Source organism: Aegilops tauschii, chromosome 3 (assembly GCF_002575655.3).
Source record: "Aegilops tauschii subsp. strangulata cultivar AL8/78 chromosome 3, Aet v6.0, whole genome shotgun sequence".
In the NCBI taxonomy this organism is placed as follows: Eukaryota; Viridiplantae; Streptophyta; class Magnoliopsida; order Poales; family Poaceae; genus Aegilops; species Aegilops tauschii.
The window spans coordinates 495,214,641-495,285,776 of NC_053037.3; the positions used below are offsets into that span (position 1 = coordinate 495,214,641).

Here is a 71,136-nt window from a genome sequence, read left to right on the forward strand (position 1 = left end):
TGTCACGGATGTGTCCTTTTTTGTAGTGTGTGGTCGGGTTTTGAGTCTTTACTCAACTTCACACCTTGCAACACAGGCAAGAACTCCTCCTTTGAATATTCCATTTTGAACTACTTCAAAATCTTGTCAAGGTATGTACTCATTGAAAAGAAAAACTTATCAAACGTCTTGTTCTATCTCCGTAGATCTTGATGCTCAATATGTAAGCAGCTTCACCGTGGTCTTTCTTTAAAAACTCCTTTCAAACACTCCTTTATGCTTTCCAGAAAAATTCTACATTATTTCCGATCAACACTATGTCATTCACATATACTTATCAGAAATGATATAGTACTCCCACTCACTTTCTTGTAAATACAGGCTTCACCGCAAGTATGTATAAAACCATATGCTTTGATCACCTTATCAAAGCGTATATTCCAACTCCGAGATGCTTGCACCAGTCCATAGATGGATCACTGGAGCTTGCACACTTTGTTAGCACCTTTAGGATTGACAAAACCTTCTTGTTGCATCATATACAACTCTTCTTTAAGAAATCCATTAAGGAATGTAGTTTTTGACATCCATTTGCCAGATTTCATGAAATGTGGCAATTGCTAACATGATTCGGACAGACTTTAAGCATCGATACGAGTAAGAAAATCTCATCGTAGTCAACATCTTGAACTTGTCGAAAACCCTTTTCGACAAGTCGAGCTTTGTAGATAGTAACACTACTATAAGTGTCTGTCTTCCTCTTGAAGATCCATTTTATTCTCTATGGCTTTCCGATCATTGGGCAAGTCAACCAAAGTACACACTTTGTTCTCATACATGGATCCCATCCCGGATTTCATGGCCTCAAGCCATTTCGCGGAATCTGGGCTCATCATCGCTTCCTCATAGTTCATAGGTTCGTCATGGTCAAGTAACATGACTTCCAGAACAGGATTACCGTACCACTCTGGTGCGGATCTTACTCTGGTTGACCTACGAGATTCGGTAGTAACTTGATCTAAAGTTTCATGATCATCATCATCAGCTTCCTCACTAATTGGTGTAGGCATCACCGGAACTGATTTTTGTGATGAACTACTTTCCAACTCGAGAGAAGGTACAATTACCTCATCAAGTTCTACTTTCCTCCCACTCACTTCTTTCGAGAGAAACTCCTTCTCTAGAAAGGATCCATTCTAAGCAACGAATATCTTGCCTTCGGATATGTGATAGAAGGTGTACCCAACAGTCTCCTTTGGGTATCCTATGAAGACACATTTCTCCGATTTGGGTTCGAGCTTATCAGGTTGAAGTTTTTTCACATAACAATCGCAGCCCCAAATTTGAAGAAACGACAATTTGGGTTTCTTGCCAAACCACTGTTCATATGGTGTCGTCTCAACGTATTTAACTGGTGCCCTATTTAACGTGAATGTAGTTGTCTCTAATGCATAACCCCAAAACGACAGTGATAAATCAATAAGAGACATCATAGATCGCACCATATCTAATAAAGTACGGTTATGATGTTCGGACACACCATTACGCTGTGGTGTTCCAGGTGGCGTCAGTTGCAAAACTATTCCGCATTGTTTCAAATGAAGACCAAACTCGTAACTCAAATATTCACCTCCACGATCAGATCGTAGAAACTTTATTTTCTTGTTACGATGATTTCCCACTTCACTCTAAAATTCTTTGAACTTTTCAAATGTTTCAGACTTATGTTTCATCAAGTAGATATACCCATATATGCTCAAATCATCTGTGAAGGTCAGAAAATAACGATACCCGCTGTGAGCATCAACACTCATCGGACCGCATACATCAGTATGTATTATTTCCAATAAGTCAGTTGCTCGCTCCATTGTTTCGGAGAACGAAGTCTTAGTCATCTTGCCCGTGAGGCATGGTTCGCAAGCATCAAGTGATTCGTAATCAAGTGATTCCAAAAGCCCATCAGCATGGAGTTTCTTCATGCGCTTTACACCAATATGACCTAAACGGCAGTGCCACAAATATGTTGCACTATCATTATCAACTTTGCATCTTTTGGCATCAATATTATGAATATGTGTATCATTACAATAAGATTCGATAAACCATTTATATTAAGTGTATGACCATAGAAGGTTTTATTCATGTAAACAGAACAACAATTATTCTTTGAGTTAAATGAATAACCGTATTGCAATAAACATGGCCCAATCATATTCATGCTCAACGCAAACACCAAATAACATTTATTTTGGTTCAACACTAATCGCGAAGGTAGAGGGAGTGTGCGATGGTGATCTTATCAACCTTGGAATCATTTCCAACACACATCGTCACTTCACCCATAACTAGTCTGTGTTCATTCTGCAACTCCTATTTTTAGTTACTACTCTTAGCAACTAAACTAGTATCAAATACTAAGGGGTTGCTATAAACACTAGTAAAGTACACATCAATAACATGTACATCAAATATACTTTTGTTCACTTTGCCATCCTTCTTATCCGCCAAGTATCTAGGGCAGTTCCACTTCCAGTGACCATTTCCTTTGCAGTAGAAGCACTCAGTTCCAGGCTTGGGTCTAGCTTTGGGCTTCTTCATGGGAGTAGCAACTTGCTTGTTATTCTTCTTTGAAGTTCCTCTTTCTTTCCCTTTGCCCTTTTCTTGAAACTAGTGGTCTTGTTAACCATCAACGCTTGATGCTATTTCTTGATTTCTACCTTCGCCGATTTCAGCATCGTGAAGAGCTTGGGAATTACTTTCGTCATCCCTTGCATATTATAGTTCATCACTAAGTTCTAGTAACTTGGTGATAGTGACTAGAGAACTTTGTCAATTAATATCTTATCTGGAAGATTAACTCCCACTTGATTCAAGCAATTGTAGTACCCAAACAATCTGAGAACATGCTCACTGGTTGAGCTATTCTCCTCCATCTTCTAGGCAAACTACTGTCAGAGGTCTCATACCTCTCGACACGGGCATGAGTATGAAATACCAATTTCAATTCTTAGAACATCTTATATGCTCCGTGGCGTTCAAAACGTTTTTGAAGTCCCGGTTCTAAGCCGTAAACCATGGTGCAGTAAACTATTAAGTAGTCATCATATTGAGCTTTGTCAAACGTTCATAACGTGTGCATCTGCTCCTGCAATAGGTATGTCACCTAGCGGTGCATCAAGGACATAATTCTTCTGTGCAGCAATGAGGATAATCCTCAGATCACAGACCAAGTCCACATCATTTCTACTATCATCTTTCAACTTAATTTTCTCTAGGAACATATCAAAAATAAACTGGAAGCTACATTGCAAGCTATTGATCTACAACATAGATATGCAAATACTATCAGGACTAAGTTCATGATAAATTAAAGTTCAATTAATCATATTACTTAAGAACTCCCACTTAGATAGACATCCGTCGAGTCAGGTAAATGATCACGTGATCCATATCAACTAAACCATGCCCGATCATCACGTGAGATGGAGTAGCTTTCAATGGTGAACATCACTATGTTGATCATATCTACTATATGATTCACGCTCGACCTTTCGGTCTCAGTGTTTCGAGGTCGTGTCTGCACATGCTAGGCTCGTCAAGTTTAACCCGAGTATTCTGCATGTGCAAAACTGGCTTGCACCTGTTGTATGTGAACGTAGAGCTTATCACACCCGATCATCACGTGGTGTCTCGGCACGAAGAACTATAGCAACGGTGCATACTCAAGGAGAACACTTATACCTTGAAATTTAGTGAGGGGTCATCTTATAATGCTACCGCCGTACTAAGCAAAATAAGATGCATAAAAAAGATAAACATCACATGCAATCAAATAAGTGATATGATATGGCCATCATCATCTTGTGCCTTTGATATCCATCTCCAAAGCACCGTCATGATCACCATCGTTACCGGCTTGACACCTTGATCTCCATCAAAGCATCGTTGTCGTATCGCCAACTATTGCTTCTACGACTATCGCTACCGCTTAGTGATAAAGTAAAGCAATTACATGGCGATTGCATTTCATACAATAAAGCGACAACCATATGGCTCCTGCCAGTTGCTGATAACTATTACAAAACATGATCATCTCATACAGCAAATTATATATCATCACGTCTTGACCATATCACATCACAGCAAACCCTGCAAAAACAAGTTAGACGTCCTCTACTTTGTTGTTGCAAGTTTTAAGTGGCTGCGCTTAGCAAGAACCGTTCTTACCTACGCATCAAAACCACAATGATTTTTAGTCAACTGTGTTGTTTTAACCTTCAACAAGGACCGGGCGTAGTCACACTCAATTCAACTAAAGTTGGAGAAACAGACAACCCACTAGTCACCTGTGTGCAAAGCACGGCGGTAGAACCAGTCTCGTGAACGCGGTCATGTAATGTCGGTCTGGGCCGCTTCATCCAACAATACCGCCGAATCAAAGTATGACATGCTGGTAAGCAGTATGACTATTATTGCCCACAACTCTTTGTGTTCTACTCGTGCATATAACATCTACGCATAGACCTGGCTAGGATGCCACTGTTGGGGAACGTAGTATTTCAAAAAAATTCCTACGATCACACAAGATCTATCTAGGAGATGCATAGCAACGAGCGGGGAGAGTGTGTCCACGTACCCTCGTAGAACGAAAGCGGAAGCGTTAAGTAACGTGGTTGATGTAGTCGAACGTCTTCGCGATCCAACTGATCAAGTACCGAACGCACGACACCTCCGCGATCTGCACACGTTTAGCTCGGTGACGTCCCTCGAACTCTAGATCCAGCTAAGGCCGAGGGAGAGTTTCGTCAGCACGACGGCGTGGTGACGGTGATGATGAAGTTACCGACGCAGGGTTTCGCCTAAGCACTACGACAATATGACCGAGGTGGAAATCTGTGGAGGGGGGCTGTAACGCCCCGGATGTAACTTTCCATATTTGTAACTCCAACTCTTGCCATTTTCGGCTATGTGTTATGATATTCCCTCCGTGGTTGGGTTTTTTGTCTTTCGTTTTGCATTTTTTTCATGTCATGCATCTCACATCATGTCATCATGCGCATCTCATTTGCATACGTGTTCGTCTCATGCGTCCGAGCATTTTCCCCGTTGTCCGTTTTGCAATCCGACACTCCCACATGCACCAGCGCACCCCTCTTGTCTTTTTTCGTGAGTGGGTGTTAAACATTCTCGGAATGGACCGAGGTTTGCCAAGTGGCCTTGGTACATCACCGGTAGACCACGTGTCAAGTTTCGTTCCATTTGGAGGTCGTTTGATGCTCCAACGGTTAACCGGGTAACCGCAAAAGCCTTTAGTGTGTTGCAGCCAAACACCCCTCCAAACAGCCCAATAACCCATCTAAGCCATCTCCATACTCTCGGTCATTCGATCACGATCGTGTGGGCGAAAACCGCACCCCATTTGGACACTCCTAGCTCCTCTACCTATAAATATGTCTTCCCCTTCCAAATTCACGGTCAAACCCTAGCCTCTTCCTCCTCCCGCCGCCGGACGCGTCCACCCCGCCGCCGGACACGTCCGCGCCATCGCCCCGGCCAATCCCACATCGCCACATCACCGCCGCCGGCCCCCCTCTCTCTCCTCCGCCGCCAGGGCCCGCGGGGCCCAAATCGGGCCCGCAGGGCCCGAGCCGCCGCCGCCCGTGCAGATCCCGCACCTCGCCGCCCTTCGCCGCCTCGTCGCCGGTGCCGCCCCGCCGCCTGTTCGCCACCGCCTCGCCCCGGTGCGCTGCCGCGCGGCCGAGCCTCCCCGAGCTCTCCTCCGACCCCGCCGGCCCGAGCCCGCCTCGCCGGACCCTCCCTTGCCGGATCCGAGCTCGCCGCCCTCCTCCTTCCCCATCTCCAGCGAAGTTCCGGTGAACCTCGATTCACGTGCCCACGAAACCCTAGATCGAGGTTGACTTCCCCCCCCCCCTCGTTTTTCTGCTAAGTCCCGAATATATCACTTTATGTTGCTCTGTTCATCATGGCATATCTCATTGCATACTGCTCCGTTTTGCATGTATGATATATCGAAATGTTCATCACGAGATGCTCTTCATTTTGTTCCATTGTGGTATGCTCGTTTGAGTCCATCTTGATGCCCAAATCTCTGATGCAAGAGTGCTATATGTTGTTTACTACTGTCACTTATCAGAATTTGATGTCTTATCATTTTTGCTGCATTTGATGTGTGCATCTTATGGGCATGAGCTCTACAGGTGTTTTGATCTATGCCATGCCATCTTTACAGAGGTGTATGCCATGTATTTTTGTGATCTATGTGGTGACTAGCACAAGCATGCAAACTAGGCTTCATGATGTTTCTGTTTTCAGGGACTTAGGATTTTGCTAAGTCATTTACCTGCTGTTATTTTGTTGCCATGTATCCATGTGGCTACAGTGAGATCCATGCTTCTTTTGAGTATATTCAGTAAGGATGTTTTGGACATATAGTTGTGCTCTATCCATCCATGCCCCTGTTTGCAATTATGGAGTGCCCTAGCATGTCTCAATCTTGCTCTACTTTTGCTATAAAATGTTCCTGGCAGAATGTTAACATGATATTCAATTTTGCCAAGGTTGTTGTAGTTGATCCATACATGCTATGAACTTGCTCTTGCCATGGTTAGCTTCATGAACATGCCATCTTTCTGTAGGTATGCTTGTTTTGTCATGCATTGCTTTGTGATGAGTGAATAGAGCTCACAAAGATGCCTTCATAATTCTGTTAATGTCATGCTCTGTTTTCTGCTAAGTCTGAAACCTGTTAACGAAACTTGCTATGTTTACATGGGTGCCATCATATCTGTTGAGGATATAGACCTTAGAGTCACCCGCCAGGAGGGGCCGGGTTACTCGTATGGTCATTGCCAGAAGCCCGGAGCCAAGCTTGAAGACGATGGGCCAGAGATGGGCTAAGACCCGGATATGGCTTAAGGCCCGTAATTACAATCATTGTTATGATAGAACTTGTAGTGTAAGGCAAGAATAGTTGAGAGTCCGAGCAGGACACTCTTATGAGCCGGCCGGGACTCTGAGAGCTGCAGGGCGTCAGCCTCCTTATATAAAGGGACGACCCAGCAGCGGTTTAGGGGCGACAACAATCTCATCGAGAGCCGGGATAGCTGTTTAACTCCCTAGTGATCGTAACCCTAATCAATACCACCTCAAACTGGACGTAGGCTTTTACCTTCACCGTAAGGGGCCGAACCAGTATAAACCCTCGTGTTCCTTGTCCCGCATTAACCTCTTCAAGCTTCCTAGTTGCGATGGCTCCACGACTAAGTCCTAGCTCGAGGACATCTGCCGTGACAATTCCACGACAGTTGGCGCCCACCGTGGGGCCAGCGCACGGTGGATTCGAGTTCTTGAAGGGCAGCTTCGAAGGGCTCAAGGGATACGCTGTGGGCCGGATGACCAAGAGTCGTCGCGGCAAGCTCTACATCGACGATGCAAACTGGGGCCCCGACGCCGGCTCAATTGAGTACGGGTACCGGGTCCCCTTCGGCGGAATTCATGTTTTCATTGGCAAGATTGGTGAGCCGGGCCCTGAGCTGGGTCTCTGCGCTGATCTCATCGAGACGGCTCAGCTTGCGCGACCCGCCCAGGCCCGGCCTGCCTTAAGGCATGCTTTTGTGGGGTGCATCCATGGAGGATTCTCCGATCAATCTGGACCTGGTGATGAGACGGCCGCCGGCTCTGACGGCGTGTCGGCCACCGATGAGTCAAACTCGTTGTACCAACTTCAAGATGGCAGGCTCATGGGTTGTTCCGATGGTGACAGTATTCCGGACCTTTTTGAGCCACCAAGTCAGGTTGGAGTTTTTATGGCTGGTGCGCAGCCTGTTCAGAACCCCGCTGCTGGAGCGGGAAACCCGGTGCCTTCTCCGGCTCAGGTGCTAATGGATCTCACGGACAAGATGACGGCCCTGTTAACAGCCACGGTTGACCCGGCGGATCAAGCTCAGCATGATGCGGAGGTGGCACAGTTAAAATTGGATCTGATAAAAGCTAAAGAGGATCTTGCAGCGGAAGGGATCAGGCTGGCTGCGGAGCGGGCGGCTCTCGATGCCCAGACTCAGCTGATTCAGGCGCAGTCCTTCCAACTCATGATGGATCAGAACGCGGCCAATGAGGTCATGAGAAGGAGGCATCAAAAGGCTCAGTCTCGACTCCCACCGGTTTACGATCCACGCAACCTCTTCAACACGCCAGGTGCAGGGTCTAGTAACCCGCCAGGGGTCATAGCGCCCGGGTCTGGACCCCTTATTCAGCCACGAGTGATGGGGCCTCCCCAGGTGCCCCCTGCCCCGCCTCAGTATGTGCCCATACCCCCGGGTCATTATAATAACCCGCTGGAGAACATGGTCGCTGCGGCAGCACGGCTGGCGGCTCTCCCAGTTGACGGCGACTCTCCGACGGCTATTGAAACCCGCCGGGTCAGGGAACTCCTGCAGACGGCACTGGCACAGCAGGAGGCGTACTCCTACAGCCGGGATAGGATCCACTCGACCCCTCGTCCGGGGCAGAGCCCGAGTTACAGCCGGCACATGGTCTCAGCAACCGGCTCAAGTAACATCCGACGCCATGACCCGCCCCCTGGCCATGGTCCGGGTCATAATGGAGCCTTTTATGCAGCAGAGCAGGACAAAGCGCGGCAAGAGGCGGAGCAAGTGCCTCAATTGACGGCTTACCAGACCCCCCCGGCTTATCCGACGACTTCCGTTGATGTGGGTATCCCTACCAGGACCGGGGGTGTCCCTTGTTTGGTGCCAGCTATCCGTAATGAACGTGTACCTAAGGACTTCAAGGGCCCTAGGAAGGTGCCTAACTACACAGCTGACTTACAGCCTGCAGCCTGGATCGAGAGTTATGAGATGGCCATGGAGCTACTGGAGGTCAATGAGGCAGCCATGGCTAAGTACTTCACCATGATGTTGGATGGGACTGCCCGCACTTGGTTGAAAGGGCTACCACCGAACTCCATCGGATCTTGGGCTGAGCTGAAAGCCCGGTTCATCCAAAACTTCAAGGATACCTGTAGGCAGTCTATGTCAATTGTGGATTTGACTAACTGTAAGCAGCAGGAGGGTGAATCCACGACTCATTGGGTTCGCCGGGTCAAGGAGATCATACATTCATCAGATAAGATGGATGCCGGCTCTGTAGTCTTAATGTTGGAACAGAATTGTCGCTTCGTGCCCCTGAAGATGAAACTTGGGCGGCTTAAGCGCGACTGCAGTGACATGGGCACGCTAATGGCGGCTCTTGTCAAGTACGCCGATTCTGATGGTACCAAGGATCCCCCTTCAGATGATGAAAGGGCAGGGAAGGGAAAGAAGAATGGCAATGACAAGGGTCCCCAGCATAACCCGGGGAACCAAGGAGGAGGCAAGCGCAAGGCCGATGGCAGCCTAGAGTTTGTAGCCAACGCCAGCTCACAAGGTAATAACCAGCGACGCAAGGGGAGACCCCCTCCCCGCGGCGGCGGGTCATGTCCGACGCTGGAGCAGCTGTTGAATGAACCTTGTCCAAGGCATGGCTCTAGAGAGAAGCCAGCGACTCATCTATGGAAGGATTGTGCAATCATGAAAGCCTTTAAAAACTACAATGGCCCGAGCGGCGGCTCAGGCGCCGGCGGCTTTCATGGCCCGGGGGGCGGCTCAAATTCTGGTCCTCAGAGTGGTCAAGGGGGCTTTAATAAACAGTCTGGCCAGGGTCATCAACAGCAGCAGGGGGGTTATCAGTCCAATCCAAAGCAGCTTAGTGGTGGACAGTATCATGTGTTTACCACTAGTTTGTGCAAGCGAGATCAGAAGCTTCACAAGAGGGCTGTGAATGCGGTTGAGCCGGCGGTCCCACGCTACTTGCGGTGGTCTGAGCAGCCTATAGTGTGGAGTAGGGAGGATCACCCTCCCCGGGTGGATAACCCGGGCCACTTGGCCTTAGTGGTGGCTCCTCAAGTGGGAGGATATAAGTTCACAAAGGTGCTCATGGATGGAGGCAGCAGCATCAACATCCTCTATTATGAGACCTTTCGCCGTATGGGGTTGGTTGATAAGAACCTCAGCCAGTCAAACACCATCTTCCATGGTGTAGTACCTGGTAAGTCGGCTTATCCAGTTGGCAAGATCGAATTGGAAGTGGCCTTTGGTGATGAGAACAACTACAGGGTGGAGAAATTGACCTTTGAGGTGGTCAAGATAAGAAGTCCATACCATGCTATATTTGGACGGCCGGCTTACGCCAAGTTCATGGCACGGCCGTGTTATGTGTACTTACAGCTCAAAATGCCGGGTCACAATGGGACCATTACGGTCCACGGCAGCCGGAAAGTGGCTCTGGAGTGTGAGGAAGGCGACGCGGCTTATGCAGAATCTGTGTGTGCTACAGAGGAGTTGAAGTTTTACAAAGACAATGTTGACCCAATAGATATGACCTCTCTGAAAAAGCCAACCACAGAACAAGAGCCGGCAATGAAATTTAAGTCAGCTGATGAGACTAAACTTGTTGATTTTGTTCCAGGTGACTCATCTCAGCAGTTTAGCATCAGTGCAAATCTGGATCCAAAATAGGAAAGCGCGCTCATCGAGTTCATCCGTGAGAATAGGGACATCTTCGCGTGGAAACCTTCTGACATGCCAGGTGTATCTAGAGAACTCGCTGAGCATACTCTCAATGTTGATCCGAAATTTAAGCCGGTCAGACAGTTCCTTTGGCGGTTTAATGAGGAAAGGCGGAAAGCTATTGGTGAAGAAGTAGCCCGGCTCTTGGCGGCCGGGTTTATCGTTGAAGTTTTTCACCCAGAGTGGTTGGCTAACCCGGTGCTCGTACTCAAGAAGAACGGCACCTGGCAGATGTGTGTGGACTACACGGACTTGAACAAGGCGTGTCCGGCTGATCCTTTTGCCCTCCCCCGTATTGATCAAATCATTGATGCTACGGCAGGTTGTGCACGTTTAAGTTTCTTGGATGCTTATTCTGGTTATCATCAGATCAAGATGGCAGTTAAGGACCAGGAGAAGACGGCGTTCATCACTCCCTTTGGAGCCTTCTGCTATGTGTCTATGCCCTTTGGACTCAAGTGTGCACAGGCGACTTACCAGCGTTGTGTGCAGAACTGTCTTCATAAACAGATCGGACGCAATGTTCATGCTTATGTGGATGATATTGTGGTTAAATCCATCAAAGAGGAAACCCTGATAGATGATTTAAGGGAAACCTTTGATAATCTCCGGGTCTATAAGATGATGCTTAACCCGGCCAAGTGTGTCTTTGGTGTTCCTGCAGGAAAACTCTTGGGCTTCTTGGTTTCTGACAGAGGCATTGAGGCTAACCCGGAGAAGATCAAGGCCATCACCTTCCTGGCTAAGCTGGCATGTATAAATAAGCTGTTTGGGTGAGAAGGCCATGCCCTTATATCAGTTGATGAAGAAAACCGATAACTTTGTCTGGAATGATGCAGCTAATATCGCCTTTGAGGATTTGAAGAAGCAGCTGGCAGAGCCCCCAGTCCTTGCTGCTCCGATTGATAAGGAGCCCTTACTACTGTATGTGGCGGCAAACGCACGAGCCGTCAGTGTGGCTATTGTGGTGGAGCGCAAGGAGGAGGGTAAGGAGCATCCGGTTCAGCGGCCGGTTTATTATGTCAGCGAAGTGCTCATTGAGTCCAAGCAGCGGTACCCGCATTGGCAGAAGCTGGTATATGGTGTGTTCATGGCAAGCCGGAAACTTAAGCATTATTTTCAGGGTCATCCCATCACTGTGGTCAGCTCTGCCCCCCTTGGCGATATCATTCAAAATAGAGAGGCCACAGGGAGAATTGCTAAGTGGGCTATAGAACTTGGACCTCATGGTCTCAAATATGTGCCACGCACTGGTGTTAAATCTCAGGCCTTGGTGGATTTCATCAATGATTGGACAGAGTCACAAGTACCCGAGCAAAAGCCGGACAACACATATTGGACCATTCACTTTGTGGGTCCAGGCAGTTGGAGGGCTCGGGGGCTGGCGTTGTATTGGCTTCCCCTAAGGGTGACAAGTTCCATTATGTGCTACAGTTGATGTTCCCTTGCACTAACAATGCGGCTGAGTACGAGGCCTTGCTCCACGGTCTTCGGATGGCTAAGGAGATGAGCTTGAGCCGGGTAAGGTGCTTTGGTGACTCAGACTTGGTGGTTCAACAAGTATCAGGCAAGTGGGATTCTAAGGATCCTCTCATGGCGGCTTATCGCCGCGAGGTTGATGCCATTGCTGGGCACTTTCAGGGCTACCAAGTGGAGCACATTGATCGCAGGAAGAACGAGGCGGCTGATGCTCTAAGCCGGCTGGGCTCTCAGCGAAAGCCGGTGCCGCCTAACACTTTCTTGGACGTCCTGTATAACCCTTCAGTTAAGTTGCCTACAGAGGAAGACTTGGCTATCCCTGACCCGGAGGCATGACTGGTGGCGGCTCTTCATGTCATACCAGATTGGACAATGCCATATCTGGCTTATATAACCCGGGGAGAGTTGCCTGAGGATGAAACTTTGGCCAGGCAAATAACCCGGCGGGCTAAGTCAATGATCGTTATCGATGGCGAGTTGCATCATCGCAGTGTTACAGGGGCATTTCAGCGTTGTGTCTCCCGTGAGGAAGGTCAAGAGATCTTGCGTGAGATCCATGAAGGGGATTGTGGCCATCATGCCGGCTCAAAATCCCTTGTGGCCAAGGCTTTCCGTCATGGTTTTTATTGGTTGACGGCTCATGCTGATGCAGAGGACTTGGTCAGTAAATGTGATGGTTGCCAAAGGTTCTCACGACGGGCTCACGTGCCGGCTCAGGAGTTGAGGATGATCCCAATCACTTGGCCCTTTGCGGTCTGGGGGCTTGATATGGTTGGGCCTTTTAAAAGGTCCAAGGATAAGAAGACCCACCTCTTGGTGGCAGTTGATAAATTCACAAAGTGGGTGGAAGCTGAGCCAGTTAGCAAGTGCGATGCAGCCCCGGCGGTTCAATTTATGAAAAAGATGATTTTCCGCTTTGGCTTTCCGCACAGCATTATAACTGACAATGGCACCAATCTTTCCAAAGGCGCCATGGAAGAGTTTTGTCAACGAGAGCATATCCGACTTGATGTTTCCTCAGTGGCTCATCCTCAATCCAATGGTCAAGCTGAGAGAGCTAATCAGGAGATTCTGAAGGGCATCAAGCCCCGGCTTTTGGTCCCTTTGCAGCGGACGCCGGGTTGTTGGGTGGAGGAGTTGCCCTCTGTCTTATGGAGTATCAACACTACTCCTAACAGGTCTACAGGCTTCACGCCTTTCTTCATGGTTTATGGAGCAGAAGCAGTCCTTCCTAGTGACATCCGTCACGACTCACCTCGCGTGGCGGCTTACGTTGAGACGGATAATGAACAGGCGCGTCAAGATGCTCTTGACTTGTTGGACGAACAGCGTGATGTGGCAGCAGCCCGTTCAGCGATTTACCAACAAGACCTGCGCCGTTATCATAGCCGCCGGGTCAAATCCCGGGTCTTCCAGGAAGGCGACCTTGTGCTCCGGCTCATCCAGGATCAAACAGATGCACACAAGTTATCCCCACCTTGGGAAGGGCCCTTTGTGGTCAGCAAGAACTTGCACAACGGGTCATATTACCTCATTGACATTCGGGAGCACAAAGATTCACGTAAGTCGGAGGAAGAGACCCGTCGGCCGTGGAACATAGCTCAGCTTCGGCCTTACTACACTTGAGCCACCGGCTCTCGTGGTGTACATATTTCTCTCAGCCATATATATGTTATGATAAGCAATAAAGCAAGACCTCTGTCCTTTTTTCTCCCCCAAATATGCACGTGTTGTTTACATGATGACTTAAAGGAGGATCCGGCTTATGATCGTATTCGAATCTAGCCGTAAGCGGTAAAGTCACTTGGGGGCTTCCTGTTCAAACATGGGTCGTATTCGAACCAAAGAGAACATAGCTCTCGATACCCACTTGATTGGCAAAGTGCCGAGCTCATTGGGAGGTTACCTTTGGTCATATTTGAATCCTGGTTTACCCCCTCTGAGAACCGACGTGGATCGTATTCGAATCAGCGTCGTTAAACAATTCTAAAAGTCACTTGGGGGCTTCCTGTTCAAACATGGGTCGTATTCGAACCAAAGAGAACATAGCTGTCGGTACCCTCTTGATTGGCATCGCCACACCCACTGGGGGCTATATGATCATATCCGAATCTTGGCTTAACCCCCTTGGGCCGGGTCTCTGGTCGTATTCGAACCGGAAGCCCCTAAAGTTCCTCTGCTTTATCACAAGTTTACTCTGATTATGTCAAGGTGTGTACGGCCGGGTCTCACTTTACCGGCTTAACTTTGGTTTACAGTGTTCGTTGAACGCCATGGGTGTCATTACGACAGGTAAATCGGAGTTAAGATACCAACCTTGTTACCCGGGTTATCTAAACCGGAAGTATGCTTACAGGCCGCTAAGTGTATTATTACGGCTGTGTTAAGGATATAATTGAGGACCAGTCTTTTTTGATTCATATTCCGGGTTATCTATCCAAAACACCTGATTCTCAGGGCAGTAAGCTGCCTTGAGACTTGTGATTTGCCTTTCTATGCAGGTTATTTAAAGGCACCTCTTTGAGGTTGAGAAAAACAAAGGGATGGTTATAACCCGGAGAAATATCAAAGAGACAACTTCAAAGGACTTTCGCATTCAATACGTGCACGATAGCACGGCAGAAATGAACTGTTGCACCTATTCTATTACAAAAACTCATCGAGTCTAAGACGGGTGGAACATTGTTTGGTAAACCGCCAGCCGAGTCACGATGCCCGCTGAGTTGAAGTCTCCGGCTCGTTCCTGTCTTCTCCTCCGGCTGATCCCAACACCTGGAAGGTTGATGACTTCCAGTCGATGCCGCTGAGAGCTTCGAATTGGGCTTCCTCGTCAATTAACCCGGCCGGGTCAATCTCCGGGGCGAAGGTGTGCTGACGAGCCGGAGGGATCAGGTTGAGGGCTTCATAGCAAGGGGTTGGAATCCTCTGATTCTCCGCATCATAACCCGGCTGGTACTTGGTCAGATCCGTGTCGTTCCCGATAAGGGTGGCCACCGGGCGTACAGCCTTCACGCACGCTGCGAAGTCCTTCTGGTCAAAAGTGGAGCCGTCCTCCTTCAGACTTGGATAGCCAAGGGCGATGTCCGCCAGGTCTAACTCCGGCAGGAATGCCTTGGCCCGGCTCAGCGCGGCGATCGCTCCGGCTCTCGCAGAGGCCCGTCGCAGCTCTTGGATCCGCTGAGGCAGAACGGCGAGCCGGCGCAGGACTTCTGCCAGGTGAGTCGGCACCTCGTTGGATAGGGCCACCACAGCTAAGGCGCGCTGTGACCCGGTGTAGAGCTGCTCCACCAGGGTGTACACGGCCTTTAGCTTGGTGACCACGCTCTGGTTGAGGTTGGCACTTCTGGGACCTATTTAACAGAATCAGATAAGCCGGCGACAAGGATGAATCATGAGATGTAAACATTCTAACATGGATGAAAGCCGGTGAGGCGACTTACCGAAGATGGCGGCCACCATTTGGGAAACCTGGCGCTTTAGGCCGGAGAGCTCGGCGTCTTCTCAGAGAGAGCCTTCTCCGCCTGTTCCGCCCGAGTCACCAGTGCGGCCTTCTCTTCGGCCCAGGCTTTTCTCTCAGCATCAAACTCGGTCTTCAACTTTTCTTGCATGGCAATGCTGGATACAAACTTGGCGTTTGCCTTCCAGGTCTCCATCTCCTGCATCTTCAGCCGGCTCTTGAGATCCGCAAGGTCCGCCTCTAGCTTCTTGCCCACAGCCTGTATAAATTTCTGGGTTATGACATGAGCAGTTAATATATAAGTCCCAAGCACTTTCCAAGCAAAGACACTTGGCACTTGGGGGCTAATGCATATTGAACGTATCTATCTACATACTGCCGGCTCGATTGAGTAAGCCAGAACCTAAGTACAACATATTCAAATCATAAGTCGTCGACTTGGGGGCTAGCATGGCAAAGGTAACTATGCAGTAAGTAAGAAGATAGCAGAAGGATACCTCAGATTTTTGCTGGATCTTGTTTACCATGGTGACCTCGGCGTCCCGGCTCTTGTGTACTTGGCTGATGTAGCCAGAGACGAGCTCTCCAATGCTCAGGTTGGTGTAGTTGGAGAGGTCCAGATTCGCCCGGTGGGGCTGCAGCAACTCCCCCTTAGCGGAGCACTTGGCCAACACGGTCGGTCTCCCCGGCTCAACAAACTCCGTCCGGGTGATTACCACGTCCGGGTCGTCTGCTGGTGGAACTGAGTCGGAGGCCTCCGGGTTAACCGAAGCTTCGGTCGTTGCCTTGGTAGTTGGGGCAGTGGCTTCAGGTGCTGTGTCCATTGGAGTGGTAGCTTCGGGGGCGGAGGCAGCTGGTGGTTCTTGAACCGTCACATCCAGCTCAGGCAAATCCGGCACTCCGGCTGATCTGGTCTTCTTTGCTCTTTTGGTGAGTTTTGCCCGGGCACTGAAAAGACAGAAGTGTTAAGCACACAAAGAGTAAGTACAGACAAAGATAATGTAAGATGGTTGTCATTACCCGGGCGCGGTCTTGAAAGTCGGAAGACTCGACTGCATAGAGTTGCCCAAAGAAGGGGAGGTCTCCTGATAATTGGAGTCAGAAGAATTGAGTGGCTGACGGATAACACCCGCCAACGGATGAAAAGGGTACAAGTGAGAAAAAAACCTCAGTTCGACGCTTCCTTGTTGCGTCGGGTAACCCGGCGGAGAGATCGGTGTCCTTGTTGGTCCGGGTGTGACGCCGGCTTTCATGAACCTGTCGCTTCAAAATAAATTGAGGGTCTTGGTAAGCTAAAGGATGTGAAAAGCTTACTTTCCGGGTTACCCTTCGGACTTTCAGCTGTGGCAAGGGCTCCGAGTCGGAGGAAAGTGACATTACCTGTTCAACCACCGGGTTACTGGCGCCAGTGTCATCCTGTCAATGAGCAAGTGTTGATAAGGAAAACAGCAACAAATAACAAGTACAGCAAGAATTTAAAGGCTTGGGGGTTACCTCTGACTCGGAGCTGTCGCTTAATTGCATCAGCTCCGAAGCAGTAGGCCTGCTTCCTTTTTTGCGAGGGGCGGCTTTCTTCGCCTTCCTGGCCTTCTTGGCCGCCTCATGGTCATATTTGACCCGCCAGAACTTATCATCAGCCTGAAAAATACAATGATGAATTCTCAAAACGGTTCAGATGCAGGTTATATGCAGAAGGAGATAAAACATTAAAGTCAGCGGCTTACCGCTGGGGCTGGGTTGGTCTTGCAGAAGGGGGCTAACCCGGTCCTTCCGCAGTCTGTCAGGCTCTCGTTTAAAAGAGCCTTGGTCATCTCCTCTGCAACGTCTTCTGAAAGATCATTGCGGCTGTGCCTCTGAGGGTCATCCTTTCGTCCGGTGTACTCACACATTAAGCCGGGGCGGCGGCTCAATGGGATCACCCGCCATGAGGTCCAGACCCGGACCAGGTCGATTCTGTTCAGACCATTACCCAGGAGAGCTTTGATTTTGTTGATCGTGGGGAGCAGAGGTTGGCGCTCCGCTTGAGTCAGCTTGTCCGACAGTGGGTGAGTCGGCTCCAGACGTGTTGGGCGAAAGCCGGGCAGCGGGCTTTCGTCAGCCGGGGATGTATCTTGGCAGTAGAACCAAGTCATGTTCCAATCCTTTGGGTGGCTCGGCGGCTCTGCGTAAGGGAAAAGACAGTCCCTACGCCGCTGGATGGAGATGCCACCTAACTCCAGACTTGGCCCATTGGCACACTCATTCTGACGGTTTAAGTAAAACAGCTCTCTGAAGAGCAGCAGACTCGGCTCTTCTCCAAGGTAAACCTCGCAGAAGACTTGGAAATTGCAGATGTTGGACACTGAGTTGGGTCCTATGTCTTGGGGCCGCAAGTCGAAGAAATTGAGCACGTCCCTAAAAAACTTTGAGCCGGGCGGTGCAAAGCCCCGGCTCATGTGATCTGCAAAAATCACTACCTCCCCATCCTTTGGTTGTGGCCTTTCTTCTGACGGGTCAGGGGCACGGTAGGACATGATGTCTTTCTTGGGCAGATATCCTGACTTAACAAAATCAGCTAGGGTCTCGTTGGTCACGTTGGACCTCATCCAGTTGCAAGTGATGGGAGCCTTGGGAGGCATGGTGAAAGTTGGCAGTCTATGACAAAAAGGAAAATGTCCGGGTTAATTATAAGCCGGAGATCTACAGTTCCAAACTAAGGTGGCAGCTTATGAAGGGGACTAATGATATATACTCAGGTACAGTGGGTTACTTAAGCCGCAGGGGCATTCAGAATAAGTTGATTATCTACGGCCTTATCACAGTTAAGCCGGAGGAATCTACGAAGCATGGTTTTCTTTAAACCGGAGGATTCTACAGCGCGTGGTTTCTTTAAACCGGAATTATAAGCCGCCAAGATTCAATGGTTGCAGTTTTTACTAAGTGTGGTAAAACAGGTTTCACATACTGCAGTAACTTTTTTGGATCAAAATGGTCGGTCCAAAGAAAATTTTCTAGACCTAAAATACGGGCACAGGGGATGTTCTTGAGCTCGAACGAAGCATTCATGCAGTAGAAAGAGATCTACGGGCATTTGAAATGAGTCCTAAACAACTGCCGCACTAGTTCTATACAAGGCTAAAGATCAAACAAGGGCAGTGACTAGGAGAACTACCGAAGCTTGTGGCAATGGCGAAGAACACGGACGAACCCTATGGTAGATCTATCCTACAGGACAAGCAAGACTTACCAGAGCTGGAGAGCCGCGGAGGTTGTCACGTTTCTCTGGTCCGTTCAGGGTGATGCAGCGGCCTGAGCTGGTGACGATGAGGAGACCCGCGGCGGCGACGGCGGCGGAGCTCGAGCGGCACGGGACAGTGAGAGGAGGAAGATGACAGAGAAGGGAGCGTGAGAAGAGCCCGTCGGGCCGGCCTATTCATAAGGCAAGGTCATAAGTGGGCGCGAGATTCAAGGAGACCACGGCGTGGTTATCTCCCGACGGAACGCCTCGATTTTCGGGATGACAGTAAAGAGAAAGATCCGTTGCGGATCTGACGGAGTAAAAAACGGACTTAATGGAGGATGACGTCACGGCGGATTATCCGGAGTCCAGAGGATGACGTCACGCCGGGTTATGGCCTTCACATGAATGGTAAGCCGGAGATTTTTTCTGTCAGAAGAGTTGAAGATTGATTTGAGCCGGCTCAAATCAATCTGGGGCCTAATGTTGAGGATATAGACCTTAGAGTCACCCGCCAGGAGGGGCCGGGTTACTCGTATGGTCATTACCAGAAGCCCGGAGCCAAGCTTGAAGACGATAGGCCAGAGATGGGCTAAGACCCGGATATGGCTTAAGGCCCGTAATTACAATCATTGTTATGATAGAACTTGTAGTGTAAGGCAAGAATAGTTGAGAGTCCGAGCCGGACACTCTTATGAGCCGCCCGGGACTCTGAGAGCTGCAGGGCGTCAGCCTCCTTATATAAAGGGACGACCCAGCAGCGGTTGAGGGGCGACAACAATCTCATCGAGAGCCGGACATAGCTGTTTAGCTCCCTGGTGATCGTAACCCTAATCAATACCACCTCAAACTGGACGTAGGCTTTTACCTTCACCGTAAGGGGCCGAACCAGTATAAACCCTCGTGTTCCTTGTCCCGCATTAACCCTTCAAGCTTCCTAGTTGCGATGGCTCCACGACTAAGTCCTAGCTCGAGGACATCTGTCGTGACAATTCCACGACAGGTCCGTCGAGGCCATGGTAGGGCTTCCGATGGCGGTAGACTCATAGGTGAAGGACCCGTTTCACTTTTTGGTGCGCTGTCATGCGGGTGCAGGGGACAAAGTGTTGTTTTCGAAAGATCGTTGGCTTCAAGCGTCGCGTCACAAAAATCTCCCCAACGATGACAACTGTTATTTCGTATTATTGGGCGGTCAGGGATGGACTGTTGTTGTCGTTGGGCTACTGACATGGAGGGGAGCTGCTCTTTGAGGGCTTGGTTCAGTTTATACGCCTATGACAGATTATCTTGGAGGTACAATTGAACCCTCGGGTAGTGACTTTGCTATTTGGAAAGGGTTGAAATATATACCACCAGTCGAGCTCCCCGCAGTCCCATGATGGGTTGGATCACACCCCACGTATTGCGCATCCGCCATGGTTGGAGCCATACCCGAGCTTGGGCCCGCTCCCAAGATCCCTGACTCGGCTGCATGCACCCTACCGGCATGTACCACAGTCAATCTCTCTGCGTACCACCACCCCGCCCATGGTGCACCTGCGACGACGCTTTAAACGACGAGGTCGAGACCTGCAACCGATCCCGAACCCTAGCAAAATGGCAAGGGAAGTTGACAATATCCCCGTTGTCAACTGACTCCCCGACCCGAAGGGAACGTGCCGTCACGCCCCTGGTGTCCTGGAGCACGAGGCGGAGAGCGTCCCGGCGAAGTCAGAGCTCCCCGTCGACGAGAGTCACGGTGCGCGGGCACAATATTTTTTGCTACCAAAATGCTCACCAAAATTTTCCCAATGGAACCAAGCAAGTCCGCAAAGGCACAGGTGACAGGACCCTTGCTTCCACGAGTGCGTGCGTACAGCCGTCAAAGCTTGTCGGTCTCTCGGGCTCGCTCGCCCCCTGCCCCCGTCAAACAGAAACAGGCGTGCGCTCGCCCACCTAATCCCAAATCCAAACAAATCCGGCTCCTCTCAAATCCCCCGGTTCTCCATCCGTCCATCCCTCCCCCCTCCTCTCCTCTCCCCCGTCTTGTTTTACCGAGCGATCCCCCCAGCGAGCTAAACCCTAGATCCTCCGCCCAACCGCTAAAACCCTAGCAGGCGAAGGTACGGCTCCTCCCCGCCCCCTCTCGCGCTCGCCTCCTCGGCTGTACGGATCGAGCCAACTTGTTTCTCGAACCCTAGTGGACTAATCTGTTCTTCGTTGGATTGCTCTTGTTTTGCTGCCTGCGATTGCAGTTCGTGTGTCCGGGGCAAGGATGGCCGAGCCCTCCAGGGTGATCCACATCCGGAACGTCGGGCATGAGATCTCCGAGGTGAGTGAATCCTGGCCCCCTTTCCCGAGCTGCTCGGCGGAATTCCTCGCCCGGATTGCTCTGTTGTCCGGTTCAAAGTTTGATCTTTTCGGTCTTCTCGTTGCGTGCAGACTGACCTGCTCCAGGTGGTGCAGCCGTTTGGCGCGGTCGCCAAGCTCGTCATGCTGCGGACCAAGAACCAGGTGCCCTCTCGGCCTCAGCCGTAGTTTCATTAGGTGGATGGATGCGCGCTTCTTGCAGTTTTGTGTGATTGTAATGTGGCGTTTGTGCCGCTGCTACTGCAGGCCCTTGTCCAGATGGAGGACCTGTCTGCTTCAATTAGCGCCATCCAATACTACACTACGATTCAACCTAGCGTGAGGTAATCTTCTTCTTGGACCTTATGTGGGCGCATCCTAAAGAATTTTCCTCTTGGTGCTTCAGTGTCAGCCGTTTTCTGTCTGTAGAGTTACTTTTTGAGTTATGTTTCTGTGTGTTGCTATTATTATCCACAATAGCAGAGAGTTATGTCATTGTCATACTTAATGTTGTTATGCTTCCATTAATTTTTTACTTAACGTTGCTATGCTTCCATTATAATTTACAAAATCAGATAGTGATGTCAGTTTTCATGCCATATCAGGGGAAGAAACGTATACTTGCAGTACTCATCTCACCAGGAACTGACTACTGATCAGAGCTCTCATGGACGGAATCCTGATCAGGTACATAATTATCCAGTTGCACTTTGGGTTCTATACTCTATTAGCATGATTGCTTTTCTATAGGTAATCAGCTGTTTTGTGCATTTCTGTAATCTATGATCTCTGCATGTAAACATATTGGCCTGTTTTCATTCCTTCTACTTAGAGTGTGGGTTGCTCTTCTCTAATATAACATTATGGGTTCTTGCTTCACAGTATATACCAACCTAAATGACCAAGAGTTTAAAAATGAACAGCTGGCTTTTCAAAAATATTATATGCACGTTGTAATGAGGTACTGATGCAAGAAAAAAAATCATCATTTCTTAGAAGAGATCATCACACATTAGAAAGTTAGTTGGCCCTCGTTCAGAACTTTGAAGCCTATAAGCTCTTACCCAACTGCATATGATGGTTTAGTTGCATCCATTTATCAGTTTTTGAATCTTTTGGGCCTTGAATTGTTCGTCGTGATATACATTCTTGGACATAATGTGTATGTTTTCCCATGAAATAGGTGCTTGCTCAAATCTATTTTTATTGTTCGGGCCTTTCAAAGTGTGCTGCTAAAAAATATTCTTTTGTCGTGCCAGCAACCATGTAATATTACTGTTACTGATTAATTAAGAAATTAAAAGAAAAGTAAAATAAGTCATTCCATATAAAATGTAATAACTTTTCATACTGTTGTTATTTTCACCTACTTTTTCATCATTTGCTGTAGCTTACTGATTTAGTTTACATGCTCTCTCTACTCTCTTCTATTCCAACTAGATACCTATTCTTCTCTATTCATTCTTCTCTCTCTCTCCTCTATTCTTTCTCGGTACTCGTCTGCTGCTGGGCCTCAGGATGAACCCAACCGAATTCTCTTAGTTACCGTTCATCATATGCTCTATCCTATGACCGTCGAGGTGCTTCATCAAGTGTTTTCTCCTTATGGATTTGTGGAGAAGATTGTCACATTTCAAAAGACTGCTGGTCAGATTCTTCCCGTCTCTAATTCTCACTCTTCTTGTATTTCATGCATGCTTATTTTCTTCTTAGTATCATGCAATTGACGATGTGTTTTTCATGTTGCTTTCAACTGCATATATTTTTTTAAAATCTAGCCATTTCCTAGCACAGTAGAACATATCCTTTTCCACTAGAATTATCAATAAGTTACCACATGTTGAATAGAAGGACTCGTGTTTGCTATTACAATACTCATTTTTGGTGATGTAGGTTTTCAAGCCCTTATACAGTTTCAGTCACGCCAGAGTGCAATACAAGCAGCTGGTGCTTTGCATGTAAGTCTCCTGTTGCATATACAACTTTCAGAACTTAATGTCCAGATGCTTTTGCTATGAATCTCTTGACATCCACCAAAATAAATAATTTCAGGGACGGAACATTTATGATGGTTGCTGCCAGTTAGATATTCAGTACTCAAAGTATGTCTTCAAGCAGTTCCCCTGTTTTTCTTTTGTAACATTTAACTCCTGAGCCTGATCTTATTTTCTTGAATTCCCAGTCTCAGCGAGTTGCAAGTTCACTACAACAATGATAGATCTAGGTAAGATGACTTATTTTTTATAAGTTTGGTTTGGTTTATTTTTTATTAGTTTGGTTGAGCAGCTAGTAGAAGTTGCTTCCATCCATAATAGATTTCACTACATTATGGTTTCTCAAGTGAATGTTGTATGTGATTATACATCTATTTTATTCCTTGTTATATATAGATTCTGAAAGCCGCTTATTTCTGTTTTTCTTCCTCAGAGATTTCACAAATCCATCTTTGCCCACAGAGCAACGTCCAAGATCCTCTCAGGTAGTTATTTACTCCTTTGTGTTATCTTCTATTATTGTTTCTACTATCTAATGTTTGTTGCATTTTTGTTTGGATCATTTGAGTGGGTAAGCTAAGTATTAAGCCTCTGTTTTGTCTATTACTTTGAACAGCTTGGTTATAATGATCCTAGCCTTTTTGGTTTCCAACAGCCTGGAGGTAAGACATTGCAATTTTCCTTCACATTTTTCATCATTCACTCTTGTCATCTTATTAAAAGTATATTAACTTCTTTCCTTCAATCTTCTTTCCGGGCTACAGCTGCATATGGACAGGTTTGTATTCTTTCAAGTCGTCCCAATTCTATAATGTCTGTTAGTTTTTACTGCTTCATTCTGTGCTTCGCTAAACGATATCATTATCTCACATAAAGCATTTGCTTTTGCTGCTGCAATGTTTCTATATCTGATGGGGCAGGCTGCAGTGATTGCTGCTGCATTTGGTGGAACATTGCCTCCTGGAGTGACTGGTACCAATGATCGCTGCACACTTATAGTTAGCAACTTGAACAGTGATGTAAGTAAGACATAACTTGCCATGCACTCTCCACGTTGTTCAACTCATAATTATCTTGTTTATCTTACCTTTATCTGCAGAAAATCGATGCGGATAAGCTCTTCAATCTATTTTCTATTTATGGAAATATAGTGAGAATCAAGGTACTCCGCAACAAACCAGACCATGCCCTTGTCCAGATGGCTGATGGGCTTCAGGCCGAGCTTGCTATACACTATTTAAAGGTGCTTTGTGGTCACTTGACTCCTACCTTAGTTCATTCATTCGTCCTACCTCATTACGTGTTTGTGGTATATATCACCCTTGATACCATTGGAATTTATTTCCTACTACAGGGAGCAATGTTACTTGGACAGAAACTGGAAGTGAACTTCTCTAAGTACCCGAGTATTACCCCCGCTCCTGATGCACATGACTACTCAACCTCCAATCTTAACCGGTTCAACAGTAATGTGGCGAAGAACTACCGCCATTGCTGTGCTCCGACCAAGATCATCCACATCTCAGCGCTTTCACCAGAGATATCTGAGGATGCGATCCTTGAACACCTAGGTGAGCATGGCACCATCGTCAAGTCCAAGCTGTTTGAGGCGAGTGGCAAGACGCAGGCTCTCGTGCAGTTTGAGAGCGAGGAAGAGGCGACCGAAGCGCTGGTCTGTAAGCATGCGAGCAAGCTCGAGGGATCCACAATTAGGATTTCTTTCTCCCAGATGCAGAATATATAGCTATTCTTCCTGGAAAAAGTGTGATGACTCCTCTTTCTTTCTAAACTTTTCAAGTTTGTTATGTGGACCTGTCTTTGTTTGCGCCATGACCAACGATTGTTGCCTGTATCTTGTGTGATGGTTGTAAACTGCTGCCAGCTCATCTGTATCATTTTAGCCTGCTATGGTTTGCTTCCGAGTTACCTGTTCATTTGCAATCGTGGATTCTTTTGCAATTTTATGAGTTGTTGCTTCTCTTCCTAGTAATGACTTCTTTTTAATAATAATATGTACTAGTGATCTAAACGCTTTTATATTAGTTTATGGAGGGAGTACTAATGTATTACTGAGACCATAAATATTTAAACCATATTCCCTTCAGACCATAAATTAGACCAGCCAAATGTGAATTATATGTGAAAATATGTTTTCATTATTATTGATTTAATTTATGATCAAAGTTTGATTTTGAAAAGCGTTGTGCACCTTATGTAGGTAGTATAACCTTGAAATCCAGGGAGTATAACTTTGAAAAATCCATCCGAGGACGATAAGGGGTAGTCATTCCCAGCGAGGATGACAGGTTGCCTGTGCCTGTGGCTGCAATTTGCCCCTATTCTGTTCCATGTCGTTTCCATTTACGATGACTGCTTGCCGAACTTGGTCGAAGGAAGAAGATGAAGACGAGACAACGATTTCAATCGACCTAAATGGACCTGTCACTGATGAGATTTTTATAATAACAGTAATATTTTGAAAAAAAATAAACACGCAGTACTCTGGGAACAAAATATTGCTGAACCTAAAAGGTTCTCTCGTTGCAAAATGCAATGTTGTAGATTCATTTTACTATATCTCACTGATTCAATTTTGTTTAATAAAACTTGGTATCACTGATTAAGAACTCCACACTCCAAAATACTAGCAGGTTAAATAATTGTATCACCGGTAAAGAACAACAAACCAAAACTGGATCAGCAGAACGTGCCAAAAGGATGAAGCAGCGTTGATGCTCTTTTACTGCTCCCTCCGATCCATAATAAGTGTCGTGGTTTTAGTTCACCACGACACTTATTATGGACGAGGGAGTGTGTCACAGCAGACCATGAAACAAAGAGACAGTGTCCTGGCTTTAGTTCACCACGACACTTATTATGGACAGGAGGGAGTATATCACAGCAGACCATGAAACAAAGAGATGTTCACAAAGAAACCAGTCAGCATGGTATGTATACTATAGTAACGAAGTCGACATGGTATTACACGACACACTCTTACAAATGAATGTAATCAGGCACACTAGTTGTACACCACCGGTGCATCGAAGTTAACACTTTGGACCAGTCAGCAAACAGAGAAAAACAACATGCGTCACATAACAGCATTCCAGGCCATCGGTACGATGCTTCCGTCCAGCTTGGTCATCACGTTCCCGTATCCAACCTTGACATTTTACACGTAAGAAACGAACAGCACAAACAGACCAGCACTGGAGTCCCATCCACCCATTTGCGACCTGCTTGATGGGCAAGCCAATATCAGCAAGCATGAAGCAGAATGGTTAGAGCAACTGAGCTCATGGCACTTACTACTCACCCTTGCTTTGATGACTCACACATCCTCATGTCATTATTCTATTTAGGCGGATGCTCTGGCTCTTTCTTGGGATGGGATCTAGCGATGCAATTACTTGTGGCATGGTCATTCCTCCAGAAACGATAATTTCTGTAGGATCAAATGATTTCAGGTTAGTTTCATTATCAGCTCACAGCTCTAGCCAGCAAGAAACAAACACGGGGAGAAGCCTGTAAAGCGAAATAGGATAGACATCATACCAATTCCTTCTCGAATGGATAAGTTTGGTCTGATGATCTCTTCAGAGTTCAGCAGAAATATATCACCAATATATAGATGATTTGTTGGCACATAAACACTACACAATTCCTCATCACCTTTGTCTGTCTGTAGCACAACACAAAACAGGAGACCATAAAACAGCTGTAATTGCACCATATGGAACATATATTACCCATATAGAGTGGGGTGTCTCAATAACACATTGCTTATAACCAAACTATAGCAATATCCTTGTGAAAAATAAATACCTGAAGGACAACAGTTGATGTTATAAATCCGAATGCGTATTCACCAACACGTGGATGCCGAATTATTGCAACTTCTTTAAATGCTGTCGTATTTTGATCTGTCAAAAAAAATGTAATAAGTCATCATGCGCAGTAGGTCCTGTGATACACTTTTAACAAACAGAACAAAGTAAACACAATGTAACCCTGCTGTGAAACAGATGCACCAAAAGGACTACAAAGAACTGATCTATGACATAGTTAAAATGGGGGTACAACTTAGAAAAAGGACAAACCACTCAGATAGCTCACATGGTTTTTGCAGTAAAAGCCTAAAAGGCAAAGCTGTGTTGTGCTATTTACTAAGTGTGCAAACTTATATGTAATTCAAGCCATCTGAGGGGAGTATTAACCACTAGAAAAATGTCTGAAGAGCATTTGTAAGCATAGAACAAACAATCGGTCCAGTGCAGATGACAAGATATGTCAACTACTTAATGGCAATAAATTACATTAAAGGCAGTCTGTAAGACATGAGAGATAGATGATCAAGCATCACATATGATACGAAGAATAACCTGGTGAAATGGCAGTGCTGACTTGCTTTGATGCCGAATATATGTGCTTCACAAATGGCATTTTCTTTATAAACCATTCTCCAACCCAGAAGACAGTTGAACCCAACCACGAAGAAACAAATATTCCAGCCAGAAATATGAATGCCAGAGAAGTCAGAAAACCAAGACCTGCAAAGTGTGGGTGACAAAATAAGTACTCCCTCCGTCCGAAAATACTTGTCCTAGAAATGGATGTATCTAGACTTATTTTAGTTATAGATACATCCGTTTTATCCATTTCTAAGACAAGTATTTTTGGACGGAGGGAGTACTTGCTACAAACATAAACATTGATTTAATGATAAAGAGAATTACTTGCATTCCATATAAGTGCACGTTTAAGTGCTACAAAATCATTACTGCAGTAGAGGATCTAAGTTAAAATTGGCTATTGTTCAAGAATGCGGACACCAATACCATCAATATTAGCTTATGTAATATCCTACTAAAACATAAAGTTGGATATTATGATTGCTTGCCAAAGGCCCTACAATACTTAGGTGTATGGTTGCATGATGCCAACCAGATATTCCTTTACAATCACACAATATACAACTAGAAGTTCCAATCTCCATAAGAGCATCTCTAGCAGACCCCGTAAAAGGCCGCCGGCCCAGAAAATTCCAGCCGACATGCAGGTTTGGGCATTTTGTGCTTTGAACAGATCCCGCATATCGGCCTGGCCCGTAAAAAAAATATAGGGTGACCTGGAAATTCGGCCCCTCCGCCGCTATATACACGGCACCGAGGGGCTTTTAGGGTTAGCCTCCCGGATCCCCTCTGCCGCAATTCGTCCTCTCCGCTGCAAGCCCTAGCCAACTCTAGCGAGAAATTCCCTCCGCCTCTTCTCTGTTTTTTCCCCTCCACGATGGCCGGCGGCGCTGGTGGAAGCCGTGGCGGCCACGTCGGGTTGCCTCCGAGCAAGCACGCATAGCACAACACGGAGGCCGGCAGCTCCGGCCGCGCCGTGGAGCCATGGCAGTCGAGGCAGGCGCGGGACCGCGGCCGGCTCTCCCGGAGCAGCGGGCGGAACGCTTGGGCCGGCTTTGATGTGCTCGACGAGCATGTCTTGCCGCACATCAAGAGGTGTCACGCCACCGATGAGGAGCTCGTCGCCGCAGAGAAAGCGGTGGCGGGCGGAGAAGAAGGCACCGCCGACCGCCAAGAGGAGCACGACCTCACCCACGCGCTCCACAAGTCGGCCGCCAAGTTCTACCTCGGCATCGACGAGTGAGGATGTCGCCAAACTAGGGTTAAATTTCTAGCGCGAAGTATGTATTAGTATGTATGCACTATGGTGACGAACATGTTCTAGTGCGAAGTTTTAATTTAAATTTGCAGTACCATAGAAGTATGTTGTGGTATACCGCAAACGGTTTTTGCGAGAGGCCGCTTTGCGGGATCTGCTAGAGATGCTCTAGCCACGCCAATAATTATGGAATGGAGGGAGTAGTATTTGTAATTCTAAGTTAGTAAGTTCAGAACTGCCATAAACAGCATGATCATCAAAGTACAAGTACAAGAATTACCAAATATGTTGACTCCGAGTTTTGCGTATAGTGGGCTGAAAAACCCATCAACAAACTGAACGAACCACCATGTGATGAAGAACGTGAAAGCCACAGGAAAAAGAACCACACTGGAAAAATATGACAAAAAAAAAAGATCGGTAAGCATAGTATTGGTAACAAGTTTAACTTATTTCTGGTGAAGGATGTACCATCCAGTCATAAATTTTCTCGACACCCAACTCTGAAGAACAGCGCAGCATGCCTACACAAAATTTACCAACCATCAGCAAATTAGTGAAATGAAAAAATGGCCTGCCTAGTGGATGCAGCTTCTTTTGAGTAAAACATTGAAAAGATCACAACATTAGAGAGCTGTGTCAGAGTTCTATACAATCCTAATAAGCGCTACAAATGCATGAATTGCAAATTACTCCGTACTACTTACTCGAATTAAGGGCATAAACAGAAATTCATCAAGCACAAAAATGTTCAGCTTACCAAGTAACTGAACTTGAAATTTTTCATTCATAAACCTCTTTCCAGCGAAAGTATGCAATGCAAACCTATATTGGGTTCTACCTTGGCACCTAAATAAGGGTATGATCCCAGACACCCACCATGTTTTCCATACACTAAATACAACACCACAGTCCTCAAATCGCTACCGGGTGCATTTCTGCACAAATAGGCGACCAACATTTCTCAACTCTGGCTTCCCAGCACGAACATTGTACCACCAGTTCACAGCTCTTTCAGAAATGGAACACCAGCACGTCCAAATTCATTAATAGTAACTTGGACACTAAGGAACTAAGACAAATTAATCGTATCCAAATAAGAGAATGTGTTCTAAGCATATGTCTCAAGGTAAGCCACCACAAGGCACAAATGGACAACAAAACCAGGGGCCGAACCGCTTGATTACTCAAACTATGAAGAAAGCTTCAAGTCAGCTCCAGTCTCCTGAACAGCATCCATATCCCCAATAATCTCCCGAACTAGTAAATTCGATCAAACCTAGCAAAACTCCTACTACTCTGGAAGCACAACATACTGAATTTACCAACCGCCCCACACAAGAGCCGGCACCTAAAACGTGCTCGCCTACGCGCAGATCCGACCATCTGGAAGGCCACAACCACACCGAAAACTCCGGAACTAGCAAACGCAGCGGCGGGGCCCTACGGCAGCGGCACAGGTACGCGCGTGCGATTGGGCTGGCGAGGTAGCGGGGTTGGATGGATCCGGACCTTGCGGGTGGAGGTGGTGGGCGAGCTGGGGCGCGGCGGCGACTTGGCCGGGTCCTCGGGGTCGACGGCCTCCGCCGCCTGGCTGAGCGGGACCGACGTCGACTCCTTCTCCTCCGCCATCTCTAGAACCTTCCGGCGGGCGCTGCGGCTGGGGGCGGGGGTGAGGAGGGAGGTCAGGTGAGGTGAGGCGTCGCTGGCTGCGGCTGCCTTTTCCCCGGCTGGCGGAAAGTAGCAGCAAGCGGTTGGTGCGGAGTCCGCAACCGAGCGAGGGGAGGCGTCAAGCGGTGCCGTGGCGGAGCCACCAAGTCCAAAGTCCAAGCGAAGACCTCCTATGACAGGCTGGGCCCACCTGTCACGGCGCGAGCCAGCTCGCCTCGGCTGCCCCCTGCTCCGCCACGCGGCGGTCTGCGGCACATCGGCTATCCCTGCTGTGCGATGCAGGGCGGTAACGACAAGCCGTGACGGCGTCAGCGAGGCAGCGCCCGAGCGGCCGAGCGCGTCGTCGCGGGTGGCCTTGTGGGGTTTGGGTTCCGTTTGGGTAAGCTGGTGCCGTGTTGGACGCGCTGGCGTTGAGCTGGCCCGGGAGAGTGTGACGCGACGGAGGAGGAAGGGGCGGACGTCGGCTCCATCGGGTCCGACCGGACGGAGGCTGGCCGGAGACCCGTCCGAGTCTGTTCGACGGTCGCTCTCCATGCGCCCACTGCGGCCACCACATCGTTATGGGGTGGGCTGAGGCAGGTCAGCTACTTCTCCCCGGCCTGTTAATTGCAGATCTTTTCTAAAAAAAATACGCGTTTTCGTTTTTCTTTTCTTTCGCGAGAGTCACGGGCGTGCCTCTTTCGGAAAGGAAAAAACACGTTTTCTGTTTTTTTTCTTTCCACGAGAGTCACGGGTTTGCTTCCACGAGAGGCACGGTTGTGATTTCGCGAGAGGCACGGGCGTGCCTCTTTCGGAAAGGGAAAAAACCGTGCTCCCGGTTTGGTTTTTTCGTCCGGTTTTTTCGTGAAAAAAAAGTTCGTCAAAATCTATCAACATGGGATCTAGTTTTGAAGATCTCGACGCAAGAAATCCAAAGGTGAAAACGGTTTGAGATTTGGATGCACGGTTTAAGAGATAAAACATTTTGAATAAACGAATATACGAAAAAAAGAAAAACTGCCAGGTTGCGACAAGTGGCGCGCTGCATGTGCGCCACTTGTCGTGACCTGGGAAGATGGAGTGTTCTTTGCAACAAGTACTCTTTAATTAGTGATTTCGGGTAAAATGATAGTCTATAATTGTGGTTCGACCATGAGTTAGGAAGATGTTTATTGGAGAGTTGCTCAATGAAAATCAAGAAAAATGAAAGGAACCCTTTAAAAAAAGGAATGGAAGATATAGCCCAACGATATGCAGAGACTTGATACTGGATCGGTTCATCGGATCTCATGGGCCGACACTAGGAGAACCTCCCAGTTTCTTTCTTATGTGCGAAATAATTGAGCCCAATTCTGGCCCATAAAATTCTATCTAGTAATGTTTCATTAGTATTTTTCGTTTCTTCTTTACGATAAAAATAATTTGTCGGCACATTTGATGCATCAATTCCAGACAAATAAAAAACTGAGAGGCCCTACAACGAGGGGTGCATTTGATGGCGGCAAAAAAGGTCGGTAGATTTATTGTAAAAAAATTGAGAGGCCCTTCGACGAGGGGTTCCCAACCCACTAAGATTTGACCATGTCAAACCGGTGCCATTGAACTATTGAGATATATGGAGATCATGCCAGAAGAACACATCATTCCAAACAAATATAGAGTACCGACACTTGAAGAGAAGGTGAGCCACAGATTCTTGCACTTGGTTGCAAAGTGGGCATAACTTGGCCATCCTCGTCGTTGGAGTCTATCCGCCGCCCACATCTTTTTTTGAGTGAGTAGCCAAGCGAAGAATTTGCCCGAGGGGGAGGGGGAGCCTTCCAAATCGTGGCTTGTAAGCTAGACCCGGTGAGCCTAGTAAACGGGGTCATGTAGGCGGTCGTAGTGAAGTAGTTTCCATCCTTGGTGAACTTCCACATGATGATATCCTTGATGCTCAGTTGGACGATGACATTAGCAAGCTTCTCCTAGAGCCGTGAATTGTTGGATGTGCCAAAAAAGAGGCTTATTTGGGTGTCAATTTGAGCTATCCAATGTCCATCCCTCAAAGCCATAGCAGCAGATCATCTTTTCTTGCGGGATATCGCAAAAAACTTAAGTGCAATGTCTTTGGGTTTGAGACCCTCAAGCCAAGAGGACTCCCGAAAATTTTCCTTAGTTCCATCACCTTAGTGGCTGCCGCGAAGAGGCCACGATCCTCATTAGTGCATGCCGTCCCCAAACCACACCACGCCCCGGTGGATCATCCCAGTCAAGCCAAAGCCATCACAGACGAAGAGCAGTGGCATACTTCACAAGATTCAAAATGCTAAGACTTCGACATTCCTTTGGTTTGCAAACTTGATCCGAATTGACTATGCACTTGCATCTGTGCGCTTTTAATATAAGTGTAATAGTTGTCTTCGAGCTCTAGAGTTGTGCCAAAAGATTGTATTGACGTGGTTTTCACATATAGAGGTGTACATATATACATGTTTTTATCTTCAAACATGAAAACCCCCATCAAATTGAACAGTACCCCCTCCTCCCCTTTAATCTTTCTTTTTCCTCACCCTGTGTAACTACATGAATGTCGTCATCTCTCCCCAGCAAATATAAGTTCAGGCTGGCACAGGCCGCCCTAATTTCCCGTAAAAAAAATTAAACATTGTACAAAGAGGTCAGTGGAAGGAAAATAATGGCATCACACACAAATGCAAAAAAAAAAAAAATGGCATGAAGGCCGAGCATGACACCATCTTTTTTCCATCGGCCGGCCGTGGAATGGATCGCGTTTGTATCGTAGTACGATCTCTTCTTGTTCAAACATTGTACTAGAATTCAGTGGTTTCTTTAAAGGCATATACAATGATTATAAGATAATTTTATTTTAAGTCTTGCATATAATTTAGAGATGAACAAAAAAATGTCTACAATGAATCATTTCTTAGTAATTACTGTAGTTATTTCTAAAAACATGATGAGACATTATGCTAAAAGATCATCTCTTGTTTTCTTTTAAATATAAAAGAAGACAAGTCTGTCTTAGTATGAGTTCTTCCTCCTCCATCTCATCATGTATCCTACATGACACTTCTAAGATAGCATCATCGTACATTCCTAATAAAAATCGATCGGAGCTGCTAATCCATGCCATGCTTTGCAGTAGAGACCACACTACAAATCTACGCAGCAACATTATTTTTCCCAAACGACACGATTAAAGCTTCCCAAAAGACACTGATTTAACCTCCCCTGAAGTATCCAAACCTCCATTTCTTCGCTTAATTTGCAGTAATAACCAAAACAGAAAGTACTAACAACGGGTCGACCCCGCCCCACCACCCAAACTAATAATCAACGAACGAACAAAATGAGCACCGTCCATAGCTGTCAATCAACACATGCCCCTCAGCGAGTGACGCCATCATTCTCGATCTTCTTCTGCTTGTTTTTTTCTCGATCTTCTGCTTGCTGCTGCTGCGCCCGTCTCCGTCGCCATCCGTACACAACTTATTCTTTCTTCCAGAGACGGCGCAGAATCTTGGCCTTGGCTTTGGTTTTGCGATTGCTGCGCTATTGGGTGTGCGGCGGGTGGTACGGCTGCTGGCTCGAGTCGGACCAGGAGGCCGCCGCCGTCGTCCCCGGGTAGGGCGCCAGCGCGCTCTCCCAGCTCCACTCCGCCGCCGCGTCGCCCTGCTGCTGCTGCGAGTCGTGCGGCGACGAGTAGTAGTGGCCCGGCGCAGAGGAGGCCGAGGAGGAGGACGGCACGGTGGCCACCGACACGGAGGAGGACGGGAACGAGTAGTAGGAGCCCAGGAAACCGCTCATGGTGCCGCCGCTGGCACCGCCGCCATAAGAGCTGCTCATGACTCCGCCGCCGCCGCCGTACGAGCTGGACATGGCGCCGCCCCCGCCCCCGCCGTAGAACGAGAGAAGGTTGCCCTGGTTGGCGGCGGCGCCCCTGCCCTGCAGGAGCATCTGGTAGCGCAGGTAGTCGGAGGCCGGCCCGGCGGCGGCGTACACGGCGGGCGTCGAGGCCGATGCCGCGGCGATCGGCGCCCGGGCCGGCGCGGCGGCGGGGGCGACGGTGGCCGGGTGCAGGCGCGCGTCCTCGGGGAAGTTGAGCTTGGCGCGGCTGCCGCGGAAGCGCAGCGCGGCGTCGTCGTAGGCGCGCGCCGCGGCCTCGGCCGTCTCGAAGGTGCCGAGCCAGACGCGCGCCGCCTTGTGCGGGTCCCGGATCTCCGCCGCCCACTTGCCCCACGGCCGCTGCCGCACCCCGCGGTACCGCCGCCGCGGCGCCTCCACCACGTTGGACGACGCCGGGGAGCGGGAGCGGTGTTCCTCCATGGTCGCGCTCTGGGTGTCCGAGCTCTGATCCGACCCTGCGCACGCACGCGGAAGCATATTTATATGGTGTCACGGGGGCGGGGCGCCAAAGCGAAAGCAGATAGGATGCAAAGCGAGCCAGCGCAAGCGTGTTCCAAGTTGTGCACTCGCGCATGCAGTGTGTGTATGTGCATGCACCGGAACGCGATTTGCAAGGTGTTAATAAAGCGCGTCCGTCCCGATCACCGAGGGGCTAAATTTAGGAATGTGAACTGGAAGGCAGTAGAGAAAAGATATTCATGCTCCAGCAAAGCGATAAGCACCAGCTCAAGAATTCGAAGCGCTTTTCGTCGCAAAAGAAGAAGAAAATGAAGGAAAAAACTGCCTTTTCAGGAAAGAAATGAAGTCTCTCGACCGTATTCTCGGTGTTGTATGCGCGTCACGCAAGCTCATCCATGACATATTGACATGTCCTACTTGACACGAAGATGCACTGTATTTTATACGTATGTACGATGAAATGCTACCTGAAGACTTAGCTGTATCTTTGTTCCGTTGCAGAGGTGCAGTGGATTACAAGACTAGGTTCAATGGCGTACAACTGTGCAGCAGTGGATTACAAGAGATAGGGTTTGTTTCATTTTCCTTATGTCAGCTAGACAGCTACGAGGAATCCAGGCGCCTCGGTTCCGTCCAGCGTTTCGACTTTGAGCTGCACGCCGTTCGTCCGTACGACCAGTTTGTTACACTCGCGCGCGCTTGCATGTTCCGCACGCATTTTCCTCTATTATTTCCAAGAAATAACTCTTTTCGTAACACATTTTGTGCCTAGGGCTCTGCACTGACCAAAACTGGTAGTACACGTGTTCACCGGTTCTTTATGACCTGATCAGAGCTAGAAACGTAAAGGTTCGAACTTCATCGAATGTCTTCTTGGTTAAGTTAAGTTATAAGAAGAATGGTGTACGCCCGGGGTGCCAATATTAGTTTTTTACCTCTAAAATATTCTTGTAGAATATTACTATAACTTGCTGTTTTGCACCGATGGATATAGACATTTCCTTTATGTTACAAGCTTATTAGGATACTAGTAATGAACCTCTGAATGCATCGCATAAAAGACACTCTAAAAAAGGAGATTTTGCCCATGCCTGACACGTTTCGAGCTGGAGTAGCATGCAAGAATGCGATCGGGCAAAAGCAGATCGTGCGGAGAAGCTCGGTGGAGCAATATCAAATCCAAGGCAAAAGCAGAGCATGCAGACTCAGAAACTCTTCCTGGCCAAGCTAGCTTCAATAGCATGCGTGTGTTGACTGTTTGTTACCTGCGAACTCTGAAGACGGGAAGCTCCCCAGCTCGTGCACGTAGCCGCCGCCGCCGCCGCCGCCAGCGCCGGCGTGCATTGCCTGCTGCTCCTCCCAGCCCCACCCCTCCGGCCCGGCGCCGGAGCCGGACGGCGCCCACGGGTCGTCCTCCGCCACGACCCGCGACAGCGCCGACACCATCGTCGACATCTCCTGCGCCTGGTAGTAGCCCGACATGAGGTCCGCCGGGCTCGCCATTGTCATTCCCGACGCCGCCCCGGCGCTGCCGTCGTCGCCCTTCACCGTCCGGCCGCCGCCGCTGCCGTGCGGTCCACGTTGGTCCGCCAGCTCGTAGCACATCAAAGTCGCCCGCCGCCCGCCCAGCGCAGAAAAAACAGCGCCTCCCTCCGAACCTTTCTTTTCAAATGGCAGAGCAGAGCGGAGTCGTCGTGAGGCTGGGAGCTACTACGATCTCTCTCACTCTCTCTCTCTCGTTTAATTTCGTTCAACGCTTCGAACATTTCCGGGGGGCGACCTTCGCATATATAGCTAGGCTAGCGGCGGAGCACGTACGTGCCACTAATAATAATCAGCAAGCAAGAAAGGGAGAAAGAGAAAGAAAGAAAAAACGTGGCGAAATAGCCGTCATGAGATGTTCGTTTCAAACGGGGAGGCAGAGAGGCCAGTTCAGCTGTAGCCTCGTCCCTCCTCTGCTCTCGTTTATTTTTCTGAAGAAAAAGCTTCAGCTTCCTCCTGCCTCTGACGATCCGAGGCGGTCAAGCAATGTGCGAGTTTTACCCCTCGGATTATAAATTTAGTTAACGAAGGTCTCTTGGTAATTCACGTACCTTCCACTTACGCTGCTACTAGCCTACTACTAGTACATTCCAGGCAGTCCCCGGTGTGAACGGGGGTCCGTACGGTCGCCAATGCGCATGATCGAACACACAGTTTCATAGGTCGGCAGCGTTGGATCCGATCCATCCATTCGATGTCGCTCGAATACGCAGCCTCGTGTTGTATTATCTGAGGGCCGAGGCTTGGGTCAGATTTACTTACTGCTCCACTACTTGCTCCGGTACCGATCGCTTTCGCCGACATGAGGGAGGGAGGAGCGCGTACGTGGTTCACGCACCCTGGACGGCCGGTTGACGCGGTCAGCGACGAGGAGGAGCAGTTCGTTATGTGGAGCGTGCTTATCTCATTTCGCTACCTTTCTTTTCTTCTTTTTCCCGTCGCGATTTTGATCATTTCCTTGGGTAGTTTTCCTTCCAACGAACTGTCTAGTAGTAGTAGTGGTATAACTTTCTTCAGGTAACCGCGCGCGACGGTGGTGGATTGTTTCGTTGAGTTGCCACTGACGAGTGACCGGACTGCTTCAGCATAGGGATAACGGGATATGCTCGGAGGAGGTTGGATGGATAACGGGCCGGTCAATGTTTAGCGGGATCATGTTGCTCATGCTGCTCTCGCTCCTTGACTCATTCGCAAAATATTAGGCGTGGTTGGAACATGGTCTTTTCACTGGTTTGATGGGGTCTACCGTTTCTTGAGGAGTTGCAGCATCTATTACTCCTTCTGTAAACTAATAATATAAGAGCATTTAGATAACTATAATAGTTTACGGAGGGAATACATGCTACAACAGCCGGACTTGGCAAATCCGGCCCGCAATATGTCCGTCGGACGTGTCCCGCCGCTCATATGTCATGCCTGACAGCCATATATCTTAAATCCAAACTCTCAAATACATGTAAATCGATGCACGTCCATCATACACGTCAATGTAACGCGTAAATAACAAATGTTGGTAGCAAAAATACATAGTTCTTGCATAAAATTGATGTTAAGTGCACAACTCAAACATTAGCTCTTTGGTTTTCACTATGGATCCATATATGCTCCATAAGATCATCTGATGATCTCAAAGATTCTGATGCATCCGCAGAAAGTTCATATGCTGGTTTGCATTTTGATCTTCCGAGATTTAAACTTGTTCTCTAGGCGCTTCAAAATCATTGGTTTGGGCTACCCCATCAACCTTATTCTCGACAATCATATTGTGCAAAATAACACATGTCATCAATTGCCACAAAGTTTCTGATTCCCACATCATTGCAACTCCATAAACAATTCCCCATCAAGCTTGAAGCACTCCGGGTGCCCTCTCCACATCCTCCCTAGCTGGTCCCTGCATTGTTGCAAAGTGACTTTGTTTGTTGCCTTGTGGTCCAACTATGGTCTTCACAAACGCCGCCCATTGAGGATAGATGCCATCGGCAAGATAATATCTCAAGTTGTGGTCGCGACCATTGACAGTGTAGTTGCACGATGACGATTCCCCATTACAAAGTTTTCTGGAGATGGGAGATCATTGAAGCACACTGATGTCGTTGTGAGAACCTGTCATTCCAAAGAAAGCATGCCAAATCCATAAGTCATTATGCAAGCCATTCATTACAAGAGATTGCAGCGACAAAAGGATGGGTTGGAGAGGGTGGAGCAGGAGGAGATGGCAACAGCGGAGAAGGAGGCGGAGGCCAAGGCGACGTACACGACAGCGACGACAGATTGAGCGTGGAGGCTCAGACTGGCGGTCTCGCAGGGCAAAAATCCTATTATTTGCATGGACAGCCGGACCAATATCCTTTTGTCATCGGGCCTGTACAAACTAAGCATATTTGCCTCTTTTTGGTTGTGATTCCGATGAGGTGATCCGGTGCTGGTGTGATCCGCCGCACTATGGATCAAACGTATTTGAATTTGAAATTGCCCTTTTATTGTCAGACATATAGTGGCTAGATCTTATTTTGCGAATTGAAACTTACATTACTCAAACCCCACCAAGATTACAATCATAAGAAGCAAGTTCTAAAGCTCTAGGCTGACCAGAGCCTAACCATGTCATAGTTCTACCTTCCTCTATAGCGAAAATAGCTAAACAATTACTAAATTTATTCTCGGGTCTACGAATATGAGTAATACTAGTCTCACGGATGCTCATCATATGCTTAACCTCTATAACTAGATAAGCATTGATCTATCATTGTCACCGGACTGCACAAGCTTGATCAACTCTAGGGAATCCACCTCCACTTCAACAAGTAACTCGGTTCTCATCAAAGAAGATGATAATCCCTCCATACACACACATAATTCTGCTTCCAAGGCATCTCTACAGGAGAACAAGGATCTGCATGCTGAAAAAATGATGGCTCCCGACTCATCTCGCAACACCATACCAGCATACGCCATTCCATTCGACGGAAAGGACCCATCTGATTTCAACTTGACCTTCCCGACAGGAGGAGGGATCCAAGTAGGATCAACTCCCGCTCGGTTAATACAGGGAACAACAGCTTGCGACAACATCAATTACCGGCGTCTTTCCCTTGCAAGGGTCTGCAAAAGGTTCATTCCTTATAGCTAGCAAGGAGTCCAAAATAGCTGCATAAAAATCTCTTGGAAATCTCTATTGGCGACGGTTTTTGTCATGGAGAATTTCATTCCGAACATACCAACTTCTCCACAATGTCATCAGTATCATGCTCCTTACTAATTCAGAAGCTTGATCAAGCAGAGACAACATACATTCCTTTCCTGTATTATGAGCTTCTTGTAACCTTGGTAGAGACCACATTGATGACATGCAACGCCAAAGTTCATGTGTCAAAGGGCATCGACAAAATGGGTGATAGTTGTCCTCTTCTTTAGTTTCGCAAACTGGGCATATTGCAGCCACTTCCAGATTCCTTTTACATTTGTTCTTCCGTATCGGCAAGGAGTCTGTGGCTAATCTCCAAGCGAATTTGATGGCCGTGGGAGAACATTGTGATAACCCACAAGTATAGGGGATCAATTGTAGCCTCTTTCGATAAGTAAGAGTGTCGAACCCAACGAGGAGCTAAAGGTAGAACAAATATTCCCTCAAGTTCTATCGACCACCGATACAACTCTACGCACGCTTGACGTTCGCTTTACCTAGAACAAGTATGAAACTAGAAGTACTTTGTAGGTGTTTGGATAGGTTTGCAAGAAAGGAAAGAGCGCGTAAATAAAAAGTAGGGGCTGTTTAGATGAAGACACAACTAAGTTAGTTTTAGTAAAGAGCTTTTTGTCACGAGAAAGTTATTTGTCCCTAGGCAATCGATAACTAGACCAGTAATCATTATTGCAATTTTATTTGAGGGAGAGGCATAAGCTAACATACTTTCTCTACTTGGATTATATGCACTTATGATTGGAACTCTAGCAAGCATCTGCAACTACTAAAGATCATTAAGGTAAAACCCAACCATAGCATTAAAGCATCAAGTCCTCTTTATCCCATACGCAAACAACCTACTTACTCGGGTCTGTGCTTCTGTCACTCACGCCACCCACCATAAGCAAATCATGAACATATTGCAAACCCTACAGCGGGAATCCCTCACGCTTGCGCGACACGGAGAGCACCATAGGACAGCACCAATAATAAAACATGCAACTCAAACCAATCTTGATCATCAAATAGCCCATAGGACAAAACGGATCTACTCAAACATCATAGGATAGCCATACATCATTGGGAAATAATATATAGCGTTGAGCATCATGTTTAAGTAGAGATTACAGCGGGTAAGAGAGAGAGGTTACACCGCTGCATAGAGGGGGGAGAGTTGGTGATGATGGCGGTGAAGTTGTTGGTGAAGATTGCGGTGATGATGATGGCCACGGCAGCGTTCCGGCGCCACCGGAAGAGAAGGGGAGAGGGGGCCCCTTCATCTTCTTCTTCCTTGACCTCCTCCCTACATGGGAGAAGGGTTTCCCCTCTGGTCCTTGGCCTCCATGGCGTGGGAGGGGCGAGAGCCCCTCCGAGATTGGATCTGTCTCTCTGTCTCTCTCTGTTTTTGCGTTCTCTCGTGCTGCCCTTTCACCGTTTCGTATATATATGGAGATCCGTAACTCCGATTGGACTGAAATCTTCGCCGTGATTTTTTCCTAAAAATTAGCTTTCTTGCGGCCGAAGAAGGGCATCAACCGCCTTACGAGGAGCCCACGAGGGTCAGGGGCGCGCCCCCTGCCTCGTGCCTCCCTCGGGCACCGTCTCGCGTGGATTTTCCTTCCCATATTCTCCGAATATTCCAAAAATAATCTCCGTCCGTTTTTATCCCGTTTGGACTCCGTTTGATATGGATATTCTGCGAAACAAAAACATGCAACAAACAGGAACTGGCACTGGGCACTGGATCAATATGTTAGTCCCCAAAAATAGTATAAAAAGTTGCCAAAAGTATATGAAAGTTGTAGAATATTGGCATGGAACAATAAAAAATTATAGATACGACGGAGACGTATCACATTGCACGACAACAACAATTTCCAATAGGCAAGGCTTCCATCAGGTACGGTACTTGAGCCCAACGTATCCTCCAAAGAAGCTTCTTCGAGTGCCAAGTTATATGCGCTTTGCACTGAGAAAATGCCCATCTTCCCTGGACCCCACGACAAAGTATCATCCTCCAGGCGTGGAGAGATTCTAATCTTAAGTATCTCCTACACATCACAGGGCATAAAATATTCTTGAAGATCCACCTTCCAAGCTCCAGCTTCATTTATAAGATCTGAAATAAATCGGATCCTAAACCTACTCCGTGGGGAGATTGGTTTGTAAGGAAATGGCCTAGGAATCCAATTATCTCTCCATACCCGGACACTTCTACCATTCCCTATCCTCCATAACAAACCCTTCTTCAATAATTGCAAGCCATGACTGATTGTTGTCCGTGATGAGGATGCATTAGCAGAGAAGACCGTGTCTTCGAGGTTACCATTTGGATAATAACGAGCCTTTAAAACCCGAGCACACAAGCTACCTGGTTTAACAAGGAGTCTTCATGCTTGTCTTGCGAGTAGTGCTTGATTAAACATACGAAAGTCTCTAAATCCGAGACCACATTTACTCTTTAGTTGTATAAAAAATTTCCAAGCTTTCCAATGGACTTTCCTCTTCCCATCTCTTAATCCCCAATAAAAGTTTATCACCATTCTAGTGAGATCATAACAAACTAAAAATGGGAGCTTAAATACACCCATAATATAAGTTGGTAATGATTCGGCAACCGATTTGACTAACACTTCCCTTCCTGGTGGTGCAAGAAAAGCATGTAGACTCCTTCTTAAACCAGGTTGGCTTGCAAGTTTTGGAGCCATCCCTTGGACATGCGGCCTTCAGGAGTAGGGAGCCCAAGGTATTTTTCCCAAAACATGAGCTAGAAATTTTTAACACCTCTCTAACCTGCCCCTGATCCTCCACTGGACAAGCCGAATTAAATAAAAATAGAGCACTTGTCATAATTTTAAAGCTGGCCAGTAGAATGTTCATAGAGATCAAGCCCCTCCTCTATTCTAGTAGCTTCAATATGAGAGGCTTTGAAGAATAACAGTGTGTCATCCGCGAACAACAGATGAGAAATACCAGGCGCACATTATCACACCTTAACAGGGGAAATATTATTTGACTGGACTCCATTCTGTAATATAGCAGACAGTCCATTAGCGACAAACAAGACCAAGAACGGGGATAGTAGATCACCTTGCCGAAGCCCAGGCGACGGTGCAAATGAATTCAAGAGGGTCCCGTTAAATTTTACTGAGTATTTCACCGATGTGACACACACCATAATCCAGTCGACCCATCGGTGCGAGAACCCTAACTTTTGCATCACCTACTGTCATATGCTTTTGATAAGTCCAACTTGTAAGCACAAAAACTCCTTGTGGGATCTTTCTCCTGTTTTATGTGGTGAATGCATTCAAAAGCAACCAACACATTGTCTGTGATCATCCTACCAGGAACGAAAGCACTCTGTTCCTTAGAGACAAGCCCATCCAAAATAGTCCTCATCATGTTTACCAAACACTTGGAAACGACTTTGTAAATAATTACATAAAATAATTGGTCTACACTCCGATAGCTTGGTTGGATTTGAAATTTTTGGGATAAGCACAATGGATGTGGAGTTCACCCCATTAGGCATCACACGTGAATCAAAGAACCCCTTCATAGAAGCAATAACACTCACCTTAAGTGTGTCCCTATTGCGCTGAAGAAACCGGGCAGGAAAATCCTCTGGTCCCGGTTCCTTTAAAGGCCCTATTTGAAACAATGCATTGGCTATCTCTTCATCGGTAAAAGGGTTAGTTAACCTTCCATTATTCATCTCAGTAACTCTTGGCATAATTAAGTCCAGTAAGCCGAAGCATTCAGGCGAGGGTCCACCAAGTACACTGTTTAGAAATATTTTGTGATCATCTTACTCAAAGTCTGCACAGCCAAATGTGAGACTCCATTGCCATCTTTTAATTCTCTGATATTATTTTTCCTTTCCCTCCAAACAACTCTACTTTGGAAATATTTTGTGTTGCGATCCCCCTCTTTCAACCAAGAAATTCTAGACCGTTGTGACCACATCATTTCCTCTCTATACAATAATTCATTGATTCTATGAGTTATCTTCCATATTTCCTGACGGTCTGCATTCACGTTCATCAATTGTTCAAGCTGGGCACGAGACTTCTCTAGTTCCTTTCTGATATTTCCTAACTTTGCTCGACCCCATGACCTCAAAGTAGTCATAGTACAACCCAGGGCATCATGCAATTGAGCCTGATTCTGTACAGTACCAAACGAGTTCCAAGCATTTTTAATGATCTCCGATAGAGCCGCATCACGTTCCCACAAAAGTTCATACTACCTACATCTTGATCGGGCAAATGAAGTTTCTGGCTCACCCTTTAACATCAAAGGAACATGGTCAGAACATGGAGTAGTCAGATGATGAACCAAATGTGAAGCATACATGTTACGCCATCCATTGGTGGCCACGACCCTGTCTAGCCCCACTTTGACATTTGCATTGCCAGCTCTCTTATTATCATATGTATGTGGCACACCCGTGAAGCCAAGATCAACAAGTCCACAAATCTCTAGAACATCTCGGAAGGTAATCATCTGTGCTTTCGGTCTCGATGTTGCCGAGAAGTGTTCAAAGTCCCACAAGGCTTCATTGAAGTGAAGCTTCACCCACATTAGATGGCGATTTTTCAACTCGAGGTTCGTCATACACACAAGTCAATCTCCACTGTTCACTTGATTCCATAATGTGTACCACAATATCAATATAGTGGTCATCTTTATCTATAATATTAACCAAGCAAGGTTCATGCCAGTGAAGCGCTAACCCACCGCTTAAACCTGTACTGTCAAGACCCTCAAAACCACGGAGGCCAAGCCGATCACTTTTACCTCTCATTCTTTCCACCTTTTGTCAAGTTTCACACACATAAAAAAACGATTTGTCACAAACGTCGCTAGCTCTCGAATTGTTCGGGTATTCCCCCCTCCCCGACAGTTCCAATTGATGATATTCATTGGGTTTGGTGGTCCTCCTCTAGGGAGGCCGCCGTTTTGGACACATCTGAATCTCCTTGGTCACCACCATTAGCTTGCCTTCTCCTTTTGACAATAGGCACTTTCCCTGGAGTACCCGCAGGTGGTAGCGACACCCCAGGTTCCTCCCCTGCTCCATTCTCAAGCATAAAAATAGTACCAACAACCTTCCCTAGTAAGTTTGGCACCGGTTGCCCATTCACATTTATAGTGCCATCATCTCTAACCAGCCTCTTCCTAACTCCCCTACCCAACTCATTAACCATCTCTGGTGTATAATCCATGTTATCGAACATCTCTTTCTCACCTTCACCTCTACCCCTACCTCTCCCTCTAACTTCTCTCCCTCCCCTTTCTCCTCTACCTCCTCCATCTCTCTGCCGTATGGGTTAACAAGAAAGAAAGAACTCGCAGCGAAGGTGCCAAAGAAGGTGGGAAAACCACCCTTTACAGTGGTAGTAAATGAAGGGAAGATAAACCCATCAAGCTCACTCCGTGTAAAGGTTTTCGTCGATGTCAATCAGCCCTTGGTGAGGTTTGTGTCGATTACTCTCAAAGAGAGGATAAAGTATCTAGTGCACTATGAGAAACTACCAGATTTCTGTTTTTTTGTGGACGTATGGACCATGTGGTGCAAGAATGTAGCGACGACATACATGAGCCAAGTGCTTGTGAGTGGGGAGGCTGGCTCTTATGGAGTAATGATCTGAATGGTAGTTGCAATGGTGGTGGGAGGGGGAGGGGGTGGTTTCGATGATGGATAGTGTCTAGCTTTGGATGACCGGCTCCCGCATCAGTGTCCGCGGACTGGTCCCCGTGTCCGTAGACGAATGCGGTCTCCGGTTTGCGGATCGGTGTTGAAGATGCCCTTATATACCTGCTTCCAAATGATTCATTATTATGTTAAAACTACAAATTATCGCTTTCCTAGGCCACAGGCCAGGTTGAGCCAGGCTTGGCGTTCTTAGCTTGAGCTATGCAAATCCTGACCAAAACTTGACCTAGCCTAGGGTATGCTTGCGTAAATTATGAACTGTTATGTTCTTTTACGTGAACTAACTATTTTATAGCCCTTCTAGGATAGCTCTGTTAGAATATGTATAGGATAGAGATATTTCATTCAAACTGTAATCTATCTCTATCTCCTTTTCTTCCTCTCTCTCGTTACCTCTTGTACCGAACTCTCCCTAAGATCGATCCTTCCCTGATCTCTACTTGTACTCCAAGGCATTGCCAATATATAAACATGCGGTCCGAGACCAAAGGGTTCAATGCTTCCAACCCAATTTACATGGTAATCAGAGCATCTTCCTCCTAGATCGAAGATCGCATCTAGCTACCTTCCCGCGGCCGAGATCATGTCTTCCTCCGTAGCCCTATCTTCCACCACGAGCGCGCTTTCCACCTCCATCTCCTCCACCTTCGCATCATCATCCAGCAGCAGCTCTGTTCCTCTTGTACCGCCATCACAGGAGAAGCTAACAAGGGGAAACTTCCTTCTATGGAAGGCCGTCGTGCTCCCGCAAATCAGAGGCGCACAGATGGAGCACCACCTTGACGGGAAGAGTCCGAAACCACCGGCCACCCTCACCATCACCAAAGATGGCAAAGAAGAACAGGTCGTCAACTTCACCCGAACTCTCTGGTATGCACAGCAGCAACAACTCCAGGGGTATCTGATGGGATCTTTGTCCCGTGAGATCCTTGCTCAAGTTTCCACACTCCAGACGCCGGCCGAAGTATGGAGCGCCATCAACGCCATGTTCGCCGCCCAGAGCCAAAGTCAAGTCATCAACACCCGCATCGAGCTCACGAACCTGAAGAAAGGTAACATGTCCATGGCAGAATATCTTGGCAAAATCAAAACTCTTACAGATGAAGTCGCATGCTGCACCGGAGTCCCTCTTCCCGATCCCGAGATCATCTCCAAGATCATGGCTGGTCTCGTTCTGGATTACAATCCAGTCGTGTCCGCCCTGTCTGCTAGGGTCGAGCCAGTCTTGGTTCAGGAGTTGTACAACCAGCTCTTGAGCTTTGATGCTCGCCTCACTCTCCTTCACGGCACCAACATTAGACAGTCCTCTATCAACTCGCCGGCTCGTGGGTGCGGCCGTGGGCACGGTCACCAGGGACAGAGTCACAACGCCAATGGCGGCGGTCGTGGCCGCGGCAACTACCAGGGTGAGGGCGCTCGTTCTTGTGGTGGCAGCAACTCAGGAGGCGGCAACAATAGCCGCCGTGCTTCCTCAAATCACCGTCCTCGCTGCCAACTGTGCAAGAAGTCGGGCCATGAGGTCATGGACTATTGGCACAGATATGACGAAGACTTCGTCCCCGACGCTCGTCATGCTGCTGCTGCCATCCGTGAAGAAGGAGGAGGAGATGGCATTTGGTACGTGGATTCGGGTGCAACAGATCGTGTCACCAGCGAGTTAGAGCAACTTGCGCTCCGAGAGAGATACCACAGCGGCGACCAGATTCACACCGTGGCAAGTGGTGGAGGTATGGATATTTGTCACATTGGACAAGCTTTCATTAATTCCCCTAATCTCAAACGTGATCTAGTCCTTAAAGACGTCATTCATGTTCCACAAGCTGACAAAAACCTTGCATCTATGTCTCGTCTAGCCACTGAATAATAATGTCTTCCTTGAAACTCACCCTCGTTACTTTTTTATTAAGGACCGGGCAACGAGGGAACTTCTTCATCACGGTAGATGCATTGGAGGGCTCTACCCCATCACATCCGGAGCACTTAGTCGCAAGCGTCGTCAAGTTTATTCTGCCATCAAACCCTCCTTGGCAAGGTGGCATCAAAGATTAGGACACCCATCATCGATCATAGTTAAGCAAGTAGTCAATAAAGACAAACTTTCTTTGTCACACAGTCAAAATAGTGAGTCAGTTTGTGAAGCTTGTCAGTGTGCCAAGAGCCACCAACTTCCTTATCCCAAGTCAAATAGTGTGTCTCATGCTCCTTTAGAGCTTATTTTCAGTGATGTATGGGGTCATGCAAGAGATTCCTTTGGATGAAATAAATACTATGTTAGTTTTATTGACGACTATAGCAAGTTCACTTGGATTTATTTACGCAAATATAAATCTGAAGTCTTCTCTATCTTCCAAGAATTTCAGAAACTTGTTGAAAGGCACTTTAACAGGAAAATTCCTACAGTTCAAAGTGACTGGGGAGGGGAGTACGAAAAACTCAACTCTTTCTTCCGTAGCATAGGCATTCAACACCATGTTTCTTGCCCACATGCTCATCAACAGAACGGTTCTGCCGAGTGCAAACACCGTCACGTTGTTGAAGTTGTCTCTCCCTACTTGCTCATGCGGCCACTAAAATATTGGGATGAAGCGTTTCTTATAGCAACATATCTCATTAATCGTCTTTCCAGTAAAGTCATTGGCAACTCTACTCCATTGGAACGTCTCTATCATCAAAAACCTGACTACAACTCTCTCAAAATATTTGGGTGTGCTTGCTACCCCAATTTACGTCCATATAATCATCATAAACTTGAATTCCGTTCCACTCAATGTGTTTTTCTAGGCTATAGTAACCTACACAAGGGATACAAGTGCCTAGAAATTGCAACTGGACGTATATATATTTCTCGAGATGTAGTTTTTGATGAAACCCTCTTTCCTTTTGCCAAACTTCATCCCAATGAAGGCGCGCTCCTTCGTGCTGAAATAGCACTTCTTCCGGACTTTGACACAATATCTGCTCACGGGGGTGAATTATCTAAAGCTGACCATGTGAACAAATCCACAGAAAATTGCACCTCTAATGATGTTTGTACAGGTGCAGCTCATGATTTTATGTGTCCAGAAACAGCCAACGCAGCCGTCGCTAGCCCCGAGGAGGATCCCTCCAGCAGCAGCAGGCGATCTGGCGTGCGATCCCAGGAAAATCCTGGTGCCAGCGCAATCATTGGCGCACGATCCGAGGAGGATTCCTTCCAGCTGCGGGCGGAGGCGGCTCGTGACCCGGTGGCCGACAACGACAACGTGGAGCCCACCAACCCAGGCGGGGGCGGGGGCGACTCTCCGCTCGCCACGAGTCCACGGCCCGAGGGGGTCGCCGACCAGCCGCCCGACCGCGGCTGGGGCCAGCCCACGGGCTCCGACGCGCACGTCCACCCGCACGGGCTCAGCGGGCGACACGCGGAGCGCCTCGACTGGCGGATCGATCCCGAGGCCGATTTCGCCCGCAGGAGATCTGGCGCGCGATCCCGCGGCGGCTGGGCATGATCAGGCGTCACACAAGGTCTCAATCAGGTATTACTAAGGAAAAATAATACAAAGATGGTACCATCAGGTATGATAAAAAACGTGCTTTCCTCACTACTGCTGGTGAACCAGTTAATCTAGTTGATGCTCTTGCTCATAAAGATTGGAAAGAAGCCATGGATAGTGAGTATGACGCACTTATGAAAAACAAAACGTGGCACCTAGTACCATCAAAAAGTGGAATGAATATCATTGACTGTAAATGGGTGTACAAGATAAAAAAAAGTCTGATGGAAGTATAGACAGGTACATGGCTAGATTAGTTGCTAAGGGTTTTAAGCAAAGGTTTGGCATTGACTATGAGGACACCTTTATCCCAGTTGTTAAATCAGCTACTATTCGACTTGTCTTGTCTATTGTTGTTTCCAGAGGTTGGAGCTTAGACAGCTAGATGTTCAGAACGCGTTCCTTCATGGTGTTCTTGAGGAAGAGGTATTCATGCGGCAGCCACCAGGTTATGAAAACCAGAGTACACCACATTATGTTTGTAAGTTGGATAAAGCATTATATGGTTTAAAACAGGCCCCAAGAGCTTGGTATTCACGATTGAGCATGCAACTACAACAACTTGGATTCGTACCATCCAAGGCAGACACATCCTTGTTCTTTTATAATAAAGGAAATGTCACTATTTTTGTGCTAGTTTATGTTGATGATATTATAGTTGCTAGTTCAAGTTCAAGTGCCACCACTTGTTTGTTTAAGGATCTTAAGTTGGAGTTTGCTCTCAAGGATTTGGGAGATCTTCATTATTTTCTTGGCATAGAGGTCAAACAGATAAGAGATGGTATACTTCTGACACAGGAAAAATACACAGCTGATATACTCAGGAGAGTAGGTTTGGAAAATGTAAACCTGTGAGTACACCTATCTCAACTTCTGAAAAACTTTCTGTTGAAAGTGGAGAGGCACTTGGATCAGAGGATGCAACAAATTACAAGAGTGTTGTGGGTGCCTTGCAATATTTAACACTTACACGACCTGATATTTCTTATGCTGTCAACAAGGTATGTCAGTATTTACATGCTCCTAGCACTACTCATTGGACTGCAGTTAAGAGAATTTTGAGGTATCTTAAGTTTTCAGAGGGACTTGGACTTCAGATTACCAAGTCTTCTTCTATGCTTGTTACTGCCTACTCTGATGCAGACTGGGCAGGATGTATTGATGATAGAAGGTCTACTGGTGGATTTGCTGTATTTCTAGGATCCAATCTTGTGTCATGGAGTGCAAGAAAGCAGGCTACAGTCTCTAGATCTAGTACTGAGGCTGAATACAAAGCTTTGGCAAATGCCACAGCTGAAGTAATGTGGATACAAACACTACTTTATGAGCTTGGAATTAAGACTCCAAAAGCTGCCAGACTATGGTGTGATAATATTGGTGCAACCTATCTGTCAGCTAATCATGTCTTCCATGCACGCACGAAGCATATTGAAGTTGATTTCCACTTTGTCAGAGAAAGAGTAGCTAGAAAGCTTCTCGAGATTTAGTTTATTCCTACTGGAGATCAACTTGCTGATGGCTTCACAAAGCCTCTCACTGTGAGGAGGTTAGATGAGTTTAAGTACAATCTCAACCTTGACCGAAGTTCATGAGGTTTAGATTGAGGGGAGTGTTAGAATACATAGGATAGAGATATTTCATTCAAACTGTAATCTATCTCTATCTCCTTTTCTTCATCTCTCTCGTTACCTCTTGTACCGAACTCTCCCTGAGATCGATCCTTCCCTGATCTCTACTTGTACTCCAAAGCATTGCCAATATATAAACATGCGGCCCGAGACCAAAGGGTTCAACGCTTCCAACCCAATTTACAAACTCGTCATTGTCAAATTTCTTGCCAATTTCGCCGTCCACTCACATCCCCACCACCCCACATAATATTTCCTTTAAGTTTTGAGGCGAACTATGAACCATTGACACAATTATGTGAGATCAAACTTTTTAAAGGTACAAAACATGTTAAAAAATTATGAAAATATTTACAGACACACATCCATGTTTGATGTACAACCTCAAAAGGTTTCAGTTTCTAATTTGAACTAACTTAGAGAATAAAGAAAAAGACAAAATCAGATGTGAATAGTGTCAAATACTATTCACCTAAAGTTGACACTACTCATAGCTTAATTTGACTTTTTTTTAAGTTGTAGGCATACCCCGCTGGTGTTGTAAAAAATAAAATCTGAATTTTCGAATTGTCTAAATATGAAATTTTGGGGTTGATCCTACGATCTCACCTAAAAGGCAGATCCCGTGTGTCAGCGTGTTTATGCAGTTTCCTCGACTGTAAATGGTTGACATTTGCTTAATACTATAATATAATTCAGCTGAGGAATCTCTGCCCCCTTTATTATGAAAAAAGAACTCTGCATAATTCCCACGGAGCATTCCACATCGGCACAATTAGACGACATCTGATGCTCGTAGTACAACTAACTAATTGACGAGGCACCACCACGCAGCCGATAAGCTCTAAACGGCGGGCGCCGCATGGACCACGGTTCACTCATAAGACACATGCCATTTTCCGTCGATGTACGGCAGTCCCCATGGCCTTTCCGATTCAGAGAACCGGAGCTGCTACGGACGGACAGCGACCGCACTCCCGCTCATCGCGCGCCGCGCGTGGCGCGATCACGATCGACGACGATGCCACCACCACCACCGGTGCGTTCGGCTGTGCTGGGGCGGCGTACGTGGAGGCCCCCGCGGCCGTCGGTACGTTAGGTCAGATCCCGCCGTTAACCCGCCTGGGGCCCTGCACGGAAGTCGCTTACCCGCCTTTTCGCCGGCTACGCCCTTCGTGCTCTATCCACTGCCGCCGAGAATCACGAGCTGTCGCCGTGGCACGGGCGGCGCTCGTGTTTCGGATGCCCGGGTTCGTTAGTTTCTGAAACATTCCGTAGGATTCCTTCACTGCGAGCGAAGGCAACAGAGTACCTGGACTCCTTGAAAGATTCTAGAAGCAAAATCCTAGCCTTCCGAGTTACGACAACCAAGTGGTACAGTATAATGGCCCTGTTTGGATACTCTAACTCAGTTAGAAATTAGAGTTAGATTCTAACCCTGAACCAACCTTAAACTAACTCTAACCAAAGAGATGTTTGGATGGCAGGGTTAGATTGACAATAAATGCTCTTTCTCAATCATTTGGCTACTTTGGACCCTATTTCCTGCCGGATTTGGCGGAGCGAGCCCTGGCCGAGAGCTGCGCTGGCCGAGGCAGACGGAGACGCGCCTGACAAGGAGCCGCGCTGGCCTCTCGTGCAGCCCGCCGGCCGAATCCGTCGTCCCTGCGTAAGGAGCCGCGCTGGCCGAGGCCGGCGGGGACGGGTTGCGCAAGGAGTCGTGACTGCTTACCGGTGGGCGGACGGCCGCGGGGAGACGAGGGGGTTGGAACGGGAGGATAGGGCGGGGCTGCTTACCGGCGGCGGACGGGAGCGCAGATACGGCGAGGTGCCTTCACGGGCGGTGCGAGAGTGAGGGAGGGAGAGGACGAGAAACTTCGAGGAAGTGCGGAGGGATCTGCTGCGGGGAGAGCGAGAAAAAAAGATGTTTTTTTAGTGGTCCCGAGGAGAACTAACCCAAATAAGCACCTCTTGGGTGGGTTAGATTTTTTGGATGGGTTAGATACATCTAACCCAAACTAACCCTTCTGTTTAGATATATTTGGGTTAGTTGAGTCCAAACTAATCCAAACTAACTCTAACCTATGGATCCAAACAGGGCCAGTGGGTGGCTGATCTAAAGCAGGACCCGCCGCGCATGCATGAACTGCATGCAACTGGGTAACTAGCCAACTAGGCAACCGGGTATCTAGCCAACTGGACTAAGTTGACGGCAGAGTTGAAACTTGAATGGACACTGAACAACGAGTGAAATGGGCCGTCAGAAATTCATATTCCGGGAAGAAGAACCGAATCGTGTGATTGGCATGCGACGGTGACGGGTGATTGCTGATTTAACCGATGGCTCGTGTCCGTCGCTGTTTGGCCAACTTTGGCAGAGGGGTGCTTTATTCTGTGATGGTTGATGGCCACTTGAGAAGTGGAGTCATATTACGCGTTGCTCGTGTCTGGCTTTACCATCTTAATCTATAAAGGGGATAGTGTGTGCGACAACACTAGAACTAAAGATACAAACGACGCTAGCCTTTGCACAAAGTAACACCAACCAAAAAGAAATCAAGACCAACAAATCTCCTGAGGTTGACCAACTCCCATCATTTGTTTCCGGCACCACCATAACGGCCATCAAAGGAGAAAATGACGGCCTCCTCACCCGAGCTCGAAGCGGCTCCATCGTTGCTGATATGAAGCTTTGCGGATCTTCAAGGTGGCTCACCGAAGGCGAAGCCATTGCCGTTGAACAAATATGACGAGGGCAACACGCCGGACACACTATCGAACTCCAAATATGGCACCCCCACACGACTAAGACGTCATAGGATGAAAAACCATACCTGCCAGCCACGAATCACGAACTCATGACACGTTCCACCATCTTTCAGATGCCGCGGATGCAGACCACAATCTGCATCCGCTCCCGGATTACCTTCCAAACTCCACACCGGCGCTGGAGCAAACGTAGTTACAACGGCAGAGCTCGAGGACACAAGTCCACCACGAGGATACAGCCGCTGGCACGTGATCCTTGCTTGAACATACTAGTTTCCAAATCCATCCTCAACCATAGGGCCGATCATCTCATCGGAGAAGGATCTGAAGCTTCTTTATTCAGCGTTGTCGTCACCACCGCCGAAGCCAGGACGATGAACGGCCCAAAAACCTAAGCTAATAGGGCCTAAAACCAAAAGCTACACGATCTGCACGCGTGGATCCGGCGATCCCCCTCACCACCGACGACCGAGTGAAAGTGCAACTAATCCCCGGGTGGTTTTTGTAATTCATAACAATATATAGTTCATTGAACTATTATCCTTTCAAGATAAATATTTCAGGATGTTCAATGATTGGCATGGCATAGACTAGAGATGTGGACCCCTCAAAATGCTGAGGACAACGATTGGAAAAAGCTCAAGACTCTTCATCTTTATTTTCGTGATCCAAGATCACATTGAGTCCATAGGAAAGCCAATACTATTAAAAGAGGATAATGTGTTGCTTAATGGTCTACTTGCTTAAATGCTTAGTGATATTGCTCCAAAACCCTCAACCACTTTCTCCATCCAAATTTGTCCAAACCCAAAACTCCAACTCGGCCCCATCGATTCTTTCTACCCGCAGCCACCGAGTTCATATGACATAGCCACTGCCAGAAACCTGAACAGTTCGGTCTCACCGATACGGATCTCGGTCTCACCGAGATGGCCTTGCCAGCGCTCTGTGACTTGTTGCATTCATTTCGGTCTCACCGAGTTGGCTTGACGGACTCTCTGTTGCTTATTGCTTCACTTCAGTCTCACCGAGTTGATGCAATCGGCGCCACTGTCGGTGTCAAAACCGGTGGATCTCGGGTAGGGGGTCCCAAACTGTGCGTCTAAGGCGGATGGTAACAGGAGGCGGGGGACACAATGTTTACCCAGGTTCGGGCCCTCTCGATGGAGGTAATACCCTACTTCCTACTTGATTGATCTTGATGATATGAGTATTACAAGAGTTGATCTACCACGAGATCGTAGAGGCTAAACCCTAGAAGCTAGCCTATGATTATGATTGTTGTTGTCCTACGGACTAAACCCTCCGGCTTATATAGACACCGGAAGGGGCTAGGGTTACACAAAGTCGGTTACAAGGGAGGAGATCTACATATCCGAATTGCCAAGCTTGCCTTCCACGCAAAGGAGAGTCCCATCCGGACACGGGACGAAGTCTTCAATCTTGTATCTTCATAGTCCAACAGTCCGACCAAAGTATATAGTCCGACAGTCCGAGGACCCCCTTATCCAGGACTCCCTCGGTAGCCCCTGAACCAGGCTTCAATGATGATGAGTCCGGCGCGCAGATCGTCTTCGGCATTGCAAGGCGGGTTCCTCTTCCGAATACCCCATAGAAGATTTTGAACACAAGGATCGTGTCCGGCTCTGCAAAACAAATTCCACATACCACCGTAGAGAGTACAATATTCCACAAATCTAATCTGCCGACAACTTTTCATAACGGGGCATCCTGCCATGGTCCGGTCCTTACGAACAGTTTTTCCCAGCCTGCCACTGCACGTGTTGCGAGGCGGTTTTCTTGACACGTCTTGTCGAAGCAGAGATCGTGTCCCCTTATCACAGGATTCTCATCAATACGGGTGTGGGTAACCCAATCGCGCCTGCTGGTATGACTCCTCGATTTTAAGCAAGTCCCGAACGGCCACGCGGAGGACGCTTAATATTCACCCTCTTTATAAGGCCTGTCCTTTTCTTCTCGCGCTCGATCCTTCCCTTCCCTCACCTCGAATTCCAACACCCAAGGCTCAGGCTAAGCGCTTCGGACCTTCAATCATGTCCGGATCCAACCTTCAAGGCCGGTGGATGGCCTCCTCTGTCACAAAGGAGGACATCAAGAAGCTAAGAGAAGCCAGGTATCTGACCGCCGAAATCTCGCACAGGCTGCCTGCTCAAGGGCAGGTCATCCCCACTCCCGAACCCAATGAGAGTGTCGTATTTGTTTCCCACTTCCTCCGAGGGCTAGGTTTTAGTCTTGATCCCTTTGTTAGAGGGCTTATGTTCTATTACGGGCTCGATTTTCATGATCTGGCTCCGGATTCCATCCTTCACATCTCGTCGTTCATCGTCGTGTGTGAGGCCTTCCTCCGCATCACCCCACACTTCGGCTTATGGCTCAAGACCTTCAATGTGAAGCCGAAGATGATCGATGGGCAACATGCAGAATGCGGAGGTGCCATAATTAGCAAAGGCGTCGATGCTCCATGGCCAAAGGGTTCCTTCCCGGAGATGTGCAACTTATGGTAGTGGGAGTGGTTTTACAGCATAGCTCCCCGAAGTACTAAGTGGGTAGCTGCCCCCGCCTTCCGTTCGGGCTCCCCGCCACAACTGGCGTCATGGGTCAACAAGGGGCTGGACTGGGGGCCAGTTAATGACGTGCCGACATTGCAGAGTCGCATCCGAGATCTCCTCAAGAGAGATGTCAGCCTTGTCAAGGTAATGCAAGTCATGCTAGTTCGTCGGGTCCTGCCATGCCAACGTCGACCCCTCCGTATGTGGGAGTTCAACCCGGAAGGACCGCGAACTATTCAGCAATTCTTCGGCGTGACGCTCGAAGAGATGTATGGATTGTTCTTCGGATCATGAATAAAGTGTCCGGACACCACCGAGGATGCGGGTCTGAACTGCAATCATCCAGATACCCACGTAAGTAATTCTGCGGCCGAACATGCCGTCTTTTTATTTGTCACAACATCATTCTGAAAAAATCGCTCTTTGAACAGGACTGGATAAAAAAGGCGAAGATGATCAGGTGTTTGGCCCCCCTTCCCGAAGGCTCACCGGATCCCGTACTAGCCAGGATGCTTGAGCACGCACCGTATCAGGTGCCATCAGAGGAAGATAAAGGGAGGAATAAAGAAGCCGAAAGCGGGCCTCACGCATTACTCATCCAAACCGGGGGAATTAGTGTCCCCATGAAGGAGGATAATCGGGGAGAAGAATCTAAAATTCCCTCTCCCCAAGGAAGAAAAAGGACCGCCTCTGAAGACTTGGAAACAAGGGTTTCCAAACGGGGGAAGAAACCTTCGCCAGGGGGCCCTGCCCCGGAGGGCACCCTTACCGTACAGTGCCCGCAAGGGGATCAACCCTCCACCGAGCTGTAAGTGAACAAGAGTACTTTTGGTAAATATATCCTGCTTCATCTCCGAGGACAATAACCGAGACGTATGTCTTGCAGTTCGGATCGTAGCCCTTCTCGACAGAGTTCGTCGTCGGGGATCTTCTTCCGGAGATGATGGAGAGCGAAACGCCCCCCTGTCTCCCCGCCTCATGATGCGGACGACCATGAGGTGTCGTCACGGAGGATTTCTCCTGATCCGCCAAGGCCAGAAGGTAACCCTTCGGCCACCCGAAGTCCGGAGTATTCGGCTCCTAAGGAGAACAACAGAAAGGATCCGGGACCGTCCGGTGCACAACCGGACGCACTGATGGGTCTTCTGGAGCAAGCGGCTATCTCGAAGGCGCATCGTACTTTGATGGGTGCGGTGGTTGAGAGGATTTCATCCGCCAAAAATGGGTTGCATGAAGCTTTTATGAGCCTGCTAAAAGGCTTTGAGGTACGCAAAGTAATATATATATTTTTTGACGGTACCGCACACGCTAGGTGTGCCCTATACAGATAGTAGCCCCTGAGACTCTGGTTGCTGTCCAAAGGCGGCACACAAAGGATCATAGTCCCAGGTAATGATCATGCTGCTTTCATGTGCAGGCGGCTGAGGGTCCGGTGGCTGGCCGGACTGGTGAGTTTGCCGAACTGAGGCGGCAACTTGATGCGGCAGATACCGACATCGTGCTTGTAAACAAGCGACTTGACGAGGCACAGGTTATGTATTCTCCGGTGGTCAACAAATATTAAGAGGAGCATGATGCTAGTATCTATAATATGCTGTGACTGCAGATGGAGCTGCCGCCGTGGAGACCCTTCGGGCGGAGCTTGCCCGAGCCAAGGAACAAGCCAGGAGAAGTGATGCGGCCGCCCTAAAGGCGGTCGAAGAGTTAAGAGCCGAACAGGCTGCTCATCGCCAGAGCGAAGATAAAATAGCCAAGATGGAAAGGAAAGCCAAGCGAAGGCGGGGGACCGGTATGAGCTTCTTGAAAAGGAAAGCCAAGCGAAGGCGGCGGACCTAAAGAAAGCCATGGTAGCAGCCAAGGAAACCCGCTCTAAAATCATAGCGGCGAAGGAGGAGCTTCGTCAAGCCGGAGATATCACGGCTGGGAAGCCGTTTTTGTTTCGGACGAAGTTCGGAGATCCAAAGTATGCCCCTCTGGATCAATTATGGAGTGCTGCAGACGCATACTTGGACTTGGTAACGAGTGTTGCTGATGCGACTGAGTTTTTCAAAGATCAAAAAGATCACGAAGTGGAAAAATTGTTCTGGTCGCAGTTCAGTGCTCCAACGCGTCCGTTGCTGTTAAATGAGCAAATGGCCAAGTGGGCTGAGCTCCATAGGTTGTCCGGGCTTGCCATGAGGTCTGTTGTGGATCATTTTTGGCCGGAAGGACCAAGGCCGAATAGTTATTATGGTTTAGTGCAACGATTCCTTGGTGCTGTGCCGCATATCGACGCTGTAAAGAGGTCGGCGTGCATAGAGGGTGCGCGGATGGCTCTTGCCCGTGTTAAGACATACTGGGCAGAGATGGAGGCCAGTGCTATTGCAACCCGGGGTCCGGCCGTAGGCCAGGTCTCGGCCGAGCACTATTTTGAAGAAGTCCTAGAAGGCGCTCGTTTAATAGAGGCTCAGTGCTCGAAGAGTATGATGTTCGAGTGACATGTATCCCAATTGTAAAAACGATGCTATTTGGATTATAAAGGTTGTGTTTATACTTTTGCCTGAAAGTATTATGATGCCTCCTGTGCGGCCGTTTATGTATGTATATAACCTGAAAGTTTGCAGTCGTCGGCTTCAGCCCCCACGCATATAATGCGGGGGTGTTCGGAAAAGCGCGTATTCACACTTGATCCAACGTCTTGGTCCATTAAGGAGGTGATAGCGCGGCGAACAAGGCAATCGAACTATATTGCTTTAACACTTTCACTTAGCCATAGGAGTTTGATGGTGGGGCTACTATATAGCCTCTGGTACTTCCGCGCTTATCCGAATACGGTGCGCGTACATACACGACCGGAAAGCCGGTCCTTCGTTAATGCGGAGGAATCGTGAAGATTCCGCTGAGTCCTCGAGTGGTTGACCAGTCTCGCGCTTTATCATGACAGTCGGTTTTTGGCTTTCTCTACTGAGGTGCTCATCCAGATGAACCAGGGCACAATTGCAGCAGTTCTCCCGGTGCCACCTTAGCCGATAGAGCGGAACATAAGGTAGCAAAACACGGGAGCCGGGCAAACCCAACTATTGACCAAAGACATGATTCGGAGCTGATGCATATAAGGCCAAACTCGCGACGCCGAACACTCCCTAAGGTATTCGGACTTTACAACATATACCGGGCTGAGTAACGCCCTTGATAATGAACCCTGAATTTCCAGGTACATGCATTAGTCTGACGTGGTGAAATGCAAATAACACCAGCATCCCTCTCAGTTGTGTTGAGTATCCGGAGGGTGTGAAGCAATAAAAGACAATAAGAAAGGTTTACACAGGGTCTTAATCTAAAAAGAAACCTTTGAGCGGGACCCTGCTGCACGTCTGCGCCTGTGTGTCCATTGTGCCGTATCCTGGAAGGGTGTAGCACGATTATCATCTGTAAAAGAGAAAAACCCAGGCGAAAGTCTTTGTGCGAAAAATTGGTTATTCTTAATAAACCATTAAAATTCAATCTAAATAAGGTCAAGCCGAACTGCAGTCCTTTTTATATGCGGGAAGCCCCTAGCACCACCTATGGGGGTATATCCATCGACCCAATCTCAGGTTTATCTGAGCTGTTACAGTTAGTGGTGCGCCGGACTCATCTAGTCGTGTCCGCGGTCTTGTCGACCGATCATTTATTCTGGTTAGAGAGGCCGTTCAATGTTTGGCTGCTAGAGCCGCCACACATTCTTCCTCACGTAAGAAATGCTCTGCGTTTCCGCTAACTATGATGATGCTGTTGGGGAACGTAGTAATTTCAAAAAAATTCCTACGCACACGCAAGATCATGGTGATGCATAGCAACGAGAGGGGAGAGTGTTGTCCACGTACCCTCGTAGACCGAAAGCGGAAGCGTTATCACAACGCGGTTGATGTAGTCGTACGTCTTCACGATCCGACCGATCAAGTACCGAACGCACGGCACCTCCGAGTTCTACACACGTTCAGCTCGATGACGTCCCTCGAACTCCGATCCAGCCGAGTGTTGAGGGAGAGTTTCGTCAGCACGATGGCGTGGTGACGATGATGATGTTCCACCGATGCAGGGCTTCGCCTAAGCTCCGCAACGGTATTATCGAGGTGTAATATGGTGGAGGGGGGCACCGCACACGGCTAAGAGATCTCAAGGATCAATTGTTGTGTCTCTGGGGTGCCCCCTGCCCCCGTATATAAAGGAGCAAGGGGGAGGCAGCCGGCCAAGGGGAGAGGCGCGCCATAGGGGGGAGTCCTACTCCCACCGGGAGTAGGACTCCTCCTTTCCTTGTGGGAGTAGGAGAAGGGAAGGGGGAAGGAAAAAGAAGGAAGGGTGCGCCCCCCTTCCCTAGTCCAATTCGGACCAGACCATGGGGAGGGGTGCGGCCACCTTTTGAGGCCTTTCTCTCCTTTCCCGTATGGCCCATTAAGGCCCAATACGAATTCCCGTAACTCTCCGGTACTCCGAAAAATACCCGAATCACTCGGAACCTTTCCGAAGTCCGAATATAGTCGTCCAATATATCGATTTTTACGTCTCGACCATTTCGAGACTCCTCGTCATATCCCCGATCTCATCCGGGACTCCGAACTCCTTCGGTACATCAAAACTCAATAAAACTGTCATCGTAACGTTAAGCGTGCGGACCCTACGGGTTCGAGAACTATGTAGACATGACCGAGACACGTCTCCGGTCAATAACCAATAGCGGGACCTGGATGCCCATATTGGCTCCCACATATTCTACGAAGATCTTTATCGGTCAGACCGCATAACAACATACGTTGTTCCCTTTGTCACCGGTATGTTACTTGCCCGAGATTTGATCGTCGGTATCTCGATACCTAGTTCAATCTCGTACCGGCAAGTCTCTTTACTCGTTCCATAACACATCATCCGGCAACTAACTCATTAGTCACAATGCTTGCAAGGCTTATAGTGATGTGCATTACCGAGTGGGCCCAGAGATACCTCTCCGACAATTGGAGTGACAAATCCTAATCTCGAAATACGCCAACCCAATAAGTACCTTTGGAGACACCTGTAGAGCACCTTTATAATCACCCATTTACGTTGTGACGTTTGGTAGCACACAAAGTGTTCCTCCGGTAAACGGGAGTTGCATAATCTCATAGTCATAGGAACATGTATAAGTCATGAAGAAAGCAATAGCAACATATTAAACGATCGGGTGCTAAGCTAACGGAATGGGTCAAGTCAATCACGTCATTCTCCTAATGAGGTGATCCCGTTAATCAAATGACAACTCATTTCTATGGCTAGGAAACATAACCATCTTTGATTAACGAGCTAGTCAAGTAGAGGCATACTAGTGACACTCTGTTTGTCTATGTATTCACACATGTATTATGTTTCCGCTTAATACAATTCTAGCATGAATAATAAGCAATTATCATGATATAAGGAAATATATAATACTTTATTATTGCCTCTAGGGCATATTAACTTCAAATGCCACGTGGACCGGGCATCTTAAGCTTAAGATAAGCGTAATGCGGTACTGCATTAAAACGAGCGAAGACTGTTCTTTCGAGTAGTGTGTGATAGCCGCTTCGGAATGAAGCGATGTCGAAGGTTAATTCTTCGCTTCGGAAGTTGTCGGGAGAACCGAATACAACCTCTAGTACTAGAGAGCCCGTGCAGCGGGCCTCCGGGCCTGGTATTACTCCTTTAAAGGTAGTATTTCTTTGGCTGATTCTTGTCGGGTCTATCCCCATTTTGCGGACAGTGTCCTGATATACCAGATTAAGACTACTGCCGCCGTCCATAAGGACTCGGGTGAGATGGTATCCGTCAATTATTGGGTCTAGCACCAAGGCAGCCGATCCTCTGTGCCGGATACTAGTCGGGTGATCCCTGCGATCGAGAGTGATCGGGCAGGCCGACCAAGGGTTGAACTTGGGGGTGACGGGCTCCACGGCGCATACGTCTCGGAGTGCGCGTTTGCTCCTCCTCTTCGTTACGTGAATCATGTTCACTGTTTTGACCTCTGGTGGGAATTTTTTCTGTCCCCTAGTGTTTTGCTGGCGAGGCTCATCCTCGTCTTCACTTGGTGTCTCCCTCCCCTTGTGTTCGGCGTTTAGCTTGCCGGCCTGCTTGAAGACCCAGCATTCTCTGTTGGTGTGATTTGCAGGTTTGTCGGAGGTGCCATGAATCTGACATAATCTGTCTAGAATCTTGTTTAGGCTGGACGGTCCATCTCTGCTGCCTTTGAATGGCTTTTTCCGTTGACCGGGTCGAGAGCCCCTGAATCCGGCGTTTACCGCCGTGTTGTCTGGGCTGTCTTCATTGTTTCAACGCTTGCTTTTATTACGTCGTGGTGTTCCATTGCCATCCCTGACTTCGGACGTGCCTGGGTCGCTGGTGCCGCTACGGGCCAGCCAACTATCTTCGCTCGCGCAAAAGCAGGTCATAAGGCTTGTTAGGGCTGCCATTGTCCTCGGTTTTTCCTGGCCGAGGTGTCTGGCGAGCCATTCGTCCCGGACATTGTGTTTGAAAACCGCTAAGGCTTCGGCGTCCAGGCAGTCGACAATTTGATTCTTCTTAGGGAGGAATATGTTCCAAAGCTTTCAGGCTGACTCTCCGGGCTATTGGATTATATGACTTAAATCGTCTGCATCCGGAGGTCGGACATAGGTCCCTTGAAAATTAGCCCTAAAAGCATCCTCAAGCTCTTCCCAACTTCCAATTGAGTTTTCGGGGAGGCTCTTCAGCCAGTGCCGAGCTGGCCCTTTCAACTTGAGGGGCAAGTATTTGATGGCGTGGAGATCATCTCTGCGACCCATGTGGATATGAAGGATAAAGTCCTCAATCCAGACCCCAGGGTCAGTCGTTCCGTCGTATGCCTCTATGTTCACGGGTTTGAATCCCTCTGGAAATTCGTGATCCAGCACCTCATCGGTGAAGCATAGGGGATGCACGGCACCCCTGTATTTGGATGTGTCATGGCATTCTGACGGTTGTAGTGTTCGGTTTTGATTCTGTGCCGGAGCGCGCTTCCTAGATCCGTAGATGGACCTGTTCATACCGGCTTTTTGGTGCAAGTCCTCACGTAAATCGTGTGCTGACTTATGTGCGACATTGTTAGCCGCCCTGTCGCGGCCACGGGGTGGTCGATCCGGCTGATCGGCCGTTTTATTTTTCGGCTGTATAGGCTCTAAAGCCTCGTCATCGAATTCAGGCAGCAGCTTGTGCTTTGGATAGCTCTTTGTGTGGCGGCTGCCACCGTACCTTTCTTCAGTGTCGAGCACTTTGTTCCATCTACTATTGAGTGTCTTTTGCGCGGCCTTAAGCCTTTGCTTCTGCTTCTTCAGACTCCTCGCGGTGGCAATAAGCCTTTTGTGGAGGTTCTCTTGCTCCAAGTGCCTTTCCGGGATGATGTGTGCATCGTCGTCCGGACTGTTCTCCTCTCCGGAGACAGGTTGATTAGCTTTACCTTCGGCGTCGCCGTGATCGGACAACGGCTCTGTACTATGTTCGCCGTCCGCTGGTTCATCCTGCTCTGTTGCTGGGTCCATGTGGTCGTCGTTTCCTTTGGAGTCGACCGGGGTATTATTCTTTCTTGCGCTGTTATCGCTGTTTTTGCCGAGGCGGGATTTGGAGCGGCGCCTACGTCGTCGCTTTGGTTGCTTATCGAGGGGATTATCCTTCGCTGCATCCTTCCGTTCCTCGTCATCGTTTTCTTTGGGTGTATCCACCATGTATATATCGTGTGATGAAGTGGCTGTCTAGCGCCCTGTGGGCGGTGGTTCCTGTTCCTCTCCTGCATCGTCGTCCATACCGTCGATGTCTTCGGAGTCGAAATCAAGCATGTCGGTTAAATCGTCGACAGTGGCTATTAAGTGGGTGGTGGGTGGGGACCGAATTTCTTCGTCGTCCGCCTCCCACTCGAGCCGGATATAGTTCGGCCGAGGGTCTCCTGACAAGGAGAGAGACCTTAATGAATCTAGCGCGTCGTCCAAGGGCGAGTGCTGGAAAATATCCGCGGAGGTAAACTCCATGATCGGTGCCCAATCAGATTTGATAGGCATGGACGCAAGCGGTTCGGAGCCCGTGACCGTGGACGAATCCGAGGGTTCGACAACACAGGTCTCATAAGAGGTGAAGTCAGTATTCGGCTCTAAGGCCGCTGAGTGTGCGACCTCCATGGCAGGGTCCATCCACCCATCCTCGGACGGCACGATCTGCTCCGGATCGAGTGCCAGAGTAGGCACAGGTGTGATCTCCCGAACACCGTCCGACAGCAGAGCCAAGTCATGCTAGTCGTGACTGTGCGGCGCACCTGACATGGGCCCGAATCCGTCGAAGACCAAGTCTCCGCGGATGTCGGCAGTATAGTTTGAGCTTCCAAACCTGATCTGACGGCCAAGGGCGTAGCTCTCGATCTGCTCCAGATGGCCAAGCGAGTTGGTCCGCAGTGCGAAGCCGCCGAATATGAAGATCTGTCCGGGGAGAAAAACCTCACCCTGGATCGCATCGTTGCCGATGATCGAAGGAGCCATCAAGCCTTATGGTGACGGCACAGTGGAACTCTCAATGAAAGCACCAATGTCGGTGTCAAAACCGGCGGATCTCGGGTAGGGGGTCCCGAACTGTACGTCTAAGGCGGATGGTAATAGGAGGCGGGGGACACAATGTTTACCCAGGTTCGGGCCCTCTCGATGGAAGTAATACCCTACTTCCTGCTTGATTGATCTTGATGATATGAGTATTACAAGAGTTGATCTACCACGAGATCGTAGAGGCTAAACCCTAGAAGCTAGCCTATGATTATGATTGTTGTTGTCCTACGGACTAAACCCTCTGGTTTATATAGACACCGAAAGGGGCTAGGGTTACACAGAGTCGGTTACAAGGGAGGAGATCTACATATCCGAATTGCCAAGCTTGCCTTCCACGCAAAGGAGAGTCCCATCCGGACATGGGACAAAGTCTTCAATCTTGTATCTTCATAGTCCAACAGTCCGGCCAAAGCATATAGTCCGGCAGTCCGAGGACCCCCTTATCCAGGACTCCCTCAGCCACCGAGATGTTGTTTTCCCTAAGCCCTAGCACATCGGTCCCACCGAGTTGTTCCAGTCGGTCCCTCCGAGATTCCTAACGTTCACATTTTTGAACTGATCGGTGCCACCGAGTTTAACCATTTGGTCTCATCGAGATGAGTCAAATGTGTGTAACGGTTGGATTTTGTGTGGAGGCTATATATACCCCTCCACCCCTTCTCCATTTGTGGGAGAGCCATCAGAACGTGCCTACATTTCCATCATTCATTTTTTCTGAGAGAGAACCACCTACTCATGTGTTGAGATCAAGAGATTCCATTCCTACCATTTGAACCTTGATTTCTAGCCTTCCAAAGTTGCTTTCCACTCAAATCACTCTTCCACCATTGCCAAATCTGAAAGAGAGAGTTGAGTGTTGGGGAGACTATCATTTGAAGCACAAGAGCAAGGAGTTCATCATCAACACACCGTCTATTACCTTTTCGAGAGTGGTGTCTCCTAGATTGGTTAGGTGTCGCTTGGGAGCCTCCCACATGTTGTGGAGTTGAACCAAGATTTTGTAAGGGCAAGGAGATCGCCTACTTCGTGAAGATCTGCCCGAGTGAGGCAAGTCCTTCGTGGGCGATGGCCATGGTGGGATAGACAAGGTTGCTTCTTCGTGGACCCCTCGTGGGTGGATCCTTCCATGGACTCGCGCATCCGTTACCCTTCGCGGGTTGAAATCTCCATCAACGTGGACGTACGATAGCACCACCTATCGGAACCACGCCAAAAATCTCAATGTCTCCATTGCGTTTGCCTTTTCCAAACCCTTCCATTTACCTTCATATGCAATGTTTTACTTTCCGCTGCTATACTCTTAGAATTGCATGTGTAGGTTGATTGCTTGACTTGTGCTAATAGCTAAAATCTGCCCACAACTAAAATTGGGAAAATGATAGATTTTTATTTGGTCAAGTAATCTAATCACCCCCTCTAGACATACTTTCGATCCTACAAGTGGTATCAGAGCTTTGGTCTAGCGAGGAAAATTACCACCATAGAGGTCCTTACTTTGATGGCACAAATTTTGCTAGTTGGAAGCATAAGATGAAAATGCATATTCTTGGTCATAACCCCGCTGTTTGGGGTGTTGTTCGTATTGGCTTGCAAGGTGAATACTTTGAAGATGGAAAAGAACCGGATCGTGAAGCCACTGCGGACGAATTGAAGATGTTGCAATACAATGCTCAAGCTTGTGATATTCTCTTCAATGGATTGTGCCCCGGAGAATTCAAGAAAACCAGCCGCCTTGAGAATGCAAAGGAAATTTGGGATACTTTGGTTGATATGCATGAAGGTACCGAGTCCGTCAGGGAATCCAAGTTGGATGTGCTTCAAACTCAACTTGACAAGTTCAAGATGAAGGATGGTGAAGGAGTCACCGAAATGTACTCTACGCTTGCTCTCATCACAAATGAGATTGCCGGCTTAGGAAGTCAAGAGATGACCAACAAATTCATCATCAAGAAGATCCTTAGAGCCTTGGATGGAAAATATGATACCGTGTGCACATTGATCCAAAAGATGCCCAATTACAAAGATCTCAAGCCAACAGAAGTCATTGGTAGAATTGTTGCTCATGAGATGTCGCTCAAGGATAAGGATGATCTCCACAACAAGTCAAGTGGTGCTTACAAAGCTTCAACTGATGCTCCTACAACATCAAGTGACAAGCTAGTCTCCAATGAAGAATTGAGCTTCATAGTGAAGAACTTCAACAAATTCTACAAGAATAGAAGCAAAGATAGAAGCTCAAAATCAAGGTCCTACAATGACAAAAGATCTTCTAGTCGTAATCGTAATTGCTACAATTGTGGAAGACCCGTACACTACTCTAATGAGTGTACGGCTCCCTACAAGAAAAGAGAAGACTCACCAAAAAGGAGAAGTAGAAGGGATGAATCACCTCCAAGAGAGAGAAGGAGTAGATATGATCGTTATGAACGAAGACTCTATCGAAGAAGCAAGGATTCGGAAAGAGTCATCAAAGAGCTACACAAGACGAAGACATCAAGCTCATGTTGGTGAATGGGTATCCGGTTCCGACTCCGACAACTACTCCGAGAGAAGCTATCACTCCGACTCCGACTATACTCAAGATGAAGGTGTTGTCGGTCTCGCACTTGTGTCATCCAACTCCTACGACATATTTGACTCACCAAATGAAGGAATTGGAAGATGCTTCATGGCTAAAGGCCCCAAGGTATCACACCACGAGTATGTTGGTTTTAATAGTGATGAAGATGACTTGCTAGGTGATGATTATTTACTTGTTGACAAAACTAGTGATGAAAACTATGATGAACTTGCTAGTAATCATGCTAATCAAGATGAAACGAATGACAATGATAAGAAGGAGATTGAGCGTCTAACTAAAGAACTAAACACTCTTAATTTAGCTCATGAAACAACTCAAGAGGATCATAGAGAGCTCCTAAGGACTCATGAGAAGCTACGCTTAGAGAAGCTAAATTCAGAGCAAGAGCATGAGTTCCTAAAAGCTATCAATGATGATCTTCGAAAGAAGTGTTCTTCTTACATTGCCAAATGTCTCCTATTGTCTACTTATATGCCACAAGTAAAATATAGCAACAAGAGCAAGAAAGATTCTTCCTCTAGTAGTAACAATAACCATGCTAAATCAAATGTTGTTGCTTCTAGTAGTTCTCTTGATTCCACTAATGATTCTCTTATCCAAGTTACACTTGAGTAAGAAAATAGCTTATTGAAGGGAATTATAGAGAAAGGTGTTTACAAGAGCGTTGCCGGGAGTAAGCAATTTGAGGAAACTGTACGCAATCAAGGAAGGCATCGGAAGAATCAAGGTGTTGGTTTTGAACGAAAGTTCAATGCCAATGGAGTTGATTGGGATGAAGATCAATACCCCGAGACGAAGTTTGTTCCTCAACAACAGAAGTATGACCCCACTTATTTCAAAGGAACACAAGCTCAAGATGATTTTCCACCACAAGACCACAAGACAAAAGGCAAGGACAAGCTTCAAGAAGAGATTTACTCATTTGAAGAAGCTCCCAAGGACATGGTCAACTGGGTTCCCAAGACTACGTCAAGCTCTACTTCATCAAGTTCAACTACAAATCCAAGGATTCCCATTAAGTTGATGTGGATCCCAAAGAAGAAGAACTAGAGTGTTCTTGAGGGTGACTCCGCCAACATACTTCACTCATATTCATTTTGGCGAGGACTTGTGCAATCAACTTTCATATCTTGCACTAGTTCATGGAGTCACAAACCCTCTTGTTGGTAAGACAAGGGACAAGGTAATCTAATGCTTTCATGGAAATCATCATATGTGCAATTCACTCTATGTCTATGGATATCCTTGTATGTTCATTGTGGGACTAACCCATGTAGGTATTGAGAGTGCAACACTCCAATGGATTGCTCCAAATGATCTACATCAACATTGAGCATCCACATCTTCACTATCTACATGAAGTCATCATCGACAAAACCCAAGGTTTGTTCATCCCTCTTAGGGGGGATATCACATCTAGGGGGAGCTTTGCTCTAAAAATTGAGCTAAAGCAACTCTAATGGTGTGAACATATTAATGCTTTATGTAAAAGTGGTAACCCCACTTGTGCTTAAACGATGAGTATGACCTATGATCAAATGTTCTCATTTGACTCCTAAGTCAATATACTCATATATAGATGACCTAGTCATCGCCAATTGATAGATGCTAGAACTGTTTGTGCATGCTTTGATACATGTTTCATTTGCTATCTTATTGTGCGGGCATGTTGGTTGCATAATTTATCCATTCGAGGAAATCCATTTGTTGTTTTGATTTTCTTGGTTTTTCTTTGACAAATGGATGGACACGAATGCCTAAGAACCTTCTCTGGATATCTATGATTTTCTTGTCTCAAACTCTATTCATGCTATATCACAAAAAATTGAATAAGTCTTTTTTCAGACCCTCCGGGTGAGGAGCACTTGGAGCCATCGATCCATCAAGGGCTGGTTTCCAAAACCTTCTATTGCATTTTAGTCAGACCAACTCACTCAAACTCGGTCACACCGAAAGCACTAGACTGATCTAGGTTTTCATCTCGGTGCTACCGATTCGGTGCCACCGACAGCACATGGGTATATATACTCAGCGGACCTGTTCGGTTGAAAATTTCTTCAAACCCTTCACGCCCGTGCCCCATTGCTGCCGCCCCTTGGTCTCCGGATCGTCGCCGTCTTCGCTTGTGCATCTCCGCCGCAGGTCTCCATCGCCGTCAATGGGAATCAACACCGCCATTGCCACCGTAGAGAATCGTCACCAAGTTAGGGTATGATTCGATCTCCTCGTGCTATCTACTTCTGATTCAATGCACATGGATAATGCCATGTATCTTGCCACATTTGAAATCCTTCTATCCACAGAAATGTTCCTTTAGAATAGATTCAAAGAAAAAATTTAGGGTTAGGTTTCTGCCGAACCCATCTCGGACCGACCAAAATGAAACTTTCGGTCCCACCAATTGGCTCTGGCCATTGCACTTAGTACAACTCGGTGCCACCGAAACGTACTAATCGGTGAGACCAATAGTAAAATCTCAGTGAAACCCTAAGCCACCGAACCGCAACTCGGTCTGACCGATCTTGTGTGTTTAGGCTCTGTTTGTGCTTTGGTGTCACCAAGATGATCATATCGGTAGCTCCGAAATGCTTTCTGCAGAAAACTAAAACTAAAGTTTGGATTCAAATTTTTGAAAAAAGATCTGCTTTTTGTGATACTCATCTACTCTATCTGTTGCGGAACGCAGTAATTTCAAAAAAAATCCTACGCACACACAAGATCCATCTAGGTGATGCATAGCAACGAGAGGGGAGAGTGTTGTCTACGTACCCTCGTAGACCGAAAGCGGACGCGTTATGACAATGCGGTTGATATAGTCGTACGTCTTCACGATCCGCCGATCCTAGTACCGAAGTTACGTCACCTCCGCGATCTGCACACGTTCAGCTCGGTGATGTCCCACGAACTCTAGACCAGCTGAGGTCGAGGGAGAGTTTCGTCAACACGACGGCGTGATGACGGTGATGATGAAGCTATCGGCGCAGGGCTTCGCCTAAGCACTGCAACGATATGACCGAGGTGGAAATCTGTGGAGGGGGGCACCGCACACGGCTAAACAATCAACTTGTGTGTCTAAGGGGTGCCCCCTCCCCCGTATATAAAGGAGTGGAGGAGGGGGAGGGCCGACCCTCTCATGGCGCGCCCAAGGGGGGAGTCTGAGTAGGATTCCCCCTTCCCTAGTTGGATTAGGAGAGGAAGGAAGGAGGAGAGAGGGAGAAGGAAAGGGGGGCCGACCCCCCACCCCAATTCGGATTGGGCTTGGGGGGGGGGCGCCCCCACCTTGGCCGCCTCCTCCTCTTTTCCACTAAGGCCCAATAAGGCCCATACACTCCCCGGGGGGTTCCGGTAACCCCCCGGTACTCCGGTAAATGCCCGAACTCACCCGGAACTATTCTGATGTCCAAACATAGCCTTCCAATATATCGATCTTTATGTCTCGACCATTTCGAGACTCCTCGTCATGTCAGTGATCATATCCGGGACTCCGAACTACCTTCGGTACATCAAAACACATAAACTCATAATACCGATCATCACCGAACGTTAAGCGTGCGGACCCTACGGGTTCGAGAACTATGTAGACATGACCGAGACTCATCTCCGGTCAATAACCAATAGCGGAACCTGGATGCTCATATTGGTTCCTACATATTCTACGAAGATCTTTATCGGTCAAACCGCATAACAACATACATTGTTCCCTTTGTCATCGGTATGTTACTTGCCCGAGATTCGGTCGTCGGTATCTCAATACCTAGTTCAATCTCGTTACTGGCAAGTCTCTTTACTCGTTCCGTAATGCATCATCCCGCAACTAACTCATTAGTCACATTGCTTGCAAGGCTTATAGTGATGTGCGTTACCGAGAGGGCCCAAAGATACCTCTCCGACAATCGGAGTGACAAATCCTAATCTCGATCTATGCCAACTCAACAAACACCATTGGAGACACCTGTAGAGCATCTTTATAATCACCCAGTTACGTTGTGACGTTTGATAGCACACTAAGTGTTCCTCCGGTATTCGGGAGTTGCACAATCTCATAGTCATAGGAACATGTATAAGTTATGAAGAAAGCAATATCAACAAACTAAACGATCATCGTGCTAAGCTAACGGATGGGTCAAGTCAATCACATCATTCTCTAATTATGTGATCCCGTTCATCAAATGACAACTCTTGTCCATGGCTAGGAAACTTAACCATCTTTGATTAACGAGCTAGTCAAGTAGAGGCATACTAGTGACACTCTGTTTGTCTATGTATT

General features: G+C 47.8%; 3 protein-coding genes and 1 pseudogene across 4 annotated transcripts; 2 read left to right on the forward strand and 2 right to left on the reverse strand.

Moving 5' to 3' along the window:
• The first annotated feature begins 20,587 nt into the window (after positions 1-20,587).
• Positions 20,588-25,005, forward strand: LOC109734803 (polypyrimidine tract-binding protein homolog 3). Of its 2 annotated transcripts, XM_020293987.4 has the most exons (15): positions 20,588-20,859; positions 20,992-21,068; positions 21,179-21,250; positions 21,353-21,429; positions 21,691-21,772; positions 22,603-22,732; positions 22,979-23,043; positions 23,138-23,187; positions 23,268-23,309; positions 23,513-23,564; positions 23,696-23,741; positions 23,844-23,857; positions 24,000-24,098; positions 24,179-24,322; positions 24,434-25,005. In XM_020293987.4, the coding sequence occupies exons 2-15, from the start codon at positions 21,012-21,014 to the stop codon at positions 24,821-24,823; spliced, it is 1,320 nt and encodes a 439-aa protein (XP_020149576.1). In that variant the 5' UTR covers positions 20,588-20,859; positions 20,992-21,011; the 3' UTR covers positions 24,824-25,005. The 2 variants fall into 2 exon arrangements, with proteins under 2 accessions (XP_020149576.1, XP_020149575.1); XM_020293986.4 differs by having other exon boundaries at positions 23,696-23,857.
• Positions 25,006-26,003: 998 nt separating this feature from the next.
• LOC109734806 (protein LIKE COV 2) lies at positions 26,004-30,972 on the reverse strand. Its single transcript, XM_020293989.4, has 8 exons — positions 30,265-30,972; positions 29,224-29,276; positions 29,033-29,142; positions 27,465-27,632; positions 26,908-27,005; positions 26,638-26,764; positions 26,399-26,527; positions 26,004-26,318 (listed from the first exon to the last, which is right to left on the reverse strand). Exons 1-7 carry the CDS (start codon positions 30,955-30,957, stop codon positions 26,424-26,426), a joined length of 1,353 nt encoding a protein of 450 aa, XP_020149578.2. The 5' UTR covers positions 30,958-30,972; the 3' UTR covers positions 26,004-26,318; positions 26,399-26,423.
• A 2,653-nt stretch (positions 30,973-33,625) lies between these two features.
• On the reverse strand, positions 33,626-36,525 carry LOC109734804 (uncharacterized). Its single transcript, XM_020293988.4, has 2 exons — positions 36,036-36,525; positions 33,626-34,766 (listed from the first exon to the last, which is right to left on the reverse strand). The coding sequence occupies exons 1-2, from the start codon at positions 36,373-36,375 to the stop codon at positions 33,958-33,960; spliced, it is 1,149 nt and encodes a 382-aa protein (XP_020149577.1). The 5' UTR covers positions 36,376-36,525; the 3' UTR covers positions 33,626-33,957.
• A 9,462-nt stretch (positions 36,526-45,987) lies between these two features.
• Positions 45,988-50,343, forward strand: LOC141043047 (uncharacterized; annotated as a pseudogene).
• Positions 50,344-71,136: the final 20,793 nt, after the last annotated feature.

Bases quoted from the DNA above. Each gene is read 5' to 3' on its own strand.
- LOC109734803 (XM_020293986.4), top strand. From the start codon at position 21,012: ATGGCCGAGCCCTCCAGGGTGATCCACATCCGGAACGTCGGGCATGAG. The intron at 21,069-21,178 runs GTGAGTGAATCC...CGTTGCGTGCAG, and splicing joins TCGGGCATGAGATCTCCGAG to ACTGACCTGCTCCAGGTGGT. The intron at 21,251-21,352 runs GTGCCCTCTCGG...CTGCTACTGCAG, and splicing joins TGCTGCGGACCAAGAACCAG to GCCCTTGTCCAGATGGAGGA.
- LOC109734806 (XM_020293989.4), bottom strand. From the start codon at position 30,957: ATGGAGAGCGACCGTCGAACAGACTCGGACGGGTCTCCGGCCAGCCTC. The intron at 26,765-26,907 runs GTATTTATTTTT...GTTGTGCTACAG, and splicing joins CATCAACTGTTGTCCTTCAG to ACAGACAAAGGTGATGAGGA. The intron at 26,528-26,637 runs GTATGATGTCTA...TTGATCCTACAG, and splicing joins ATCCATTCGAGAAGGAATTG to AAATTATCGTTTCTGGAGGA.
- LOC109734804 (XM_020293988.4), bottom strand. From the start codon at position 36,375: ATGTGCTACGAGCTGGCGGACCAACGTGGACCGCACGGCAGCGGCGGC. The intron at 34,767-36,035 runs GTAACAAACAGT...GTGCGTGCGCAG, and splicing joins CCCGTCTTCAGAGTTCGCAG to GGTCGGATCAGAGCTCGGAC.